The 72089-nt window shown below is 45.7% G+C and overlaps 2 protein-coding genes across 4 annotated transcripts; one reads left to right on the top strand and one right to left on the bottom strand.

Moving 5' to 3' along the window:
- Window positions 1-20296: 20296 nt before the first annotated feature.
- LOC124650258 (sucrose transport protein SUT3-like) lies at window positions 20297-70611 on the bottom strand. Its single transcript, XM_047189802.1, has 11 exons — window positions 70453-70611; window positions 49263-49328; window positions 48777-48875; window positions 48611-48675; window positions 48438-48522; window positions 21983-22016; window positions 21747-21846; window positions 21525-21600; window positions 20876-21430; window positions 20594-20657; window positions 20297-20514 (listed from the first exon to the last, which is right to left on the bottom strand). Exons 1-11 carry the CDS (start codon window positions 70609-70611, stop codon window positions 20297-20299), a joined length of 1521 nt encoding a protein of 506 aa, XP_047045758.1.
- On the top strand, window positions 25691-29051 carry LOC124650259 (protein FAR1-RELATED SEQUENCE 5-like). Of its 3 annotated transcripts, none has more exons than XM_047189804.1 (3): window positions 25691-26053; window positions 26350-28312; window positions 28881-29051. In XM_047189804.1, the coding sequence occupies exons 2-3, from the start codon at window positions 27572-27574 to the stop codon at window positions 28980-28982; spliced, it is 843 nt and encodes a 280-aa protein (XP_047045760.1). In that variant the 5' UTR covers window positions 25691-26053; window positions 26350-27571; the 3' UTR covers window positions 28983-29051. The 3 variants fall into 3 exon arrangements, with proteins under 3 accessions (XP_047045760.1, XP_047045759.1, XP_047045761.1); XM_047189803.1 differs by lacking the exon at window positions 28881-29051 and adding an exon at window positions 28389-28671; XM_047189805.1 differs by lacking the exon at window positions 28881-29051 and having other exon boundaries at window positions 26350-26686.
- Window positions 70612-72089: the final 1478 nt, after the last annotated feature.

Genomic DNA, 72089 nt, shown 5'->3' with positions numbered 1-72089 from the left:
GTGCATACTATGTTAGTACTTGGTTTAGTCGTATTGATCTTTCATGCACTCTAAGGTTATTTAAATATGAACATTGAATTGTGGAGCTTGTTAACTCCGGCATTGAGGGTTCGTGTAATCCTACGCAATGTGTTCATCATCCAACAAGAGTGTAGAGTATGCATTTATCTATTCTGTCATGTGATCAAAGTTGAGAGTGTCCACTAGTGAAAGTCTAATCCCTAGGCCTTGTTCCTAAATATCGCTATCGCTGCTTGTTTACTTGTTTTATTGCGTTACTACTGCTACCATATTACCACCATCAACCATACGCCGACAAGCTATTTTCCGGCACCGTTGCTACTTGCTCATACTTATTTATACCACCTGTATTTCACTATCTCTTCGCCGAACTAGTGCACCTATTAGGTGTGTTGGGGACACAAGAGACTTCTTGCTTTGTGGTTGCAGGGTTGCATGAGAGGGATATCTTTGACCTCTTCCTCCCTGAGTTCGATAAACCTTGGGTGATCCACTTAAGGGAAAACTGCTGCTGTTCTACAAACCTCTGCTCTTGGAGGCCCAACACTGTCTACAAGAATAGAAGCTCCCGTAGACATCAAGCACTTTTCTGGCGCCGTTGCCGGGGAGGAAAGGTAAAAGGTACTCACACTCCGGATCTCGGCTACTAAGCTATTTTCGCCGTTGTAAGTACTCAAAGCTATTTCCTTTAGATCCTGCAATTGCATCTTTTTGTTTCTTGTTTACACTAGTTTGGCGTAATGGACAACAATGAGCTTCTTATTCTATTTCCTGATTTAAGACATGGATGGTTTGATGCGAAAATTAAAAAACCCATGGAACATATTAGCATGAACACTTTGAATACCATCGTTTGCTAATGATATGGAAAATTCTAAGCTTGGGGAAGCTGGTTTTGATGAGCATGATATTTTTAGTCCCCCAAGCATTGAGGAGAAAATTTACTTTGATGATACTTTGCCTCCTGTTTATGATGATTATAATGATAGTAGTCTTTTAGTACCGCCTGTTATGGAGGATTAATTTGATTATGATTACAATATGCCTCCTATATTTGATGATGAGAATAATAATGATAGCTACTTTGTTGAATTTGCTCCCACTACAACTAATAAAATTGATTATGCTTATGTGGAGAGTAATAATTTTATGCATGAGACTCATGATAAGAATGCTTTATGTGATAGTTATATTGTTGAGTTTGCTCATGTTGCTACTGAAAGTTATTATGAGAGAGGAAAATATGGTTGTAGAAATTTTCATGTTACTAAAACACCTCTCTATGTGCTGAAATTTTTGAAGCTACACTTGTTTTATCTTCCTATGCTTGTTACTTTGCTCTTCATGAACTTGTTTACTTACAAGATTCCTATGCATAGGAAGCATGTTAGACTTAAATTTGTTTTGAATTTGCCTCTTGATGCTCTCTTTTGCTTCAACTACTATTTCTTGCGAGTGCATCATTAAAACTGCTGAGCCCATCTTAATGGCTAAAAAGAAAGAACTTCTTGGGAGATAACCCATGTGTTATTTTGCTACAGTACTTTGTTTTATATTTGTGTCTTGGAAGTTGTTTACTACTGTAGCAACCTCTCCTTATCTTAGTTTTGTGTTTTGTTGTGCCAAGTAAAGTCGTTGATAGAAAGGTTGATACTAGATTTGGATTACTGCGTAGAAACAGATTTCTTTGCTGTCACGAATCTGGGTCTAATTCTCTGTAGGTACCTCAGAAAATTAAGCCAATTTACGTGAGTGATCCTCAGATATGTACGCAACTTTCATTCAATTTGGGCATTTTCATTTGAGCAAGTCTGGTGCCCTAATAAAATCCATCTTTACGGACTGTTCTGTTTTGACAGATTCTGCCTTTTATTTCGCATTGCCTCTTTTGCTATGTTGGATGAATTTCTTTGATCCATTAATGTCCAGTAGATTTATGCAATGTCCAGAAGTGTTAAGAATGATTGTGTCACCTCTGAACATGTGAGTTTTTGATTATGCACTAACCCTCTAATGAGTTTGTTTCGAGTTTGGTGTGGAGGAAGTTTTCAAGGGTCAAGAGAGGAGGATGATATACTATGATCAAGAAGAGTGAAAAGTCTAAGCTTGGGGATGCTCCGGTGGTTCATCCCTGCATATTTCAAGAAGACTCAAGCATCTAAGCTTGGGGATTCCCAAGGCATCCCCTTCTTCATCGACAAATTATCAGGTTCCTTCTCTTGAAACTATATTTTTATTCGGCAACATCTTATGTACTTTACTTGGAGCGTCTGTGTGCTATTATTTTTGTTTTTGTTTGAATAAATGCTTGTTTGGGAGAGAGACACGCTCCGCTGGTTCATATGAACACATGTGTTCTTAGCTTTTAATGTTCATGGCAAAGGGGGAAACTGCTTCATTAAATTGTTATATGGTTGGAATTGGAAAATGATACATGTAGTATTTGCTATAATGTCTTGGACAATGTGATACTTGGCAATTGTTGTGCTCATGTTTAAGCTCTTGCATCATATACTTTGCACCCATTAATGAAGAAATACATAGAGCTTGCTAAAATTTGGTTTGCATAATTGGTCCCTCTGAGGTCTAGATAATTTCTAGTATTGAGTTTTGAACAACAAGGAAGACGGTGTAGAGTCTTATAATGTTTACAATATGTCTTTTATGTGAGTTTTGCTGCACCGTTCATCCTTGTGTTTGTTTCAAATAACCTTGCTAGCCTAAACCTTGTATCGAGAGGGAATACTTCTCATGCATCCAAAATCCTTGAGCCAACCACTATGCCATTTGTGTCCACCATACCTACCTACTACATGGTATTTATCCGCCATTCCAAAGTAAATTGCTTGAGTGCTACCTTTAAAAATCCATCATTCACCCTTGCAATATATAGCTCATGGGACAAATAGCTTAAAAACTATTGTGGTATTGAATATGTACTTATGCACTTTATCTCTTATTAAGTTGCTTGTTGTGCGATAACCATACTTCTGGGGACGCCATCAACTATTCTTTGTTGAATATCATGTGAGTTGCTATGCATGTCCGTCTTGTCTGAAGTAAGAGAGATCTACCACCTTAATGGTTGGAGCATGCATATTGTTAGAGAAGAACATTGGGCCGCTAACTAAAGCCATGATTCATGGTGGAAGTTTCAGTTTTGGACATGTATCCTCAATCTCATATGAGAATAATAATTGTTGCCACATGCTTATGCATTAAAGAGGAGTCCATTATCTCGTTGTCCATGTTGTCCCGGTATGGATGTCTAAGTTGAGAATAATCAAAAGCGAGAAATCCAAAATGCGAGCTTTCTCCTTAGACCTTTGTACAGGCGGCATGGAGGTACCCCATTGTGACACTTGGTTAAAACATGTGCATTGCAATGATCCGGTAGTCCAAGCTAATTAGGACAAGGTGCGGGCACTATTAGTATACTATGCATGAGGCTTGCAACTTGTAAGATATAATTTTCATAACTCATATGCTTTATTACTACCGTTGACAAAATTGTTTCATGTTTTCAAAATAAAAGCTCTAGCACAAATATAGCAATCGATGCTTTCCTCTTTGAAGGACCATTCTTTTTACTTTTATGTTGAGTTTGTTCACCTATCTCTCTCCACCTCAAGAAGCAAACACTTGTGTGAACTGTGCATTGATTCCTACATACTTGCATATTGCACTTGTTATATTACTCTATGTTGACAATTATCCATGAGATATACATGTTACAAGTTGAAAGCAACCGCTGAAACTTAATCTTCCTTTGTGTTGCTTCAATACCTTTACTTTGATTTATTGCTTTATGAGATAACTCTTATGCAAGACTTATTGATGCTTGTCTTGAAGTACTATTCATGAAAAGTCTTTGCTTTATGATTCACTTGTTTACTCATGACATTACCATTGTTTTGATCGCTGCATTCATTACATATGTTTACAAACAATATGATCAAGTTTATGATGGCATGTCACTCCAGAAATTATCTTTGTTATCGTTTACCCGCTCGGGACGAGCGAGAACTAAGCTTGGGGATGCTGATACGTCTCCGACGTATCGATAATTTCTTGTGTTCCCGTTGACTGCCAAAACCCACCGGCGGGCAGCGGCCTTGTCAACACTGTAGAGCCGGGGGAGCCTAGAGCTGCGGCTGGCCGAGACCCCTCCGAGCGACGGCCCGCAATGCTCTTCTCGGTCACACGCGGCGTTGCGAAGTGCAAGGGCGTGCCACCCGACCTATACCCGGTCGTGAAGGTGATGAGATTGCCTCGCTTAGTTTCCTCGCAGGGCATACATGTAAACGTTAAATACGAGCCTCGATCGGCTCTCGAGTTATCCTCGTGAATCGGCTCAAAGAGCCGATCCACCCATGATCCGTACGGGGTGTACGAATACTTGGTGGTCCTGCTTGATCAAGATGAAGCTAATGAGATCTACGACGATTTAGGGTTTTCACCACATAATCGGATCATCCTACTCCGAGTTGGGCCGGATGGCCACGCACGGTGCTCATAAGCCGATCCTAAACAAGGCCGGAAAACCAACATGAAGTTGATCCTAGGAACATCCCGTTTAGGACTTGCGAACGCCACCCTACGTGCCACAGGATCCTCCCCCCTTTGTAAGGCCAAACTATTGCAGATATTAAACTAATCCTTGTAGAACAAGGAGCAATCGTAACGGATCAGATCTACTAAATAATGATCAAGCGGGGTGCCGCCCCACACCTGAGATAGGCGTGAGGACGGCTAGATATGCAAGGGTTGCACTACGTAAGCATGCTTAAACGAAGAACAATGCTAACCCTAACACATCTAATGATAACTACGTTGCTCGCCATCAAAAGCGCTTCGATACGAGCAACGCATGAACAACGTGGGGCTTGTGCTGCCTAGATCGCAAGATGCGATCTAGGCAGCATGTCGCTTACCTGATAGAAACCCTCGAGACGAAGGAGTTGGCGATGCGCCGAGATTGGTTTGTTTTTGGGGTTGAACGTGAGTTGTTGTTTATTCCATAAACCCTAGGTACATATTTATAGTCCAGGGGACTTTCCAATGCGGGCGTGCACCAAACCGTGCACGAATAAGATTCTATCTCTAAACTAAGATACGATCTAATATGTTACGTGATACACGGGCAATTAAGCCCAACTTGGTAAAAAGGCCGATCCACATACTTCTCCTATATATATTTCTTCACGCCCATCTTCGATCGCGGCCCACCTCTCGACTTGGTCAAATTCCGGTGATAACACATGCCCCCTGGTTTTGGAAATGATATTTCCAAAATCATTATGTTTTCCTTTCGTCGGGTCATGTTATGGCAGAGCAGAACCATTGCAGCATTTTTCGTCGGGTCATGTCATGGCAGAGCAGAACCATTGCTCCGCACAATTTGACCGTTGTCTTTGAGTACTGCCTCCTCGAGCAATCGGCTCTTTCTTTGTAAGGAATCCCCTTATCAATGAAGAAAATCCCTCAACTAATTTCGCTCCCTTGTCGATTACCGAATGGAGTTGTCGTACAGGGAGCCGATGGCGAAATATCGGCTCATCTCGCTGTCTGAGGCCAAGCTGTTGTATAAACTTATTCCGCTAAAGTCGATATCAGCGTATCGGCTCTGTTCTCTGAAGTCGATGCCCGTGCATCGGCTGAACTTGCATACTGTTAATCTCCATACGTTTTCTCAAGTCGATGCCTGTGCATCGGCTCTGATGTATATATGTTTTTTTTTTTTTTTTTTTTACTGGCCGATTCTGAAATCGGCCCCCACATCTTACTGTCCATCATCCCACATGCTTGGGAAATATTTCTTGAGGTGTTGACCATTAACAGCCACGGGGAACTTTTCGCCGCTCAATTCCTCCAGCCATGTACGCATTACCCTTCAAGGCCCGGACCACTTTGTACGGGCCGTGCCAATTAGGAGACCATTTGCCATATGCCTTATCCCCGGTTCCCAATGGTAACACAGCCTTCCCACACAAGATCACCAACTTGGAACTCCTTTGGCCTAACCTTTTTGTTGTAAGCACGAGCCACCCCGGCTTTGTTCTCCTTGATCTTCTCCAACGACCAAAGCCCGAGTTCTCGTTGCGTCCTCAATAGTGTCGCTCATCAAAGCTGCATACTCTTCACTCGTCGGATCATTCCGAAACGTGACGCGTCTTGATCCAGCCGTAATTTCCCAAGGCAATACGGCCTCCCGTCCATAGACAAGCTGGTACGGCGAGGTCTTTATAGCTCCATGGCACGACATGCGGTAGGCCCATAACGCTTCTGATAGCTTCTCGTGCCAATCCCGAGGGTTCTCGTCAATTTTCCTCTTGATCAGCTTGATCAGGCTTTGATTGGACGCCTCAGCCTGTCCGTTAGCTTGAGCATAGTATGGGGATGATCGGATCAGTTTAATCCCTACGTCATCACAGAACTTCCTGAATTCTTTAGAAATGAAGACCGAACCTCCATCGGTCGTGATAGTCTGGGGAATTCCAAACCTATGAATGACGTGTTCTTTCACAAACTTGATCACGTCCTCTGATGTTACTTTTTTCATAGGGACGGCCTCCACCCACTTGGTGAAGTAATCTGTGATAACCAAAATCCATTCATGTTTTTTACCCGATGCCGGATGGATTTTGCCGATCATATCCATGCCCCACCCCCGAAACGGCCAAGGCTTGATGATGGGGTTCATCGCCGATGCCGGCACCATCTGAATTTTTCCAAACATCCGACATGCTTGGCACCCCCGTAATAATTGAAGCAATCTTCAAGCATAGTGGGCCAATAAAACCCCGATCGCCCGATCAACCACTTCATCTTATGAGCCGACCGATGTGTTCCACGAGCGCCTTCATGCACCTCATGTAAGAGCCGATTTGACTCAGTCGGTCCTAGGCACTTGAGTAACAATCCTTCTAATGTCCCGTAGAACATTTCGTCTCCTATAAGGACGTACTTCATGGCTCAGTATCTCACCCGTTTAGGTGCCCCCGAGCCGAATCTTTCAAATAATCGAAGATCTCGGCTCTCCAATCATTCTCGTTCCAGGAATTGTATCTCGAACTTCTGCTCCGTCGGCTATATCTATGTAGCCCGACGCCATTTGTGCGAGATTGTTGGCATCGGTATTCCGGGACCTCGGGATCCAATTGAAGTTAATGTACCGGAACCGTGTCATCAACTCACGGCATTCCACCCAATATGGGAACAAGCGATTCACTTTCGCAACTATACTCCTCCGTGAGCTGGTTAATTACCAACTTTGAGTCCCCGAAGAGCTCTACAGCTTCAGCTCCAGCTTCCAACAATAATTCCATTCCTTTACGTATTGCCTCATATTCTGCTACGTTATTGGTGCAAGGGGTAGATAATCTGATGGAGAAGGAGTATTCTGCCCCCCGAGGTGATACGAGTAGAATGCCGATGCCGCATCCATCGTCACAAACCGATCCATCGAAGAACATAGCCCATGCACGAATGGATAGTGCTGCTATATTGGTGCTGATCCGTTCAGCGATGAGATCGGCTAACGCTTGGCCCTTAACTGCCTTCGCAGGCTGGTACCGGAGATCAAATTCCGACAGCGCAAGCATCCATTTACCGAGTCGGCCTTTCAAAACAGGGGCCGACAACATGTGTTTGACGACGTCTGATTTACAAATGACGATGATCTCCGCCGTCAGAAGGATGTGATGGAGCTTGGTGCAGGTGAAGAATAAACAGAGGCAGAGTTTCTCGACCTCAGGGTATCTTGTCTCCGCGTCCAGCATCCTCCTGCTGAGGTAGAAAACGACTCTCTCAACGCCGTCGTAGAGTTGTACCACTACTGAAGCGATGGACGTATCAGCCTACCGACAGGTAGATGTAGAATGGCTCTGTCTTGCCGGGGCGGAACTAGCACAGGCGGCGTTGTCGGATATCGCTTAATTTCGTCAAACGCCCGTTGTCGTTCTGCCCCCGTGAAACTCGTCGTCGACTTGGTCTTCACCAGCGCCATGAACGGCTCGATTCGTCCTGACAGATTAGAGATGAACCGCCGGACGAAATTGATCTTGCCGATGAGGCGTTGAAGCTCCTTTTTCGTGGTCGGCGGCTGCATGGTACGCACCGCCTCCTGACTTTTCAGGCCGATCTCAATTCCTCGTTCATGAACCAGAAAACCCAGGAATTGACCAGCCGTCACGCCAAAGGCACACTTCTTCGGGTTCATCCTCAGCCCGAATTTCCGAGTCCGTTCTAGGACGCGCCGTAGATCGTCCAAGTGCCCCTTCATGGATACCGATTTGACCACCACGTCGTCGATATAGATCTCCACCAACTTGCCGATCAGATCATGAAATATATAGTTCATGGCTCGCTGGTACGTTGCACCAGCATTTTTCAACCCGAAGGTCATGACCACATATTCGAACAAGCCTACCGCCCCGGTACTTGAATGCGGTCTTGTGTATGTCTTCTGGAGCCATGAAAATCTGATTATAACCGGCGTTACCATCCATGAAGCTCAACACCTTGTGGCCAGCAGCGGCGTTTATCAATGTTTCCGCCACGGGCATCGGATATTCGTCCTTTGGGGTAGCCCTGTTAAGATCTCGGAAATCGATGGCCACGCGCCATCGGCCGTCTTTCTTCTCCACCGGAACTATACTGGGAGATCCACTCAGCATACCCGCATGGCCTCGATGAATCCGGCGGCCAACATTTTCTCAATCTCCTTCTTGACTTCCTCCGGAATCTCGGCCCTCATCCGACGTGCTCGTTGCCGGAAAGGCCGAAATCCTTTCTTCGGGGAAGTCGATGCTCAATGATGCTCCTGTCCAAACCAGGCATCTCTCGTATAATCCCATGCAAAGCAATCCGGGTATTCCTTCAACAGGGCTATCATCTCGTCCCCCGAGCCGCGGATCTAACTTCTTGCCGATAAAGGTAGGTCGAGGCTTATCCCCAGGACCGATGTCAACTTCCTCGAGCTCATCAGCTGATGTGAACCCGTACCCCAGCTTCCCGTCACCCGTAAGGTCGACTCCGCATACTGGGAGAGCGGGCGATACGGATACAGCGGGCCGATTACTAGCGTCGGCTTCTACCTTGATCATCACCAGGATGTTTTGGCGGTGTCGGGGCCGATCACATGGAGCGGCTTCTTCCTTATCTTCATCAAGAGGGTGCCCCAGTTCTATCATGTTGATGTTGAATGGATGTCCTGGTTGGCACCTCCAGGGGTGAGTACCGTTAACCCTGTCAACGGCACGCGCAGGTGAATTACGCGTTCCTAGTCTTGCTGATGTGCGCGTCAACGGCAAGCGGGACTGGGGTGACACTTTCCCTTGGTAGGTCCTGAGAGCTGACTCCAACAAAGAGTACGGATTCTTCATGACCTGCCTAATCATCCGAACGGCGACATGCTCCAGAGTATTCACCAGGCTCTCAGAATGGAGGCGCAACGAGTGAGCCACCATGCCACCAATCTCGTGGCGTACGGCCCGGGTACGTTCTTCTGACGGGACAGATAGGTCCACTTCGTCGAGTGCGCCTTCCGGTGAGAAATCCTTCCGCGTGACGCCATGCGGATGGGTCCTGTGATACAAGCCGATGAGGTCGGCTTCGAGGGTAGCCTTGATCTCGTTGTATTGTTTCTTGAGGTTGTCAGGCAGTTCCTCGTAGGTGACTGGCGTGCCGTCCGCCATCTCAGATGTAGATGGCGATGTGGTTGATGTAGACGATTGTCCCACCGGGCGTGCCAGAATGTGTTGACTGCCAAAACCCACCGGCGGGCAGCGGCCTTGTCAACACCGTAGAGCCGGGGGGGCCTAGAGCTGCGGCTGGCCGAGACCCCTCCGAGCGACGGCCCGCAATGCTCTTCCGGTCACACGCGGCGTTGCGAAGTGCAAGGGCGTGCCACCTGACCTATACCTGGTCAGGAAGGTGATGAGATTGCCTCGCTTAGTTTCCTGCAGGGCATACATGTAAACGTTAAATACGAGCCTCGATCGGCTCTCAGGTTATCCTGTGAATCGGCTCAACGAGCCGATCCACCCATGATCCGTACGGGGTGTACGAATACTTGGTGGTCCTGCTTGATCAAGATGAAGCTAATGAGATCTACGACGATTTAGGGTTTTCACCACATAATCGGATCATCCTACTCCAGGTTGGGCCAGATGGCCACGCACGGTGCTCGTAAGCCGATCCTAAACAAGGCCGAAAACCAACATGAAGTTGATCCTAGGAACATCCCGTTTAGGACTTGCGAACGCCACCCTACGTGCCACAGGATCCTCCCCCTTTGTAAGGCCAAACTATTGCAGATATTAAACTAATCCTTGTAGAACAAGGAGCAATCGTAACGGATCAGATCTACTAAATAATGATCAAGCGGGTGCCGCCCCCACACCCGAGATAGGCGTGAGGACGGCTAGATATGCAAGGGTTGCACTACGTAAGCATGCTTAAACGAAGAACAATGCTAACCCTAACACATCTAATGATAACTACGTTGCTCGCCATCAAAAGCGCTTCAAGTACGAGCAACGCATGAACAACGTGGGCTTGTGCTGCCTAGATCGCAAGATGCGATCTAGGCAGCATGTCGCTTACCTGATAGAAACCCTCGAGACGAAGGAGTTGGCGATGCGCCGAGATTGGTTTGTTTTTGGGGTTGAACGTGAGTTGTTGTTTATTCCATAAACCCTAGGTACATATTTATAGTCCAGGGGACTTTCCAATGCGGGCGTGCACCAAACCGTGCACGAATAAGATTCTATCTCTAAACTAAGATACGATCTAATATGTTACGTATACACGGGCAATTAAGCCCAACTTGGTAAAAAGGCCGATCCACATACTTCTCCTATATATATTTCTTCACGCCCATCTTCGATCGCGGCCCACCTCTGACTTGGTCAAATTCTGGTGATAACAGTTCCATGCCACATTATTGATGATTTCTACATGTTATATGCACACTTTATGTCATATTCGTGCATTTTCTGGAACTAACCTATTAACAAGATGCCGAAGTGCCAGTTGCTATTTTCTGCTGTTTTTGGTTTCAGAAATCCTAGTAACGAAATATTCTCGGAATCGGACGAAATCAACGCCCAGGTTCCTATTTTTCCCGGAACCATCCAGAACACCCGAGAGCCGCCGGAGGAAGCCCCGGGGGCCCCACACCACACCCGGCGCGGCCGGAGGGGGCCGCGCCGCCCTATGGTGTGGTGGCCCCAGCCCCCTCCGAGGCTGCCCTTCCGCCTATTTAAAGCCTCCGTCGCGAAAACCCTATTACGTTCGACGAAACCCACAGAAACCTTCCAGAGCCGCCGCCATCGCGAAGCCAAGATCTGGGGGACAGGAGTCTCTGTTCCGGCACGCCGCCGGAACGGGGAAGTGCCCCCGGAAGGCTTCTCCATCGACACCGCTGCCATCTCCACCGCCATCTTCATCACCGCTGCTGCTCCCATGAGGAGGGAGTAGTTCTCCATCGAGGCTCGGGGCTGTACCGGTAGCTATGTGGTTCATCTCTCTCCTATGTACTTCAATACAATAATCTCATGAGCTGCCTTACATGATTGAGATTCATATGATGATGCTTGTAATCTAGATGTAATTATGCTAGTCAAGTGAGTTTTACTTATGTGATCTCCGGAGACTCCTTGTCCCACGTGTGTAAAGGTGACAGTGTGTGCACCGTGTGGGTCTCTTAGGCTATATTTCACGAGAATACTTATTCACTGTTATGAAGAGCATAGTGAAGTGCTTATTTATATCTTTTTATGATTGCAATGTGTTTTGTATCACAATTTATCTATGTGCTACTCTAGCAATGTTATTAAAGTAGTTTTATTCCTCCCGCACGGTGTAATGGTGACGAGTGTGTGCATCCGTGTTAGTACTTGGCGTATGCTATGATTATGATCTCTTGTAGATTATGAAGTTAACTATTGCTATGATGGTATTGATGTGATCTATTCCTCCTACATAGTGTGAAGGTGACGAGTGTGCATACTATGTTAGTACTTGGTTTAGTCGTATTGATCTTTCATGCACTCTAAGGTTATTTAAATATGAACATTGAATTGTGGAGCTTGTTAACTCCGGCATTGAGGGTTCGTGTAATCCTACGCAATGTGTTCATCATCCAACAAGAGTGTAGAGTATGCATTTATCTATTCTGTCATGTGATCAAAGTTGAGAGTGTCCACTAGTGAAAGTCTAATCCCTAGGCCTTGTTCCTAAATATCGCTATCGCTGCTTGTTTACTTGTTTTACTGCGTTACTACTGCTACCATATTACCACCATCAACCATACGCCAGCAAGCTATTTTCTGGCACCGTTGCTACTGCTCATACTTATTTATACCACCTGTATTTCACTATCTCTTCGCCGAACTAGTGCACCTATTAGGTGTGTTGGGGACACAAGAGACTTCTTGCTTTGTGGTTGCAGGGTTGCATGAGAGGGATATCTTTGACCTCTTCCTCCCTGAGTTCGATAAACCTTGGGTGATCCACTTAAGGGAAAACTGCTGCTGTTCTACAAACCTCTGCTCTTGGAGGCCCAACACTGTCTACAAGAATAGAAGCTCCCGTAGACATCACCTACCCCGCTCCACCAGGCCGCCTCCGCCTTGGGCCGCCGCGGCCCAGCTCCGCGCCAGAAGCAGCCCAGCCTCACCTTCGCTCGCTCGTGCTCGCCCACCACCGCACGCCGCTCGACGCTACCTGCCCCCGCTCGATCGAGAGAGCTGGCAGGCGCATTGAACGCATGCGTTCACACGCGCGCGATTCCGCCTTGCTCCTCGCGCACGCTGGCCCCGCGCATGCCTTCCTGCTGCTCTGTTGCTCGCTGTTGCACTGTTGTCTGCTCCCCTCTCTCTCTCTCTCCTGTGTTTACTGGTTTGCATTTGCTCAGTTTTGGTGCAACCCGTACTACCGTCCCAAATCCGTTAGTACCGGTTTGGGTCACTTTTTCTGTTTTCTGCACAGTTTTGACGTGAGTTGTATTACCGCTTCGACAAGCGGTATTACCGATTTGGGTTGCGAATCTGACCATTTTTCAGCCCCAACAGTTATTTTTTCTGGGCCCTATTTATACCTCCCTTCCAGCCCCGTCCAAAGTAGCTCTTGCACATCTATTCTCTCTCCTCCATTGTTGACCTTGAAGAGCTTGATCCTCCTCTTGATCCCCCCACTATTTGTTGCATCTTTTTGGGGGAAGGGAGAGAGGATATCTAGATCTAGTGCTCCACCAAGTGAATCCCTCTCCAAGTGAGGGAATCTTGCTAGATCTAGATCTTGGAGTAATTTGGTGTTCCTACTCATGTTTGTTCTTCATCCCTTATTCCCCAATAGCTTTTGTAGTTTTGTTGGAATTTGGGAGAGAAGAACTTAGGCATCTTAGTGGTGTTCTTATCCATTGCATTAGGTGGATCGGTTTGGGTTCTCTTCGGGGTTTCGGTCTCGTGTGAGTTCGTGTGAGTTCCCTCTAGGGTTCTTGGAACTCTAGAGGGCTTGTTGACCTTAGTGGTGTTGTTGCCTTCGTGGCCTTGTTGCCTTTGTGGCGTGGTAGCCTTTGTGGTCTCATTGCCTTTGTGGCCTTGTCGCCTTTGTGGTGCGTTGTACCCTTTGTGGCCTTGGAGCCGGTTGTGGCGCGTTGGAGCCTTTGTGGTCTTGTTGCCGTTTGTGGCGTGTTGTAGCCTTTGTCGCCTAGTACTTGAGAGCCTCCATGTTGTGGAGTTTGCCTCAAGCTTGATACTTGGGTGTTTGCCCCAAGCTTGTACGGGTTCGGTGACTACCCTCAAGGGTCCCTTAGTGGATCGAGGCTTTCCCTTTGGTGGAAAGGCTCGAGGAGAATACGGTGGCCCTAGCGGCTCATTAGAGTGCCTCGTGCCACCACACCGCTCCAACGGAGACGTAGCACCCAAGGGTGTGAACTTCGGGATACATCGTCGTCTCTCTCGTGCACCGGTTACTTCTCAACCCGAGCTCCTTTACCTATGCGCTTTACTTTGTGATATCCTTCGTGCTTGAGGTTCTATATCTAGTTTCCTATCACCTTGTTGCTCATCATGCTTAGCATAGGTTGTTGGTGCACATAGGCAAACCCTAGTTGATAGGCTTTATGCTTAGCAAGTAAATTGTAGTTTTATTCCGCCTTGTTAAGCCCTCAAGTAGAAGTTTTTACAACCCGCTTATTCACCCCCCCTCTAGGCGACATCCTTGTACATTCATCGGCACCTCCTTCGCCTTATCAAAACGAACATTTTCTGTGAAGGGAAGGGGACGAGAAACAGAAGACAACAGCCACCATTCGCACCAGAACAGAGGAGATCAGATCTAAAGAAGGAGAAGACCAACCTCGACTCCATCGACGATCAATCTCTTCAAGATCATCACCCCATCAACTTCATCCCACTTGTACTGAGAGAGAGAGATTCATACTTGTAAGATTAGGAATTGAAACCTCTATTACATCCTAGTTTGTATTTGATTTGATCTTCAACTATTGTGGCTTTCTACGGTAATATCAAGATGAACTTCATTTACTTTGTTATGATATTGCTATGTTATTCTCCTCTCATGTGTGAGTAGATCCCATTGGCGTGGGAGATGTAGGGGATTGGTGAGATGTGATGTGCCAATTTTATTCCATCCATTTGTGAACTTATGTTTGAGATTATTTCATATATGAGTATGAATTTTTATGTGCACCTAATGTTGTTATCTAATTTAAGGGCCCAGATAGCATGATCTCAAGAACTCATAAACATGAACTTGTGTGCTAGTGAATCTGCGGCCCCCCGAGTGACACGACCGATGTCAAAGAGGATCTAGCAATACTCGAGGAATCACAAGGAACCACCGAGCTTAAAGCTTTACTCCGGTTTAACCACCTTAATATATGCGCTGATCATGGCTTTGGTAACAGGCAGAAGGATTATTGGAGGAAGATGAAATCTACCAAGAGGAGTCTTTCTCTTTTACGGGTTGCTTGCCTTCTCAGATATATAAATATGAAGAATCATATTCACTTATTACATTTATTCCACCTAGCACATTCACTATCACCATGAACCGAGTCACCCCGCGCCTACTTTTCCATTTGCAGATACTCGCCTATTAGCTGTTTAATTTTATGCACTTTACTTTATTGCCATATCAATACTCCAAACTCTTATTATTCACACTCACCGCTTTCCATTTCAATTCTTGCAGTCAATTCACCTAAGACTTGTGACACCTTGGGTGCGACAGAAACACACCGCTGATAAACATCCTCCTACGCTCCTTGTTGGCATACGATATAAAAACCCAGAATTAATACATCCACGAAAATATGCACGAATGATCATGTTGTTCTTGCAAACCATCATCGTGGCAGGCCTTGTTTGGGCCTACCATCTACCACGGGTTTTCAGCCAGTTAACTGCGTTTACGAACAGTTAACGGGATCTGCCACGTGTTAGTTTGCATGATGTCAGCAGTCAACGGCCTCCCGAAAATTGTTTTGCAACTGTCCGATTTTTCGTGGCCAAAGGGCGCCCAAACGCAACGCACCGAAAAATCCGTGGTAATCCCTTAGCTGATGCAGTATACATCACAGAACCCATATCGTCGGGTTAGGCTCATAGGCGACGAAAAAGGGCCGTTAGCTGACCAAAATTTGACTTTGTTGATAAGAAGTTTTCTTGTAGTGTTCCCAAATGGCTTTAGGACAGTGCAAACATTGGACCTTGCTCCGGCCGAAAAGCCAAATCCATTTGGGGCATGACACCACCCCGCAGACAACACCAGCACTCGGGCCGATGCCGCCAAGCGCTCTTAATACCACTACGCAAGCACAACCATTTGTCCTCTACAGGCCTGAACTAGGAGGTCCAAGCGATGTGGTGGCTGATGATGCCACATTGCGACAACACAACACAATGATGCCCACGATGATTTCCAGGATTTTGCTGATGACGGACTCCTTGGACTCGATTTTGTAGAGAAGCATCGTCATGTCGATACTCGTAGGGCTGATGTTTAACAAGAATATTTTGTTCCGTGCCAGAAGTCGTTGTTGTTTAGTTCCCAAGATACGCCACCAACTACCATCACTGAACCACCTAAAGTTGATATTCTATCCCCGAACACACTGCGTGCTGTGGCCGGTGATGCGGTGAAGGGACTTTTTATGGATCATAATAAGAAGAGGAAAAGAAGTAAGAAGGTTGCGCTAACATTCAACAGGCAGCCTGCTCCGAAGCTGACCCAGGTTAAGGACAAGGTAGATTTCAATGTGCGAACATATCATGTTGTGGGTGAACCCATCCTTCCATCTGCTATGCTCAAATCCATAACAGGGGACCGTAGCAGTTTGCATGATGTTGTACTTACAAAGGAGAAACAGATTCTCAAATCGAAGGACGATCCAAACTACCTGGTTTTCTCGGTTAATGTGCCAACGGACTTGGGTTTTGTTTATACATCCCCCGCGGACGTGTTCTTCATGTGGTTTGAACACATATTTGATATGTTGCACATGAAATCACTCGATGACTCCCTGGTCCGCCTATATGCTCTCCATCTAGCCCACTTGGTCGCGAAAGAGAAACTCGAGGACATCGCGATAGGTGACCTCTACTACATGCATGAACACCAGTTGGTAAGCCATGAGGGCCGTGTAGTCATGATGGAGTACATCGAAGATTTCATGGTGAAGAATAAGACTAAGAAAAGCCATGCTCCAGCCTTACTTTCCGAGGTAAAGCTATTTGCTAGCGAACATAACAAGTTTTACTACACTTCCATCATTATTTTGAATATACATGAACGGTAAATTTGAGAATGATGGTTTCTTTGAATTGTTTTTGCGTAGAGAACACATCATCCTCATCATTTTGTATCCGGAAGTTTTGCAAGACGTTTCTAGACTCGTTGAGGATCAAAGACCTGAAGAAAGAGTACATCGAACTCAAGAATGTTCTCGATGATGCTATCTGTGGCTTCTCCATGAAGGGAGGCTGCCTCAAGAAAACAGGACGCATATCAGGAAAAAAGGAGTTCAACTACAAAACCGAATTTACCTGCCTCAAGCAACCGCCTAAATGTATGAGGGATGCGTACTACGTCATCCTTCACATGAAGGACATTGTACGCCAGCACCAAAACCTTATGACGCTAACTCAAATCGAGGAATGGGACAAAGGCAATGCGGAGCGCAGTGTCGAAGCTCTCAAAGCTGAGTTTTGTGGCATCCAGCAGAGTCTTGGGACACTCATCTACAACGATGTTCTTAGACGCGAAGGGATGTTCCACGGCGGCAATCCAAAACGACAGGACATAGCTGATCGCTTAGAACAACAGGGTGACACCAGGGAATTCAACACGCTAGGTGGCATTCTCTCATTCAAGGCGAAATTCAATCAAGGCAAAATCAGTTGAGTGAAGATGCACTCGTGGGGTGTAATGAACTTTATTATGATCTTCGGACTATGATCTCCTGCTTTAAATTTATTCCCAAACTATGAACTTGGGATGTGAAGTTTATTCCTAAACTTATGATGCTTTTGCATTATGAGTCATGCATGCTTAGTTATGTTCCTTTGTATTGCGAACATATTTGTTGTTGTTGCCTAATATTATGTTGCATATTAATTATCTATGGCTTGGCTTATGCATGACTTTGGTTTATGACACATCTATCTTGGGTATAGCGATGGCGAAGAAGTGGTATGCCGTGTATCAAGGTAGGGTTCTAGGAGTGTATGTTGAGTGGGATCACTGTCTGAAGCAAGTGAACGGGTTCAAGGGCAACAACTAAAAATGGTACAAGAGCAAAGCTGAAGCGGAATCTAGATACATGAAGCACATATTAGGGGAAGAGAGGAAGGAGGAAAAGACTAAGGAGGAACATAGGAAGAAGACCCTTAGTCTCCACAATGTTTCTTGTGATTGTAGTTGTGTTGTATGTGATTATCATGTGTTAGATGCATGCTAGTTGTATCTACATGTATATAACTTATGTATTATTGTGATGACCTTGATGTACTAGTTTGGTACTCCATTGAGATTTAATTAATGTGAATGAATTCTGTTATATGTACCTATTTTGATTTGAATAATTTAAATTGCTGAAATAACCTGAACTGGAACCCAACACGAGGTAGTGGTAGCGAGCGGGCAGGTAACGCGGCCAGTAATACCACCATCCGCGTGCGTGCCCATGCGACTAAAACCTAATAGAAGCGGGCGCGGCCTACACGCGGCCTGCAACGCGGCATGTAGCATTTTACTACTCGCGCGCCCCGGGCACACGACTACTAAGCTAATAGCAGCAGGAGGAAGCGCACGCGACAGGTAAAGGACTTACTAGTCGTGTGCCCAGGTCCTACGCGACTATTAGGTCCTTACCACTGGCGAGGTACCAGTCGCGTGCTAGGGCCCGCGACTAATAGCCCAATTTGGCACGCGACAGGTAGGCTTTTCTCTACTAGTGTTCCCAACGATGATGATGTTGTTGACGGTGATAATGAAGATTGATGTCTTAGCCTCCAATGATCCTAGCAGTCATGGTGATGGATCCACTTTGGCGAGTTCCCCCTTCGGATACCTCTCAGAGGTCAGGTTTCGTTGATTTTTTCTCGCTATGTGTCTCACTTGTCAGGTCCTACTTCACGGGGTGAATATATTTGACGAGACAGTGCCAACGACGTGTGGTACGGTCAGGTGGTATGGGAAGGCATGACCGTACCACAAGTCGTTAAGTCTTCTATGAATGTGTGTTTGCGAATTTTTTCCGTGGCGTCGTGTGGATTATTGCTAGAAGAACTTTATTACTCTAGATCATCATTATTTCGCCCAGATATGGTTCATTATGCCTTTGTTGTGAATCCTCCTAATTACTTCCAAGATCTTGTGAAATAAATAGAATACGTGCAACATGGTAAACTATGTAATTTCTAACACTACTTATGCAATTAGGTGTTGTAAAACAAGTTGATTTTTGCGCTCACCGGCACCCCTTAAGACAGTTTATCTGAGAGGAGAAATAAAATTAGACATGACTCGCCACTGGCGACCCCTTTCTAAACCAATCTATAATCCTATACTGAATTATAACACGAATAGTGGTCCTTCACCGTTGGGAACTTGAACCTGGGTACATCATGTGTCAATCTCACTCCGGGATTCTCCATCATTACCTTGCTTCACCTCTCATAAGCTACACCGGTAACATCTGCTCGATAATCCATGGACAATATCCCACAAATGTTTACCATCAAGAATGCCATACTCACAACCAATTTCACGGAGGAAGAGATATTTTAGGCAACTCCATATGGAGATGCTTGCACTAAAATTTTGTTTCTAACAAGTTTACCCATGTTTTTGCTCTCTTTTATAGAAGTACTTAAAGGTGTAAGGAAAAGATTATATTTTTATCATTCATGTTTTTTTCTGGCATAGTAATCAACAAAACCATAAATACTGGTTAACCAAATGAGATATTATATGTAGACCCAAAGGCCGGGAGGTTCAGGACTTGGGGTTTTGGATATTAAGAACAAGTGCATGCTGTGCAAATGGTTGTTCGCTTGAGCATACTTCCTAATGCAAAGGTAGTGTGCCAAGAGTTACTTTATAATGAGTTTATGAAACATAATACCCTCTCACAAGTGACAACTAATCCCACGAACTCTCAAATTTTGAAGAGTATAATGAGAGTCAAAGGTGATTTCTTTGATAAGGGTTCTTTCATCATAGACGATAACCTTAACAAATGGAAACCCCTTTGCTACCCCTCCACCACCCCCCAAAACTAGCTCATGATGAGATGAAGATGTGATTGGGTACTTCTTTAATTTGGACATGTTGAAATAGCACAATGACATTATTTTCTTTAAAGGTGGATCTATTTATTTCTTACAGCCTATTTGTATGACTACACACTAAATTCAAGAGCCACCTTTATTCTTCAGAAGGCGTAACGAGCACATACGGATACCGGGTCCATTCATTGAGAGATGGTTGCATGGGATATCTTCAACCATGTGGCTGACGGTTAAGTGGAGAAGTGCAAGATGCATAGGTACATCGATTGATGCAGAGGTCCGAGCTATGTTCTCCTTTTTTGAAAGAACTCAAATATGAACCGGTTCCCAGTCTCAAACTCAAATCGCATAGAAGTTTATCTGGTTGTTTTAACAGTCTGTTACTAATCAAGGATAAAATATCAGATTATTAAGATCCTGGGATATTGCCCTGTTGAACTAGGCCACGATCAGTGCCCCCCGCCCATGCTGACTGACCGAAAGCTGCTCTTGGGCATCTTGGGTAGCATAATCATCCCCGCGACGGCCGAGCTGAAAGCAAACACAGAGGCGAGGGCGAACGCCGGGATATTACCCTTGCCGAATAGCTCGTCCCACGGGCCGGCGCCGATAGCGATGACCATCTGGGGCATCACGATGGCGATGTTTAAGACCCCGGTGCACAAGCCTGCCGCACAGAAACCGCAATTGTTGTTAGCTACCTGCTGGCTTTTAAAGCTCAAATCAGTTGAGAGCATGTAGCTCACCCTGCCCACCGCCTTTGCTAGCCGCTAGCTGCGCCGTCACGGCGAACGGAACACTGCATAGAACCTGCATCATTAGGCAAAACGAGCCATCAGACTTACTCCCTTCCTCCATAAGAGAATGTCGAAGATTTATTTAAACTCGGATATTTCTGTACACTAAAAAGTATCTAGATACATCTAATTTAAATAAACTATTGACATTCTTTTTTGTAGTTAGAGGTAGTAAATTAATGCAGCTTATTTAAGATCAAGGATTATAAAAATATGGTCATAAACGCGTACTGCGAATGGAAGGCCGAGGAAGACAAACAAGGCGAGAGCTGATGCCTTGAGACCCTTCTCAGTGGCGGCGGCGTCTTGCACGTTGCCGCCAAAGTCGCCGAGAGACCATGAGCCAAGGATGGCAACCAGAGCCATGGCGATACAGACCAGGCCCTGGCTGACAACCCACACAGTCCGGGGCCCAACTTTCCGGCACATGGGCTCGATGGTGAAGGAGCTAATTCCGAGGAGCACGGAGTTGAGCAACAAGCCGAAGGCGCCCTGCCGAACGCCCTCCTGGAAGGCGGCGACCTCGGCGGGGCTCCCGTCCGGCCTGCCGTGGTACATCTCGCGGCCCATCCAGTCGGTGTCAAAGAGGATGAAGGGGAACCACGACAACCACGTGAGACCGGTAACGATGAGCACCTGTGGCATCCCGGCCGGTAGGTTCTTCATGCCCTTGAACACCGCCAGCGGGCCCGTAGCCTCGCCCTCGCTCTGCTTTGCCACCTCCGGGTCCAGCGGCGTCTCTTTGGCGAAGATCATCGTAACCATTGTCGAAAAACCCAGGAAGACCTGAAAATCAAGACACAAACGAGCTTGAAATGATCACGACCATCGAAAAAAATTACGCAATTCCGGGAGTCAATCAATTGTTGCAGGCTCTCACCACTGCGACCAAGAACGCAGCCTTGAGGTTCGCGCAAGCTTCACAACAAGCCCTAGTTTGGAGGGCCGGGAACCACCTAAATATATATATATGTATATATGCACGCACGCATTAAACTGACCGTCAACTCAGCACCGCAGAGCATAAATCGTACGGAGTAGTTACTACTACTAGTGTGCAAGCTAAAAGAATTTATCATGATGAGATGTACGAGGCGCTTACTCGTGCCACTTGTCCGTGGAACCAGAGGAGTATCCTAGGATGTTTCCAATAGCCATCCAAGACACGAAGATCGCGTTCGCTGCACCGGGGCCATGTTTACCTACAGACAGACTCAAGTACAGAGATTAAAAATACAGAACAATAATTCAGATGGATGTATTCCCTCCTTTTTTTCTTCTTCAGGAAACGTATATAAATTCGGTGACCGAACCAAGCTGTGGGACACCCGTTTATACCTGATAAATCAGCCATCATCGCGCGTGCTGGACCCTACAAAGAATAAAAATAATCAGAGGCATTGCCATAAACCAGTTTCCTCAACCGAGGCCAAGATTAGCAATGCCACCCGTACTCAGTCCTACACATACGGACTGAACTTATGGACCTGAAATATTCGAATTGGTTATTTTTTCTAGCAAATCAGGACGCACCACTGCTCTTGGCCTCATGCCCTCATCCCCTAAACAAACTTTCTGTATGTGTAGCATTACTCATTCAGATATTCACTTGTGTTGGTCTCCCAACAACCAGCAACAAATAAAGCTGTTTCATTAGGCATTAAAAATACGAGAATAGACTACACCATTGTTAAGCACACCCACTACTCCCCTAGGATGGAAAATTATCTAACTTTGTTGGATCTTATATCTTATTATTATTATTATTATTATTATTATTATTATTTACTACTAGGAAATATGCACGTACGTTGCTACGGGTTGATAGACGACATTGCACCTAGCAGGGTATCAGAGTGTGCACCGACGTAATTAGAGCATCCCCATCCGTCTCCCCGATGAGACCGCCAGGACCGCGTTTTGTCATCCGGATGGACGAAAACGGCCCAGTCGCGCGCCCGGTTCCTCGTTTTCGTCCGGAATAGGCCTTTCATCCGTCCGGAGAGCCCAGGCCATCCCCGCCCCCCCGGGGAGCGCTCGGGGACTCCGGACGAAACGAAAGCGCGGGAAACACAGAGGAAACTTCCCGCGCGTCTCGTGGCCCCAACTTTTCGGCGAGAGACACCGATCGTCGTCTTCATCGCATCGTCTTCCGCGCGCTGTAAAAGCCTGCCGCCGGTCAGTATTCGTCGGACGCGTAGCTTCCACGCTGCGAGTTAATGCCGTCACCTCGGTATCACGCACGCCTTCCTCTATTTATCGCCGAACTACCGTGTCTGCCCCACATTCACCTCGCTCACCTTCCCCCAAATCTTCCCCGATCTCGAACGAACCAGCGGCGATCAAGCAATGGCGAACGACGGTGCGGCCAACAATGGCTTCGGCCGCCGCTCTCTCCACCAATGGAGGGACGGCTCCTCCACATGGCGGGCTACCCGGCGCCGCCGGACTTCCGCGCGCCGGGAGGATGGAGACTAAGCGCGGGCGGCGTGCCGATCCCGCCGCCGCCAATGGGTCGGGCCGCCCTGGAGGCGGAGATCAAAGCAGTGCTCGCCACTTTCACCGACGAGCGGCGCGCGGAGCCGCGCTTCTTCCCCGACGCGTACGACTCGTGGACCGAGTTCTTCCGGCGCAAGTACGAGCGCAAACTCGCCGCGTATGACGGCCCTCCTCCTCCTCCGGCAAGGAACAACGCCGCCGGCCACCGCCGGTGGTGGAGCGCGCCTGGCCGCACCCTCCCTAATGTGCTCACGCACATCGAGGGCGGGAACTACCCCGTCCTGGAAATGCCGCCGCCGGAGGCGGCTACTGTGTCGCGCCGGCACGGTAGCTCCTGGATGTCGAGGAGGATGGAGCCGTCCTCCTCCTCGTCTGGGTCAAGGTCGGCGTCCAGGTCCGGCGGGTCAACGCCGGTCTTCGTTAAGAAGGAGCCGGCGTCTCCGTCGACACAGGCCTTCGTCAAGAAGGAACCGGCGTCTCCACCGCCGACCAGAGGGCGCAGCAGCGGCGCCCTCGTCATCCGCGACCAACCCTCCTCTTCGCAGCGCGGGCGGAAGAGGAAGGAGGCCGCCGCGGCCGCCGCCAACCAGCTCGCCGAGGAGGAGGCGAAGCGCGCGGAGGACGCCGCGGTGGCGGAGGCGATCGCCAGGTCGCTGAAGGATCTGGTGCCCGCCGACAACAGCCTCCCCATCGACGCCGCACTGGAGTGGTCCAGGCGCGACTGGGAGCGCCAGGAGGCGGAGCAGCAGCGGCGGCTACTGGATCTGGCTGCCGCGCGTCAACTCGCCGCCCGCGCCGCCGCACCAGTCGCCGGAAGGAACGCCGCGCCCAGGGAGGTGATCAAGCTCGAGGAGAGCAGCGACGACGACATCTACCGGTCGTCGCCGCCACGCGCCGGCGACGCTGGCCAGGGTACGAGCCGCTGGTACGAGGCGCCGCCGCCCCAGGACGCCGCCGGCTCGAGCGACGACGATGACGGCGGCGACTACACGGCCTTCTACCGCCATTTCGGCATGTACGAGGCCGGTTTTAGTTTAAGTTTAAGTTATCCCATCGCTGAATTCAAATATATGTACGAATTCAGCCTATTTATGTACGAACTCGCCTCTATATGTTAAATATCATTAAATTTCGCTTATGTTTGAACGAGCTTCGCCCAATTTTGTCTGAATTCGCCGTATTACGTCAAAATACTTACATCCGTCCTGGGCTCGCGGCTGGGAAAATGAGCCTCCTCGGACCAATTTTTACATCCATCCGGCGCTATTTAACGCCGGATTTCGGCCTGGGAAGCCCCAACGGCTGGAGATGCTCTTAGGTCTTGGTTGGGGAACATGAACTCAAAGCAATGTTGGGGCGTTTCGGCTTCCACAGAAAAGCATGTTTGAGCCTCCACCTCACAAAGACACCGAAGGACATATGGTCACCTGTTATAAAGGACCGGCCCGAAAAGAATCAACCCTTTTATGTTCGTGTCGCGATCAAAGTTGTCCTAGGTATCCTACAGCGAAAGATGGATGAGGAAGGAACTCCCACTCTTATTACCCACCTGCGGCGTCAGACGGTCAGAGGGACTCTGGTCGCCTCTTGTGTCATGAGAGTAGGGATTTGTTATTCATGTTACATGAGAGAGGGGTACCCCAGATCATCGTGTCCCATCTAGATGTGCATGCTGCTGCTATTCCTACCAAGGCGGGTCAAAATATTAGGCATAAATCATTATAGCATTCTAAATTTGTAATTTCCTAGAAATACATTTTCGAACTGCCTTCTCTCTAGTCTCTACCATGTTCCAGCGAGCTGGTTGTACCACAAATTGGAGCTTGGCATCTTGCGCTTGGAGTGGAGAGGCGTGCTCCATGGTGCTCTCAATCTTTGCCAAATTTGTTGGCTTAAACGCGGACGACTGTATCGTTCTTGGGCCGCAATCGATCCGCATCAAATTACTACAAAATAGATTAGCTTTAGGCGGACACTCGTGGCCATGCTCATCTGCTCTACAGCACTGACCACCGCGGCCGCGCGTGAGCTCGGCCTCACCGTCATATACTACAGGTCTACAGCCGCAACCCGCAGGACACGGTCCATGAGGTCGCGCTCAGGCCGGCGGTGGGCCCGATTTGGGACGGACAAGGAAACATAAGAGAGCGGCCGTACTGGTGGCGCGCCGCCGGCAGGCTGGCCGGAGGATTGGACCGGCACTGATCCGGTGGCCTGTGGCCTAGGGTCGGGGTTCAATGAGCCAGAACGGAAAAAAGGGAAGCGATCCGTTCTCTCGGGGGGAAAGACGAGATGCGCGTGAGAACCGGAACGCGGCGGGACAGAAAATCTGAACCGTTTTTCACCTATCGGTAGCATTTCGTCGATTTCGTTGAGCGGCTCGTCTTCCCGCACGCGCCGAAATGGGCCAAGCCCAACAAGTCCCTGTACGTGCAGAAGGCAGACAGGAACCCCCACTCCCTCTAGGACTGAGCTTCGGTGACGTGCTAGTAATAAGTCAGTGGGAGACTTAGTCCCAATCTCAGCCATCCATTGCAGATCCAACCTGAAGAGACTAAAGGAAAATTGACTACAAATTAGGCCAATTTCAGTCTTGATACACGCGTGGGGCGAGGATTTCCCGGTGACGGGATTGAGTTCTCCCGCGTCAGGCGATGAAGGCGAGGGTTTGTCGGACCGCCACCGCGAAGAGCCGGGGAGAGAGGCGAGCTCTGGCTGAGCAGCGGAAGGAGGGAGAGGGCTTCGACATCGCAGCTTCCGACTGCCGCTGCCCGCCGGCCGCGCTTCCGCTTGCTCCTCGCCGGCGGCCGAGGCTTCGATCTTGCGCATCCCTGCTAGGACACAACTCGCGCCGTGGGCATTGTCGCGCCTGCGAGGAGAGTCATCGAGAAGTTCAGCTGGCAGTTGCAGGTAATGGATGTTCTCTGTAGAATATTTTTTTTTGGATCTGCTGTTGTGCGTGTGTGTCCAGGTTATTGTTGTTGTCATTGGGGATTAATTCATGACATTGGGGGTGGATTATGGTGTGTGTCTAGGTTCAGTAACCTGCTGTAATAAGGTAATGTGTTGGAGTAACTGATTTGGTCTTGCCTCTAACTGAACCTCACTGTCACCTACAACATTAGTTAGTTCTATGTCTTCTTTCGGATAGTTTTCTTAGAGATTTACCATCGTAGTTCTCTGACTATGTGTGTTGGCAATGGCAGATAAATCGGGTGATGCACAATGGCAGAATCTGATAAGGGCTTGCCTCAAGTTGGCATGATATTCAAAAGTAAAGAAGAGGCTTGGCTTTTCTGGGTTGCATATGGCGGTCGTGCATGCTTTGAAGTGAGGAAGAGATACCCCAATGTGAACAAGTCTGATGGTATAGTAACATCATGCAGATTGTGCCAAGGAAGGTATTCAAGAAAAAGGAGAACCAGAATCCATTCAAAAGTGTTTTAGGGCTGAAATAAGAACTAAGTGTGGTTCTAAGATGACTATTACATTTCATCGCAACTCTGAAGTGTTTGAAGTAACAGATATTGATCTTGAACACAATCACCTCCTTCACTTGCCACAAACCCGCCAGCTCATGGTGTCACAAAGAAAAATTTCAGAATTTCAAGCTTTTGAAATTGAAGATGCGGATGATTCTGGAATTATGCCTAAAGCTGCATATGAGCTTGCTACTCGTGGAGCCGGTGGACCATTCAATCTTGGATACACTTGCCGTGACCATAGAAATTTTCTACAAACCAAGAGGCAGATGGAATTGGCTTTTGGTTAGGAGGGTAGCATGTTAAAGTATTTTCATGACAAAATTGCCGAAAATCCATCATTTCAATATTCTTTGCAGCTGGATTGTGAGGAGAATATAACAAACATTTTCTGGGCTGATGCTAAAATGATGCTAGACTATGCACACTTTGGTGACATAGTCACATGATGTAGAGGCGGTCTTCACGGAATCATATCATGGACTATGTACCTTCCACATAATGCAAAATGTTGGCAAACATCTATCACCAATCAAGGGTGAAGATAAAGATGAGGTCGAACAAAAAGATGGTGTTGTAGAGAAAGATGAAGATAAAGAACCACATATTCTTCAATATTTTGGTGCTTGTATGTATGGCTATGAAGACAAGGAAGCATTTGAAGAAGCATTTGCCAACATGAGGTGTAAAGTGCATAAGCAAACTTGGTTCGATAGTATCTACAAAGTAAAGGAAAATGGGCTGAATGTTTTATGAGAGATGTCTTCAGTTTGGAAGTGAGAAGTACACAACTAAGTGAGAGCTTCAACAATGCATTGAAGAACCACTTGAAATCAGATTTCCATATTATCAGAATTTTGAAGCATTTTGAAAGGACAGTGGATGACAAAAGAAACAAGGAGTTGGAATCTGAATTTGAATCAAGAAAAATATACCAAGAATCAAGATGAGCACCCCCATGTTGGTACAAGCAAGCAAAGTGTACACGCCAATTATTTTTGAAGGTTTCCAAAGTGGGTATGAAAGATCCATGGTTGCATGCATTAAAGTATTGGATGGAAACAAATATGTTGTTGCTATTGGTAGTTTCCATGGTGATTTAACTTTTGAGGATGAGCGCTTAGTGATAGATGATCCTCTAAACAAAATAACTATATGCTCTTGTCGAATGTTTGAAAGGACAGGAATATTGCGTGGACATGGAATGAAAGTTCTAGATATGATGAACATAAAAACATTGCCAACACATTATATCTTGAAGAGATGGACTAGAGAAGCACGTAAAGGGAGTATATTGGACAAGCACAGAAGGAATGCTGTAGAAAATCCAAAACTCGAAGCCATGCTTTGGTACAAGGAACTATCTCATAAATTCCATACCATGGCATATAAAGTGGCCTCCTCTGCGGAATGGTGTTTGTTTCTAGAAAATGCACTTGATTACCTTGGTCCAAAGTTGGAGGAAAAATCAAATGCATCGACTAGTGATATGAAGGAAACAAGTAGAGACAAGGAAAATGCTGACCCAAATGTTGAACAAATGGATGAGCTGCTACAAGCTACACGGCTGAAGAAAAAAGAAGTTCAATCAAAAACATTGAAGAGAAAGAAAACTTGGCTTGATAAGTTGTGTAAGGGCAAGCGGAAGGCAACTAAACCATCCGTTTCAACCAAAAAAGGAGCAAAGGTATGTTCTAATATTGACATGAATCAAAAATGTTGTCATCTATTAATAAAAAAACTAGTTAAATTTTTATTAGCAGCAACAAAAGAAAAAAAAAGATGATGTACAACCTCAAGTAGAAGTGAAATATGATGGCGAGAAGAAAGAAGCCAATGTGGAGAGTGAAAACTACAATGTCATCGAGAGTTTTACCCAACTCCTCACAACTCCTTCTACTTGTGTTGATGATGGTCTTTATGGTGGAAATCTGTACTAGTGTATAAATGTTGGTTGCACGGTACTTTCGGAGCTAACTATAGTCTTTTGGGTATATATTTTGGGGGTTAACTATAGTATTTTGAGGCCAAGCACAACCGAGGAGACCTAAATGTAATTTGGGGGGGGGGGGGGGGCTCACAATTGTCGTTTTATCAGTAGTACTTGTTGCCACCGAATTTGAATGATATGGTACAGCCAAACGAAGAGTTTGTGATGTGAACTCTACATTGCTTTCTTGGTTTTACTTGTAGATGGATTTTTCATTGTTATAGTTGCATGATGCTAACTGTTGCTCAAAATTCGAACTTGGCAGATAAATCCGAAATCAAGCCTATTGAGCTATGTATTCTGGAAAAATTTCAATGAATTCGGACATTCAGTTTGTGAACTGAGAGCATTTCAAGTTCTGTCCTAAATTTTGAATTCAAAATTCGAACTTTCCAGATTTTTTTTAATTCCATAAAATCAAATCTGTTGAGTTATGTATTCCAGGAAAATTTCAATGAATTTTGATATATGGTTTGTAAATTCCGAGCATTTCAAGTGCTATCTTAAAATTTGAACTCAAAATTCAAACTTTCCAGAAAAATTTGAAAAATTCCAGTGAATCACATCTATCGAGTTATGCATTCTGGGAAATTTTCGTTGAGTTTCAACATATGGTTTGTGAATAAACGTAATCTGAAGTTTCAAACTGAGTGTACTTCGGCCAAGTCTGTAGTCAATTTGCCTTTGGTGTCTTCAGGTCGTTAGATCTGCAATGGATGGCTGAGATTGGGACTAAGTCTCCTAGTGAATTATGACTAGCAAGTTAGTCCTTCCCTCTATGCATCCTCCCTGGTTCACGAGTCTGCCCATGCCCACCCGCCAGCGCCATCTCCGCCTTCGTCCACCCCCGGCACCGCCAGCGCCATCTCTTCCCTCGTCCACCCCCCGCTCCGCCAGCGCCATGCTCTTCGGATACGTCATTGGGCACGAGGTCTGGATCTCTAGGACGGGCTTGTCGTTGCCGATCTTATCGCCATCTGGTACATCTCCCGCTCCGTGTGCGCCGTCAAAGATGGATACTCTCGCCCGGGTGCTCGCCACCGCAGCTGCTCTTCTTCACTGACAACAAGCCTTCCTCCGATCTCACTTCACACCCGGTACTCAACCTAATCCCCTCCCATCCTTCTTCCCTCTCTCGATCTAGAACCTAACGTGAATCAGATCAACAACGAGACCCTGAGGACTAGCTCCGGTAGCAGCTGCAGCGTGGAATCGAGCAGATCTAATCGTATCTTTCCCGATTTTGTTAAAACTCTGATTCTGGTTTTGGCAACCGGAGTACCTTTTCTCGTGCAATCCGCGACCAGGTTCTCTGCTCTGGCCGCTCCGGACCTTGCCTAGGATGGGCAGGACCAGACGGGGCGAGCGCCTCACCTGGGTTGGGGAGGGGCAAAGGGGGTGGGCGTCGCGCATGGGGAGACTAGGGACGGAGGCTGGGGACGAGAATCAACTCCCTATTATTACCGCTCGAAATCATGGCTGAGGAACCCCTGCTGATTTGGAGCTCCTGAAGCTCGTGGATGGGGTGTTGAGAGCAATTTCGGCCAGCTCCAGATGCCGCCCCTGCCCTCCATCCCATCTCTCTATCATGGCAGAGTAATTTGGTACTACTAACTTAGGATTCGAAGGATTCAGATGATGCTGTGAGATTGTAGGAAATCTCTACGCTTGGAAGCGTCACGAACCCCTAACCCCTGTTCTCTGAGGTGAGAGGTGGATTGCTGGAACAATTAAGCCTCTGAGGGCGCGCTTTAGTGGATTGTTCCTCATTCCATCTTCTATGTAGACTGCAAGCCCAAATGCCTCCATGGTCTCAATCAGGAGCGCCTCTCTGCAGCCTTTATCGCCTGAACAATGGAGCCAGCACAAGGAGGACTGCATCGAACTGGTCGGCGTATCGATCCTGCGGAAGAAGCGCGCCATTGGGAGGTGATGCACGGCCTCGGTGTGTACGACGCCACCTGGTCGCTCTCCGGCGAGGCGGGCATGGAGATTGGAGAAGGAGGTGCTTCTCCGCTACCATAGCCCCAATACGGTTTGTAGACTTTGAGCTCGGTTGAAGGTGCTTTGTGGAGGAGAACTGTTCCAAGCAGGGAACGAGTGGGGGAGGCATCCGGTGGAGGGAAGCAGGACGGGCCGAGACGAGGTTCGGCCGGACTTTGTCAGCCGACGGCAGCGGTCATCACAGGACTCGTCTTGCCTCCTCTTCCACGGAAGGGAGCACCTCCACAAATTGCTTAGTGATGCTGTTACTATTGTCTTGTTGGTTGCTACTGCACTAAATGTATGTGATGCTGGTATAAATTCTGGCCCGAAGTTCGTTCGAAACCCATGACTTTAGCTGTGGTTAACCTACTGATCAATATGATAGAGTTTTCTGCAACGGCTTCATCGCTGATTTCATTGAGTTGAACCCTTTTGTTGTGATCTTATTTCGTCCGTCTCTTCCTACTGCACCTTATATGTTTATTGCTGACAAATATGGTCGATTGTATGACAGAATGAATTTGAAGCTCAACTGCAAGAAAAGGGGCGTAGTGAGACTTTCATGGCCGAGTTCTTGATCATTGATCTGAATGTTTCTGTCAAAAACAAGATTTATTTGAGTGTGCATATTGTGAAGCTTTGGGCGTTTCAGATATCCATATCCCTGTACAGTCTGCAGATTGAGTGGGTCTTCATTTCCCTTTTTACAAAGTGAGATAAATAAGACACCATGTATAATAGGGCGGTATTTTAAAGATGAGCCGGTAAAGGTGTTGTGAGTACGCTTAATCAGATTCATGTCATTGGAGAAGGGTAAGTCGCAGTGAGCCGTTTTTATGCTCGACTGAATTTTTTTGCAAGTGTTCAGATTGGTATATACGTACTTTATTTTTTAAATTATTTTGCGCTTACTTGTGGCTGAATTCTATAATGATTGCAAAAGAAGGCGAAGACGACCAGGGCTTCGCAACCAGTAGTTTTTTCCGGAGGGCAGAAGGAGCAAAGTGCGAGCATCTCATACATTGCCCTTTTATTATTCTTATAATTTGTACCTTCATAAGCAATGAAGGAGTCTCAATATGCCACAGAGGATTGCAGGCCAGAAAGTTGCTACATTGCGGGCTATAGAAGACGTAGAATGGGGTGAAAAAGAAAATAAAAAGATGCTAGTCATTTGAGGACTGTTGTACTTGCAATGTGCATCAAAGTCAAATGATCTTTTACATGCCTTGTTGTCCCGTGACAAACTGGAGATGTACATGGAAGTAATGAGGCGCTTGGATGACATTGTTGATAATTTGTACAGTATGCCTATCAGATTTATCTATTTCAACCATTTAGATTGTTCCTTGCTGAAACGAATTTAGTTCTGTAGAGAATACTAGAGTCTTCTTTCACAAGGTACTGGATTTGCTATAGGCCGCATGTTTTTTGATAGTGCATCTTAGGAATAACGTGTATGATTTCAAGCGGTGTTTTATTTATGAACTTGTGGGCAATGTTTTTATCTAGTTACAATATATGTTCATTTTCTAAAAGGAAGGCAAGCGGGTCAGCCTCTACGCATCTTTAGAACTGCATTCTCGAGAATGGCAAGATGATGGCTGAAGGGGCTTCGAAGGCTTCAAGTATAATAATATATGAATATAAATATTTACATGTCCTTCAACATGTATGATATATGTATTATAATATATGACTATAAATATATTGAATAGAGTGTTGAAGTCTAAATACAGTGTTGTAGTTTCATTCATTCTATTTATGTGAGATCACTTTTCCTACGATATATATGATCTCATTGGTTTTCACCATCCAACTTGGCATAAGCAAGACAACACTTTTTGGTGGGTATCAGACCTCCAAGGTGATGCTCCCAAGGTGGGAGCGACAATGACCACGCCGACGCCCGCTCCGACAAAAGCAAAAGCTTAGGTTTTCACTTGGAAAGTCCGAGACGTGAAACAACGAGGGAGCTGAAGGATTTCCTCAACAATGTGTCTAACGAGGGAAGCGACCTCCAGGAACGCCATCATGGCCCGCATCGACTAGTGCTTTCCTCAATTTCTGCAATTAGGTGGTCATTGTTCTGTTCTCGATCTACGCAGACATAGGTTTAGTAATGGCCTAATTCCGCTTATTGCTAGGGTACTACATTGAACGCATGCATCAACTGATTCCACAGCAGATCGTCGGGCACTCGATAACATGCATGCGTCAACTAATTCGTCCGGCACAACATCAAGTGAATCCACACAAAATCGCCATGCCTCGACTGATTCAGATCAATGATAGAACCAATCTTATGTGTAATTTTTCTGCATATTAAGCTACATATATTACAAAAAAAAGGATTTTGTGGAAGAGCAGCAGATGCCTCCTCGGAACAGGCTTTCGTTCCGCTATATTAATATAGCAACAACACTATATAACTGTGATACCATTGTGATACCATTGCTGGGGCAAAACAACACAATAAACAATGCCAACATTGGCGGATCGACGAAAGCAAAGTTGACTCACAACCGCGGTGCCCTCTGGAGTGGTGCCCTCTGGAGTATTCGAACACTATCCTAGCACTTCGAATCGCCGAGTACCAAGCAACATCTCCAAGAAGAAAACTGACGACGATGCTGCTGGCCGGACTGGTCCTAGGGTTTCCCCCGGTATGCTACGGGGAGTGGGGAAGAGGTACACCCGACGCCCTTGAGGAAGGAACGGCGACACTCGCACGTGTCACCATGTTGGTGCCAAGATAGGAATTTCTCCCGACCCAAAAAAAAAACACATCTCCGGACAATCCGTAACAATCCACCAATCTTGGCACCCACAAACGTACGCCGGTCTTGTAGTCACCATCGTCTTCTCACCATGGAAAATGCTACGAGGCCGGTTAGATTAAGAAGAGACAATCACAGACAAGGGGTAGCAGTACGACAACCACGCGGGAGGGCACTACCTCCACCGCCATAGATGATAGCCGACCGAACAGAAGGACAAGAGCACACTAAGCCATTAGAGCTAGAAGGTGGCACCAACTTGGCCACCTAGAGGACGTCTTACACCGCCATCGGGCGAGTGCTGACCAGACGCGATAGCAAAGACATACCAGGCCGGGCAGGCCCGGTCGAGCCCCGAAAGGGCCCATAAAGTCCCCGCCGCTATGTTGTTGCACGTAGGCACCGCTGCCGCTACCGCTCTTGACCGGCACCAAATGTTCGACCTGACCCAGACGAACCAGCAAAGCCCCCGCAGCCGCGCTGCAGCAAGGGCGGTGTCGGCTCTGCCGCGTATGTCACAGACTTCTCATAGTCTAACTAGAAGCAGTCAGGCCAAGCTCGGCCTGCCCCGACACGGCGAGTCCTCGTTAAAAGGGGAGAGAACCTTCTGTGCTCTATGTGTATGCTCTCTGTGTGTCAATTGACGTTGGCTGAATTCATCACTAGGTTCAGTTAGGCCTAGTCGTTGTCTTCAAAATTCAGATGGCGGTGACTGACGATATTTACAGTACACGCGGGCGAAAGAGAACAAGCAAAAGAGGGAAGATTGGATGCTAGATCGGGGTCGAGGTCTCCGGGTGTTTTGTTAATCTCCCCCGCGGGCGAGTAGGGGCGACCATGGCTAGGTAGGTTGATGGGCGGAGGCGGCCACCCTTGTCAGAGGTGGATAAGGATGGGGGCGGCGGCCAGCCTCGTCGTAGGCGGGGAAGGATGGAGTCGGCGGCTGGCAGCCTCACCGGGGGCCGAGAAGTATGGGACGGCGGCGAACAGCCTCGCTAGAGGCGGAAAAGTATGGGCGGCAGCAGCCAGCCTCGCCAGAGGCGGAGAAGTATGGGGGCAGCGGCGGCGGGAGCGTTGGTGAGCGAGCGCTCGAGGATTTTTATATGAGAGGTACTAGCACAATGCCCGCGCGTTGCAGCGGATTTTATATAGTAACAATAACATCAGAATTCCTTCCATGTTTAATCTCTCGGTATTGGACCCTTTGCAAGGACCTCGCCTCTCCGCTTGTACATTTTCTTGATGCTAATATGTGTCAGAAAAGAGCGGTGCATGAACGTAGCAGTGAACGAAGGACCCGACTGCTCCTCGCGTCGCTCCCTACACGTTGCTACAGCAAATTCTATTGCCGCAGCCAGCAAGCGGCTACTGTTCCCCCTGTCGTTGCTGCAACAGGCCATTGCCGTTGTGGCGGCGGGCCTTATCTCCGATGGAGGTGGGGGTGTTCCTCTAGCTCGTGGTGATGGTGGAAGTCGGCCCGTGTGGAGCGCCGCCGGTGGGGAAGAGGAGGCAAGGGCGGTGGCCTAGGACCATGGTCTGAAGCAGGAGGTGGATGCATGATGTGGGGATCATCAGCTAGAGGCGGCACGCTCGTGGTCTGCGGCAGGAGGCGGTGGGGCTGCGGGGGCTGAAGCAGTGGTGCTCGGTTACCGCCTCCCCTCGCGCATGGCGACAGTTTCTGGGGCACGATTAATTTCACCCCAACTGTTGTTGGGGGTTCTTGTGGCTGCCGAGGATGGCAGACGGATTGCTCGACACAAAGTGTTGCTGCAACAAGCGTGTCATAAGCATGGATATGTCAATCATTAGTATTCCTCAGTTCGTAGCCACTTCCTCGCTGACGGATAGCTCCATACCTTGGAACTCCTCGATTGTTGTAGACCGTTCGCGTTTTTCTTTTCTTTTGCCAACTACAAAAAAATTAATTTGGCAAAATTTGATCTCCGTAAAATTATTTTGTCTAGTACTCCCTCTGACCCAAAATGTATGGCGTCTAAGGATTGGTCAAAAGTCAAACTTTACTAGCTTTGACCAAATATTTAGGATAAAATATTTACATCTACAATATCAAATCGATGCATTAAGAAAATATACTTTGTGGTGAATCTAATGATACTGGTTTAGTATTGTAATTATTGATATTTTTGTGTACAAACTTGGTTAAATTTAAAATACATTAAGTTTTGACTTATCCTTAGATGCTTTACATTTTGGGACAGAGGGAGTATTAGTAAACTCCAAAAAGCAAAAGATTGTTCTCACATTAACACGTTTGAATTTTTTCCAGCACTTGCGTGCCATCCTTATCCAAGAGTAGTTGTTTGACTTTATTTGCTGACGCATCCAACCATCCAAGGCTCCAAGCGCATAACTATAGTAGCAGGAGAAGAAACTTGGAGTGCAGCCCGTGCTGGCGGAGGCCGGGTATGCGGTTGTGCGGAGCTCCATCGGACACGATGCAGCTCGTACCAAAACTACGGTGATGGTGGTAGTCCTATGTGATTTCCTCATCCTCATCACGGCCTGGCAAGGAGCTCGATGGCCAGTACCTACCAGCGGAGCTCGCGACGGCCGTAGCTTCCTGGCAGCTACGGAGCTTGCGGCGGCTGTACCTCGCGCTCGCGGCGGCGTCCTGGAAGCAATCGAGCTCGCTCCAGCCAGACCTCGGGCTCGCGACAATTTCATAGCCTCCTAGCATCAACAGATCTCGCGCCGATCAGACTTGACAGCGGAAGGGGAGCTCATATGGTCGTGCTGCATGTGGCCTAGCGGAGGCGCCCAACGGACGGGAAGCGCGTGAGATCTGGGAAGCGACGCCATGGCAAGGGAGCTCCTATTTGGCTGGGATTTGATGCGCTTGAGAACTGAAACACAATGGAAAGAAACAACCAAACCGTTTTTCAGCTATCGGTGGCATGGTGGTGGCATGGTGGGTAATTTCGTCTAACTTTTAAGATAGTTTTAAGTTTGACGGACAACCAAGGATGAAACTCTTTTGTTTTTTAATTTCGTGCCTTGCGAGAGTGAAGGATTCAGGATTCTCTCCAGAGGATAGATGACGTTTCGCCTCTCCGGCGACCTCGGAGGCGACGACACGAAGCAGAGCGAGAGAGTGATTCCCACCGGCCGTGAGAGAGTGTTAGCTACCGGATTCAAGGAAAGAAGAGAGATTGAGCAACAGATCCATGCGATTATCCCACCCAACCACCATATGCCTAGCCTGCTACCCACTGAATGGAGAGAGAGAGCAAGGAATATCATCCGTCGAGCAAAAGATCCCCAGTCATGCCTAGAGCGTTGCAAGTCCATATCAGCCTGCCTGCTAGATCAGGTGGCGAATCGCCTAGTAGAACCGGCGGTTGGGCAGGAGGCCTGCGCCGTGAGTGTGGAGGAAGCGGAACCGGCGCCATCCCCGGGATTCGACCCCGTTACCCGAATTGAAGTAGAGGTCTCCGATGTCACCCCTCTACCTTCGATAGCCTCTGATTTGGCCACCGTGGATTGCAGGTGGAGAAATCAGTGGATAATCTCTGTCAAAAATCCGGTATTGGAGGGCGCTGAAGACGAAGATCTAGTGCTGGCCCTTAGCGGAAGTGCGGAAATCTCGCAGGCGTTTGTCACCGCCACAAGAAAGTACAAACGGCGGAGGGCACAATTGGAGGAAGGTATTACTCAATGTATTCAATGGGTTTTGACCACCGTTTTTTACCAGAAGAACAATCAGATTCAAGACCCAGGAGGGACTATAAAGCAAAGGAGATGTAATGCAGATTACAAGTACAATCTCCATGTAAGCAAATCGCTAACCAACATGGAGAAGAAGGAAGACAGCGACCCCGCCACTTCCCACGCCGTTGGCATCTTTTGGTCGGGGTTGTCAGTCCCGCCCAAGCAGCTGATGAGCACAATGAGGAAGGTCTGGAAATTGAGGGGTCTCATGGAGTCCATCCCCATCGAGGGAAGCCGCTTCGTCCTGGAGTTTTCTCTTGAGGGCGTCTTCAGACACGTCACCAAAGGAAGGATGTGGCGTTGCAGAGAGGAGGCACTATTGATTGAGCCTTTGGAGGAAGGTGATGATCCTGCAATTGTGCCCTTCAAGCGGGTTTTTTTGCTGGAGGAGTGCCTGGGGAAAGACGTGATGAGGCAGCGGAGGAACGAGGACGATCCCGCGTCAGCAGGCCTGAAGAAGGTAGCCGCATGCGACACTGTTTTGTTCATGTCTGGTCAAGCAAATAGTGAGTCCCTAGATGTGTTAAATGAGAGTGGGGATGAGAACTTTGTAATCCGGCAGGCAAATGTGGAGGTACATGGGTCACAGCTAGAGAGTAAACTAGGAGATATAGGCCAGAATGGAGACCAGAAAGAAAAAGGAGATGCAGCGAGCCTTACAGCTGACATAGAGCCGGGCGCCAATGAGGGTGCCGGGCAGCCCCAATGAGGATCTTGGCTTGGAACTGCCGAGGCTTGGGGCAGCCTCGGACAGTCCAAGAGCTCTGCCGCCTTGTGCGGGAGCACAAGCCCAGCCTAGTGTTTCTTTCAGAGACTAGGCAGAATAAATCTCGTGTGGAAAACATCTGTAGGCGCGCCGGTTTCAGTGATTGCCTACCGGTGTGCGTCGAAGGAAAGGGAGGAGGGATAGCCCTCTTCGTGAGCTCTGATGTCAAGGTTGACCTGATCAACTATGGCCCGCACCACATTGATGTAATTGTCCTCGATCAGTTCGGAATAAAATGGAGAACTACCTTTGTGTATGGTGAGCCTCGTCCTTGTGATAGACATGAGTTCTGGAATTTGATAAGAAGAATAAAACCCCAATCTGCTGAGCCTTGGTTGATGTGTGGTGACTTCAACGAGGCCCTCTTCCAATATGAGCACTTCTCTGTGAAAAAGAGAAGTACAAGCCTGATGGCTGCTTTCCAGGACACTCTTGGTTTCTGCAATCTCCACGACCTTGGGTTCTGTGGCCAGCCATGGACATACAACAACAAGCAACGGGGAACCATAAACGTCCGTGTTAGGTTGGATCATGCTGTTGCTTGTCCTGAGTGGTCCAAGCTTTTCCCTAACGCTACAGTGCACCACCTGGTTTCTTCGCGCTCAGACCACTGCCCAATTCTTGTCACTCTGAAGGAAGAGAAAATGAACAAAAATAGGAGGAAGCCGGATCCAAGGTATGAAGTAATGTGGGAGAGGGATGAGGCATGGTCTCACCATGCCCCAGCCACTAACCTCACAGACATTCGTGAGAAACTCAAGGCCACCATGGCCTGTATGACCAGTTGGAACAACAATGTGTTTGGCTCAGTAAATAAAGAAATAAAGCAGCTGAGGAAAAAACTAGAAATCCTGCAGAGTAACAACTATTTGGTAAACCAAGGAGAGGTAAGTAAGATTTCAGCTAGATTGGACGAGCTCCTTCTTAGAGAAGAAATTATGTGGAGGAAGAGGTCTCGTATAGAATGGCTGAAGGAGGGAGATCGTAACACAAAGTATTTTCACCGCAAAGCTTCAGGAAGGAAAAAGAAGAACAAAATTTTGAAACTGAAAAGGAGCGATAGTACATTTGAAACTGATGAAGAGGAGATTACCAACATGACTCACCTATTCTTTGATGCCCTTTATACGGAAGACTTGGGAGTTGACTCGTCAGCTATCCTTGATGTCATCAATCCGGCGGTGACTGAGGAGATTAATGAATACCTAACAGCTGAAGTCACAGATGAAGAGATCGCTACTGCCCTTTTCCAGATCGGGCCGCATAAGGCGCCTGGCCCTGATGGTATTTCAGCCAGATTTTTCCAACGTAATTGGTTGTTGCTTCGATCTGAAATATGCTCTGCAATTAAAAAGTTTTTCACAGATGGTGCCATGCCGGAAGGGATCAATATGACCAAGATTGTGCTGATTCCAAAGTCTAATGAAGCTAGCGAACTAAAAGACTACAGACCTATTTCCTTATGCAACGTTATCTACAAGATCATCGCTAAATGCTTGGTGAATAGGATCAGGCCGCATTTGAATGGTTTGATTGGAGAAACACAAAGTGCTTTTATTCCGGACAGACTCATATCGGACAACGCGTTGATTGCATTTGAATGTTTCCATGCTATCCAAAGGAACAAAAAGCCAGATGACTCCTTTTGCGCATACAAGATTGACCTCTCCAAAGCTTATGATAGGGTAGACTGGACATTCCTTAAGAGGTTGTTGCTTAATTGGGGCTTCGATGACAGGTGGGTTAAGTGGATTATGGCCTGTGTCACCTCCGTCGAGTTCTGCGTTCAAGTCAACGGTAATTTAACGAATGAGATCATCCCTTCCAGAGGTTTGAGACAAGGGGATCCCCTATCCCCCTACATATTTCTCTTTGTGGCTGATTGCCTTTCCAAGAGAATTGAGAAAGAGATCCATGATCAAGCTTTACAGGATCTAAAGATTTGTAGAACCTCACCAGGAATCTCTCATTTGTTATTTGCGGATGACTGCATTCTTTTTTTCAGAGCTGATACAAGCCAAGCAGAAATTATTAAAGCTGCTCTTGCCTCGTTTGAGAGGGGATCTGGTCAACTTATCAGTTCTAGCAAGTGTTCTATCATGTTTGGCGACAGCTGCCCTCCTCAACAACAAATAAATGTTAGGGAAATCCTGGAGGTGGAGCGAGAAGATTTCGAAGACAAATATCTTGGCTTTCCTACTCCTGAGGGTCGTATGAAGAAAGGAAAATTCCAACCGTCAAAGGACCGGTTGAGGAAAAAACTTTCTAACTGGGCCGAGAGGTTTTCGTCCATGGGAGCCAAGGAAGAGCTAATAAAATCAGTGGCTCAAACCATCCCAAACCACGTCATGAGTGTCTTCAAATTGCCAGCGGGGTTCCATGAAGATTATACCCGCCTTGTGAGGAACTTTTGGTGGGGAGAAGATGAAAACAAGAGGAAAGTACATTGGGAATCCTGGGATGTCCTAACTAAGCCAAAGGACTTTGGAGGTATGGGATTCAGGGATATGAACTTGCTCAACCAAGCCATGCTTGCCAGGCAATGTTGGAGGATTATTTCCAACCCTGATAGCTTATGTGCTCGGTTGCTAAAATCCATCTATTACCCACGAGGCAATTTTCTTGACACGGTGTTCCGGCAAGACGCTTCCCCTGCGTGGCGTGGAATAGAACATGGTCTTGAGCTGCTCAAGAAGGGCCTAATCTGGAGGATAGGAAATGGGGAGAAAATAAATGTTTGGCGAGATAGTTGGTTGTCACGCAGTCACAACATGAAACCTAGAGCGGGGAAGACAAAGACTAGAATCCGTAAGGTGAACCAACTGCTCACTAACAATGCCACTTGCTGGAATGTTGATCTAGTAAGAAAGATCTTCTATGCTGAAGACGTTGACTGGATACTCAACACGAAGTTGCCTTCTAGCCATGGTGATGACTTCCCAGCTTGGCAGATGGAAAGTAATGGTATATTTTCTGTTAAAAGTGCGTATAAACTGGCATATAACTTACAATATGGTGTCAGATGGTTACCAGGTAACATCAGTTCAATAGATAATACAAGGAGCATATGGAAGTCCATTTGGCGTGCCTCTGTTCCTACCAAAGTCCGCATATGTGGATGGCGTACGGCACGGGACAACCTTGCAACGACAAGGAACAAGCAAAGAAGAACTCTGGAAACTAGGAGCACTTGTAAGCTCTGTGGAATGACAGAGGAAAATAGTTATCATGCCACAGTTGAGTGTACCAAACCGAGAGCTCTAAGGGAAAAGATGCGAGAGTACTGGGACCTCCCACCTGAGAGTGCATTCCAGTTTACCGGGAAAGATTGGCTGCTTGTTCTTCTTGATAGTTGCAGCAAGGAGCTAGGTGCTAAGATCCTTCTTCTGATCTGGAGATCCTGGCACCTAAGATGTGATGCGATTTTTGAAGAGGGCAAAGAAACTATTGGCAACTCGGCTAATTTCCTGCTGGCTTACGCTTCGACCCTATGGGATTGTCCTAGTAACAAAAACGATGGTAAAGGTAAATTACCTCTGAATATGGTAGACTCCTCTAACTGTCTTAACTTTTGTAATGAGAACTCAAACAGGATCTTGAAGGCGGACCGCTGGAAACCACCTGAAAATGGCACCGTCAAGATTAACGTCGATGCTGCCTTCTCCCCCCGGTCAGTGAATGCAGCGGTCGGCGCGGTTGCTCGTGACTACCAGGGCAACATCCTTGCTGCTCTTAGCACTCCCATTTGCGACTGCAGTGATGTAGAGGAGGCAGAGGCAAGAGCAATTTTATCTGGACTAAAGCTTGCCGCTGATCTGAAGCTTACTAATCTATCGCTGGAGTCAGACAGCTCCGTCGCGGTGGCAGCCTCTGCTAGCCATGCTCCAAACCGTTCACATATATGGAGTATTTACAGAGATATTGCTGAGGCCAAAACGCTGTTCCGTGAATGCTCTGTATCACATGTTAGGAGAAAGCTCAATTCTGTAGCTCACTCCCTTGCCAAACTAGCAAGTAGTTCAGGTATGTGTAATCTCTGGTTTGAACCTATGCCTTTTTTTGTCGTGGATCTAGCTAAGAAATATGTTGTAAACCTTGGTTATGAGTAATATACGAGCATTTCTCCTAAAAAAAAAAACTCTTTTGTTTTTATTATTAGGTAAAGATTAGACATAACAAGTGAACGAGAGGAAAATGTTTCAGGCTAAATACCACAGGTTGTCGAGCTCCAGGGTGGTTCATTCGGGAGCGGGCTTCCTAGGCCAAGAAACTTCACCTTAATATTCAGCCCGAATACACAGTCTCAATACCTAAACCATCCAAACAGCTGGAATTGGGGATATTCGGGCCTGGTCGTTATTGATGGCATGCATATATATGTGGGTATGAGAATGCTAGAATTACTCAAACTGTGGAGGTAATTCACGCTTTGGGCTGAGTTAATCGTGCTATTTTATCAGGTTATACCAGTCGTGAGCGCCACATACTGCATACACACTATCCAGCCAAATGGGCAATGATCGGTTCTGTACATGTAAAGTAGTTTCGCCGAAATAATCAGATATTCCCTCAATGGCTTTCGGCTTTAATGTTAGTTTGCTGACATAATTGCAGTTGCCCACCTATGAAGCCAACAAATAATGTTATGTCCAAAACAGATTCAATAAACAGGTTCGAAATACTTGATTCTGGCCTACGACTCGGCATCAAAAAATGCCACAAACTGCCTAAGTTTAAATGAGTGTAATGTGCATTAATTCAGTGCTTAGGTCTAAAAAAATAATCTTAAAATTGCCATATGTACTTAAGAAAAGGGGAAAAGTTTATATGTCAAAGTCTAAGATTGGTTTGATATATGGATGGCTCAACATTAGTTTCTGAATATTTGGTAATTTTATCAGATAATTGTCTACCATGTACTATGAACAACATTATAAAAGGATTACGAAATGGCACACAAGCAATATAATATCCATGTGAGAATATTATGCTGAAATTTACTTTAGTGTATGGATTTTGGCGTGAAAGTTTCTCCATATACGTAAAGAAATGAGCAGTTTGTGATCGAATTTTATCATGTTACATTCCCCAATGTTCTAGAACCGAATACTTGAGACCTCGTATCAAATTTCATGTTAAATTGTCAACCAGTTATTTTCTGATTGTTGTTAGCTAAATTTGATGAGTTGATGAATCCGTAAACAAAGGGAAACGTGGTGATCTTTTTGAAGTTAATCTTAAGGGGTCTGACCGATCAAGTTCACTGTCCATCACAAAAGTAAATCTCTAGAAGTGATGTAATTGCGAATGAACTGATTTTGGTACAAAGATTATAAGGTGCAGGTTAATAACTTGCATCAATAGTTGTGTGTCATAAATAATTTTCTAGATGGTCTCGTTAGTAACTAGATAAGAAAAATCATGCTTCCGTAGGTATGACTGAGTCTACACATGCGTATTGCATGACGGTGAAATGCTCCTCCAAATATACCATTTTCTTTTTGTAGATCTCAGCTCAAATCCAATGTGCTTGAGGACCTCGAGGTAAAATATTTTATTTTAACGAACATTTGTAAATAGAAACTAAAATCTTCTTAATGTATATACTTCTTTTTTGCAGAACAAGATGCGTCAAGGATTCAGTTTACATGGTATCTCTAAAAGTGCTTATCAGTCAATGCATGCAGAACTCAACTTTGCATTTTTTGTTGTGAGATAATTAGTTTATCAGTACCTTCTTTTGAATTCTCTCTTTATATTATCATGCAGAAATATTTCTATCCATGGCTAATTTTAGAGATGTTCTGCTTTCTTTATCCATTATATGCATATTTTTGCTGACTAGTTTGCATTTTTTTTTGTGATTGTCTCCCTTCATGTAGTGCTCATTATTTTAGCGCACAATAATGATTGGTCTTACTTGATAAAAGTTTACCTTTTTTTTATCCTGGGTAACTCTTCTCATTTGCACAAAATGTGTTATTCGCCTATGTGCGTCACGATCTTATTTTCCTTTTGAAGCTGATTAGCTTACACAAGCTTCAAGGTGAAATACTCCTACTAATCTTATAAAGGTTGTGGCGGTTGCAGCACTTACCAAAATTGTATTTTCAGATTGCGTTGCATTAGGATGTTGGATGGATATAGTTCTACACGCGTATGACTATTATTTCGTTAATAATAACCTGAACCAATAAGTTCTGAACCAATAAGTTCAGAAACTGCACTACTCAAAGGAAAATCTATAACTATTTTGTAGCCAACAGGTAATGTTCATTATGCCTACTTCTTTTTATCCAATGAACGTACTAATCTTATACTAGCAATATAAAAATTTATTTGGATAAAACCCCTAGATTGGTTGCTTTAAGTGTCACTATGTATATAGATATTTATGGTTAGTTTTTCAAAAAAGCCCCAGAGATGTAAATTCATAATATCCGTGCTATCCACATGGTTACAACCATACTTTTTTTAGCAACATTACCGTAGGGGAAGCCCATACGGTGCAAAATTAGAACCATACTAAAATGCACAATGTAGATACTACCTGATGTAATCCAATGTTTTGGCCTTTCTAACAAGCTACTTTTACATGTTTGTACAACGAGAAGTCTTCAAAGTTTTTCTACATTTCTAAATCTTTGGTGCATAGTTTACATAATATATGTTATAGCATAAATGTTACCCCTATATAAGGTGACCAGCCCGAACCACCACGCACCCACCGACGTTCCCCAATCCCACGATTGAATCCCACACACGTGATGACCCCTCCGCCGACATCGCGCCTCCCTGTAGCCGGCAAGAAAGCCTACCTCATCGTCGGCAGCGCACCTCCCCGCCATCAGCAGCGCACCTTCCTGCTACCATCTAGCCAGTCTCTCCCGCCGGCGCCCAACTCGACTCGATGATGTCCCCATCCTCTCGGGCTTTGCCGCCATGCCCCCCGGTTATCCTCGTCCCCGCAGCTATCCTCCGTGTTCCCTAGTTCTCTTGGTCGCGGCTGGGCTTGGCCCTCCTGTCACCTTGGCGACGCCCCTCTGGGTTACCACTTGCCTTGCAGTTTGACCCACACGCCTCCCCGCGTTGTTCGTCCATCGCCACGCCCCATGACCTTTTGTCGCCGGACTCCATGACTTTCTTCTGCTTCGCAATAGTGTTGTTGCGCCACCGTTCCCCTTCCCCTGATGGCTTCCGTCAGTCGCCGGTTGGTACAACATATGTCGTGCCCTGTAGTCGTAGCTCAGCCCTGACATGCGACGCGGTAATGCCCCACCCGTGTCACCCCTTCTACCCTACCCCGTGCTTAGCCTCCGGGGCGAGCAGTGTCACGGGTGGCCTTCACTCGTCTTCCCACCCGCATTGACCTCATGGGGACAACGCCTTTTTTTATTTTGGTTATTTAGAACATGTGATCACGTAAAAATGTGCGGGAAGTACAACCTTAACTAGCTAGAAGTGCAACCTTTCGATCGACTGCCGTTCAACCTCAAAATTTTGTTTTTCATGTTCATTAAAAATTAACAAGAAATACATAGGTAGTTCAGTCGCGCTTATGCGAGAATCACACACATTTTACACGGATAGTTCATGTGCGTTGACAAGGGAAGTACATGCGGGCGAGACTCCAAGCATTTAAATTAAATGTTGATAAAAATCTGCAAGAAAAATACCTAGGCAGTTTAGGTGCCCATTGGAAGGAAGTACACATGTACTACATCATGTAGTTCAGGTGCGCTGCCAGGGAAGTATTGGTAGGCGCGCCTTCGGGAAGTTCAGGCGCACTAGCGCAGTAGTTCAGAGAAATTGCAAATCCGGTGAACGACTCTAGGCAGTTCAAGTGCTACTCCCGAGGTAGTTCAGGTGCTTATGAGGAAAATACCTGGACCTTTTAGGTGCGCTTACGAGTGAAGTACACACGGTGAATCCATGAAGACATAGTAAACAAGGCATTTCAGTTGCACTCATGAGGGAAGTTCATGAAGTGACTCTGGGTAATAGAGGAAGGTGACTCCATGCAGTACAAACAGAGTGAATCCGAAAAATTAGACGGAGTGTTTAATCCGGTTAGTACAACCATGACTCCAATTAGTTCACATGCATACTACGAGAAGTTCAAATACATGTCAAGGGCAGTTCAATACTATGTTTTTTGCGGGGCGAATACATTGTACTAATTGCAATGTTCTGAACCCCGGAGAACTCAATCGCTGATACCAAAAGCTTCTACCGTACAATATAAGTCTTACATCACTATCTATTTCATTTCATAACAAATCCAAATGGTCTAGCCTGTTAATTTTATGTCGTCGTGTTATGTTATACAACGAAAATGTGATTTGAAACTTTTGAAATTATTTTTTTAATAAGAATTGGCAAACCTGACCAACATGATAGAGTTTTTTCTTGTTGATATCTTTTCAACATGATATCATTTGTGTTTTTCCGATTTGCACTTTCAAAAACATGGTAAAATACGTTTGTTGCCTGCCACTTTAAATGGCACACAGTAATTTGGAAACTTTTCTTAAAGCATAAGAAATCTCCAAAAATGACTAACATCAAAACGTTGCGTCTAATCATAGGTTTCTAGCACCATATCTGTAAGAAAAACTTAAAATCCACGAAAACGTTGATTAGTATATTTGAAGTTACTTTAAATCTATATAAATTTTCAAAAAATCGTGAAAATATAAAAGTTGCAAATTTTCGGTAGCTTTTAACTATTATATTATTCCTGCAATTTTGGTATGTGCTTCAAAAATATGAATAAAAAACAGTAGACATAAATAGAACATCAGAAAGTTCAACAAAATTTACAGAGGAACTACATGAGAAGTTCAGGTTTATTTATCAAAAAGTTGGAAATCGGTTGTATATTACTGCGCTACAACCCGTACACCATGTATCTTTGCAATTGTAGAAGATTTTTACGTCAGATAATGTTCTTACTTCAGTTGTCGGGCAAAACATAAGAAAAAAATGACATGACTTGATTTATTTACTCGACATATAAAATACAACGTAAAATACATTTTGTATGTATTTTACAATGTAATGACTCATACACTACGGTTTTTATGTTAATGTTTTTTGTTGTGAGTCAATATTGACGTATAAAAAAATTATCATTATGGAAAACATAAAATTGTCGATGCAACAACTTAAAATTGGTTGGGTGCAAAATAACTTTCCAGCACCCTAGCGGTCAAATAGGGTTTCTGTAATATCTCTCTATTTGACCCCCAAGCAGAATAGTTATTCTACACTTACATGTATCTTCGCAATCGTAAATAATTTTTACGTCACGTAATTTTTTTCTTACTTTAGAAGTTGAAGATAACGTAAGAAAAAATAAAAAAATGTCATTTTTTTGCGTGGCATACAAAAATACGACAAAAATGTACTTTTAGTATTTTTACACTGCAATCATTAATAATATGTGTTTCTATGTTCATTTAAATTTCAAGTCAATATGAATGTAATTATCTATGTACAAAAAACAAAATTTTATGAATGTAAAAAGTAAATTATGTTGGGTGCAAACTAATTTTTCTGCATCCTGGGAGATCAAATATACATGCCCATGCCAAAGGCCCAAGAAACCTCGATGAACCGGAAGAAATATCTCTGTCACGTTCTGCTTGGGAAACTCAACTTTGGCAACATTATGCACAGTAGTAAAACCACCACCTAGCGAGACACATCCTCACGCAAGAAATCTTGGAGAAATCACCGGTCGGACGAAGGAAACCAACACCACAAACTACGGTAGAATTGGGTCTCAGGCAATGACCAATCCTACATGACGGAAAAAGTAACATCGCAAAGAAAGCCAGACTTTGGATATATATGGGATTCACAATAAGAAGAAATATGAAATTTTCTTTTGTCATATACAACTATATTTTATTGATTAAATTAAAAGTTAATTATTTGTCCTAAAATACGAAAGGTCCTTATAAATGTGTACAGAGGGAGTACATAAAAAGTATGTGGTTGTTTCTAATTATGGTTTTGGTCCTTGGAGAATGAGACTTCAGCCATTACAACCGAAGCCAAGGACACCACCCTGACGTCCCACATAGAAAAGAGCCATTCACTTGGGAACTTTCCGGCCAGGAAGGGGACAAGATGGAAGAGCAGTCGTTGGCTAGATATGTGTGTCACCTCCTACTAATCAAATATAGTACATTGCAAGAATATGGTTGGCTCTACTATGATTTTGGCCCTTTGAGAATAAAATTCCAGCAGGTTTCCAACGCCAGAAGAGTTAAGGGTACGGTTGAACGACAGTTTGGTACTTACTGAGGGTATGAGATCCATTTGGATGAAAACCAAAATTTTGGATTTATGCCAATTATTTGATCACCCCATTCAGATTTTCCACGAACACCTTGGCTAGCCAGCGGCGGAGAAAATATGAGCCAAAAATTTGGCAAGCCCCAGTTTGGCATGGCTTCCACTGGATGCTATCCACACAACCCCTAAGCCTCGTCGAGACTACTGAAATCAGCTATGAAATATGTTGGCATGCACTTAGGAAATTCACACTCACTTGTACGGTGTTGTTGGAGAAGTCAAGGAGCCAGAAACCCAAGATGAATGCGGCGGCTGCGCGGTACCGAGGCCCAGTGTAATCCCTGCACAAATCATTTATCAATTATGTGTCATATTCTTCCAAGACTTTTTAATTTGTTGCTATATTCGTACTCAATGGATATAACTTACTTGCAGTCTTCCTTTGTGTCGCCGAGTGCGTATCCAATGTCCGAAGAGAAACCGACAACTATGACCTTTTGGTCGCACATACAAGTTGTTGGACTGTGTCAGCGACTCTTTGTAGTGGCTTCATGATTAATGTGATCATAAGAGATGGGTCTTGTAGGCTACTCACGGATATACATATGACGATACATCCCGAGAGGATGAATGGTCTCCGCCTCCCCAGCGGAGAAGCACACTTGTCACTAGAGAGACCCACACATGGTTGGACCTTCATATGTAAACGATGCATGCATTAAGTTCAAAAACACGATTTCACAAAAAAAGTCGTAGGAAATATCTGAGTTCCCTACATGAATCCGAAAAGGAACATGCCAGTTGTTAGCTACGAGTACTATGCATTATATATGTATATGGAACTTCCTTCATAGCTGAGGAAGATCCACGACACCACGAGGCTCGCTATGCATATATTGCATAGATAACAATGCAAAGTGCAAAGAAAAAAAATGGTAAATAGTGATATATGTGCATATTTGCGTTTAAGCCACACAATGTTCCTTTCTAGAATCATGTTGCACAATTTTTAGGAGATAACTAACGTTCTTCCAGTTCTACAGAATATCCATAGAATAGTAGCCTCATATAGGTAACTTACAATTAATCCAGCAATAGGGCCACATAACCACATGACAGAAGTAAGAGCGTGGGGAATTCCCAATGTCTGTTATAAACAAAGATAAAATAATATATTAGATAATGTTAGTGACATATGACATAGCATACTGATGTCAGAGCAACTCTAGCCTCAGCATCAGGGATTCTCAATTATAATGATGTCAGAGCAACTCTAGCATATTGAACATAGGTAAAAGTAGCATCGTGAGCGATACTCAATTATAATGATGTCTGAGAAAACTCTATCATACCTTAAAATCCTCCACCCTCGAAAAGATATGTAAAATAAAGAAAAAATATATAGTCTACTAGATCCCCTAAAACCTAGCTATTTTAAAGGGCCTTATAGAAACAACACTTTAGCATATATAAATTGGACGTGACTATGTTTAGAACGTTCTACATTTGGCAAATCCATACAACATTTGGACAATTCCGACTGCCTTGTCCTAATTATTTACTAGTGGTGTCTGCGATGTGCATCCCTCTAGCAATGCTTGCACAAAATACAAAATTTTTGATATCATTAGAATTTACTGAAAAATTTAAATGTTCAAAAAAATTGTAGATCAACCCATTTGCCTAATTTAGTATATGTTTACACCTTTGGAATAATCACGACAAGATCTTTGAAACTAGATCTCATGTTCATATCTTCCAATGTTTCGTTGGACCCAAAAGATATCCAACAGTAACATGTGAGTGATTGCGGTTGTATTATGTATGTTATCCATCATATCAACGACTAATTTTGGTTTAAAGCTAGATCCAATTTTTGGTAGTTCTTTTTTATTTGTTTGAGCATAGAAGTTACCACCTAGTTTCATAAGATAGTTACTACTTTGGGACTCTAATTCTATCATGGAAAAGTGGTAACTATATACTAAAACACATGGTTAATTATACATTAAAACACATGGGCATGCAACTCCATAAGTGGTTGGGTGATAACTATCTGTACTAATGAAACGTCAATGCGACCATGGTACGTCGCGGACATTTTGCAATTTTGCGGTTTTTACGTCTATTTATAGACAGAGAGAGTAAGGAAAATGAACTGAGAAATTACCTTTGATTGACGATAGACCCTTTGAGCACACAAGTTGTTATCTTGTTTTTTTGGGTGATGCAATTTGATGTTCAAATATTTATTTTATAGAGTCCTAATTGTATAGGAAAGAATGTTAGTTTATCTTTTCAGATGCTACAATTTGTAGTTGGAATATTAATTTTCTAGAGTTCTAATTGCACCGGAAACAAATTTTTGGTTCCACCCAAAATTTAAGTACATTCTATTTTGTATCATTTAGCCAAGTTTAAAGCATGTGTGCACTCTTTGCTAATGGCAATCTATGGATAATTAAAGTGAATTCACTATATCAAACATGACAATCATTATTCTCATGTTAATTCTAATATCAATACCAAAATCTTGTTGGATCTTCTATAACTTAAAACCAGAAAACTAAATAATTTATATTTGATTGTAATTCGTTATTTTCGTAGCAACGCACGGGCAATTTGCTAGTATTGATTTCATGGTGAAAAATATGCCTAAAAGGGACATTCCATATTGCATGGAAAGCACTCCCACGAAAAAATTTGGGTCTTCCTACAGCGGCAGGTCGTCTCACTAAACTCTAGTTTGATCATATCGTGGAAAGATCAAGAGTGCAGGGTATAGTGAGCAGAAAATATGGTGTGCAACCAAATAATTGCACTTGAAGTCTGTGACTCATGATTCAAGCTTTAGTGACATATTCTATGAGTTGTTGCAATCTCAAAAAATATTTATGCAAGAAAGTAATGGCATTGATGTCAAAATACTGGTGGGATCGATCACTAGACAAACATGGAATGCATTGGAAAACATGGAAAATATTTCAATTGCAAACAACACTTTTGAGATCTATAAACTTTTGATGATGATAAGCTTGCTAAATAGGCATGCATGTTATTGGAAAGACTTGGTAGTCTATGTTCGCGTGTGTTACTTGCAAGATACATCAAAGGAGATAATATTTTTTTGTATTTCCTGCCCTAGTGGGCCCTCGCCGACATTGATAGCTATATGTAATGGAAGGGAGGTTTTGTGGAAGGGCATGACCGAATAATAGGAATTTGGCACGATCAATAGATTTATGGATCCGTGTTGATCAAACCCTTCGATAGAGCTTTTGATGAGCCAGTTCAAGATTGAAAATTCTTATCTGTGGGATATAGAGACAATGCATCACATATTTTTTTTCCAGTTAATGTTGTGGTTATAATAAGTATGCCAAAACCCAGGTCACTTCAAGAATTTTTTGGGCATGGGGAAGGGATAATTTTGGTGTCTTTCGAGTGAGATTAGTGTACCAACATTGGTTAATTGTAGTACTTTGATACAACTGAATGCATGACCCTCAAATAGAGATGAAAATATATGGAAATCCTTGTGAACACTAGAGGTAATACGAAAGATTTGTATTTTTTGGTGGCATGTCTTCAAGAGAATTAGTGTACCTAGCTGTCGGAGAATTAAAGAGAAGACATGTAAAAGAGGTTGGGAGCTCTCTACTTTGTGGATATGATAATGAAACTTCGTTCCACTTTCTGGTTTTGTGTGAGGTAGCTTCTCAAGAGTTTTTAAGTGAAGTTGCAAAGAATGAATCCTTCAACGTGGGAAAGAGGTATAATTGATGCATCATTTATCAGCAAGCATGGTGTAGCCGTGGTGTCAGTCATGTTGACGATTAGGGGAATTCAAAATTGATTCAACCACTGAGAAGAAACATATCATCCTGAAAGATCCATGGATTTGTGTGGAAAAATTTAGCCAGTCACAAGATATACTAGGAATTAAAACAGTGGTACCGCTTCCGAAATGTACAAGACCATCAGCAGGGTTGCTGATGATAAACCTTGACGGTGTAACGCTTTGTGTGCAAAGGCAGGAGTAGGAATTATCCTCGGGAATGAAAGAGGTGAGGTTATTGCTGCGAAAAGCAAAAGGTATGATTATGTTTCTAATCCGTTCACTGCGGAAATGTTAGTGTATACAGATGTGGTGTTATTGTCTTGCTCAAAGGGCTAGTCTCATATTGAAAGGGAGACGGATTACGAGACAATTGTGAAGGCTTGGTATGGATAAAAGGAGCAATGTATTTTTTTCTTCAAGTTTTTTTTTAAAATTGTAAAAAGAGGAGCAAGTACATGGTTGTGCGCATCCTTCTTTATTTATAGATGTTTTTGTAGTCACATATGAAACTATCCTTGGATTTCTAGATCAGGTTGTTTAGATAGATAATAGGTTGCCAATTGCATAAATGTCAGTACACGGCCGTTCTCAAAAAAATAATTAAACCTACAAATGTGTAACTCCATAGGTACTACGTTGTAACTATTGCCTAGAGTGGAAGAACTACATCGACTTCTTGGTGATAGCAAAATCATAAACACTTGGGTAACTCAGATGATAGATATTATATAAGCTGGGCAACTCAGGTGATAGCTATACTATAGACACATGGGTAACTCTAACCTGAACACCTGCATAACTCCATATGTAATTTGTTTGTCTCTATAAATTTGCTCCAAATTGACACCGAAATTTTAGTTTATGACACACTACAATTGCATAGCATATCTCACCCTAATATGTTGCAGATTGATACATAAATTGTATCTAAATGCATGTTGTATTATTTTATAAATTGTGAATGCATGCTACATTTGATTTATGTAATGCATTGGTTTTGTACCAAGGACCAGTGTGAGATATGTAAGTATCAATTAATTATATATTTGTGTGTATATTCATTTGTATAAATTAGCAAAAGTATAGTTATCGTGACTCTGAGGGTATATTTGATAGTTTCCTAGTTTACAGCCAAACATCCAACTAACTAGCCAAATAGTAAAATTAAAAACAATAGCTTTCCATGCATAGCAGGACAACCAACCATAGCCAGCCCAAACAAAGAGGCCCTTATCGTTAACCGTGGCACTCTCTCAACTCAAATCTTTTTTCACGCATCCAAACGAAAAACTATAGCAGCATCCACAACTTTGCATGTGGCCAGGGATGTGGAAGTGTGGAGCAGGCAGCCGGTGCAACTCGTGCTATAACCATGATGGTTCACCTACTCGAGGAATAAGGGGGAGAAGATCATAGTATCGTAGGACAAGATGTCTTCATCCTTGTCAGCAGGCCTAGGAGATCGAAGGACGATGGCGCTCGCGACATCCAGAACCTCACTGCAGTAGGGGCTCCTGACGGCTGGGACGTGTGGGGGGAAGCCTAGGGTAGGCCATCCTCTACCTTGGGTGGGTTTTCCTAGTCCATAACATTTCTTGTTCGTTGAGGAGATCTCTATGGTTGTGCATGGGGGATTGTCGGGCAGTGTACGGTGGGAGATTGTTGGAGTGGCATACGATATGATATTTGGGGGTGCTGTGTGGTGGGATTTCAGTTGGGTTGTGCTGACATTTGGAGGAGTTTGGGATGAAGTGTGGAGTTGGTTGGGTGAGGCCTCCTGCCGAATGTTTAGCGTGAGTCCACCCGGTAATGACAATCAACGCCCATTCTAAAATTGGATCTACCAAATATATTCGGACAAATGAGGGAAAAATGCGTTTCCCTATCTTTTTGAGTGTCTAAAATTCAACACCCCGAACATATTTCTATAAAAACACACTCTAACTGATTTCCTTCGGCCCCTCCATAAATAAGAGTGTATTTGGCAGATTTTTTTTTGAAAAGTATATTAAGAGTACTTTGGTTTCCGAAAATATCATGGTCTTAAATACTTTGAGGTGTTTGGATTTAGCAAACACTACAGTTTTATATACTTCAATTTTGTTACATGCAGTATTTGTTACCCCCAAAACTTCAATTTTCTAATACTTTGTTGCGGAAAAAATTCGATGTGAAACAGAGCCTAAGAATTTCAAAGGATTCTCCACCAGGCCTGGTGTTGCAGTGCAACTTTTGGGGCCGCACGGCCGCAATATCTAAGATCCCTTAGCCAAGTATATTAGGTACAAGTGTTGGGACATTCGCTTGGATTCTTTTACGTAATCAAAATCATCCCATGCTCACTACCGGCACAAGCCTTTGGAGGCATTAATTGCCATTATTTGTACGCACGCTTCAGCAATTGCTGAAGAAAAAGGGGGTCCACATTGACTAAGTCCAAGTTCTGATCGCATCAGCTCTCCCCTTGCTTCCCCTTTCTCCCACGTCGAGATTTATAGCCGTCTTGAAGAAATTAATGATACACATGGCTTTGATGTGCGTCATCTCGCCAGCTGGAAGATCAAGCAGAGCTAGACCACTCCAAGCTCAAATTGTGGGAGATCGTCGAGGAGGTTCCGGAGACAAAGGGTGCATTATAAGAGAAGTGAGAGAGGAGGAGGTAAGTGAAAAAGAGAGAGCGTCATGGAGGCTGGTTAAATGGAAAGATTAAGGTTTTGTATATATATTATAACTACTTCAGTTGGGTCTGATGAAGTATCTTGGTTATGAGGTGGTTGTAGAATCCCACCGGCCGGCTCCCTCTGCCCAGGTAACTCCATGTCAAAAAGATTCCACCTTGGATGTCTATGCTACAAAAAGAAAACCATCTCTCATCTGTCTAATTTAAGGTGGTTTTCGAAACCGCCTCGAGCTTGTGCTGCACAAGTGAAAACTTTACAATATAATAAATAAACTACTTCACGTTAATTATATGCTACAAGTTAAAATATAGTGCATATTACTTTTATCCTTAGAAAAACTTCGTAAAGTCTGACAAAAGATCTATAGAAAATATCTTTATGTGGCATGTCAAATAAATAATTTGGAAATATAGTTTACGATGGATCAATGATATTGATTTATTATATAAATGTGATATTTTAAATAAGATTCTCAAAGTTTTTACAAAGTTTATATTATGAAAAACTAATAAGCAATTTTTTTTTAACTTGAATGAGATACTATGAGAAGTAGAAATAACTGTACAATAAAATTGTACTAACTAACTTCCAATGAAATAAATGACATAAAATAACGATGCACCTAAATACAATAATGCATTTTGATTAAAAAATGCCTTTGGTAAAAATATTAAAACTATGATAATCTAGAACCACAACTTTTCCGGTAACATCTGAAAATTGTAGTGCTAAAAAGGTGAAAAGTCCCAAAATACATCTAAGTGGAATTTGGTCGAAAAAAACAATTTATACCATATCCCTCCGTTTCTAAAAAAAGCTTCCCAACTTTGTTTATATACGGAGGTATCTAGACATATTTTAGCTATAGATTCATCTGTATCTAGAAAAAGTTGCGAAACTTTTTTATGAACTGAGGGGGTACATCATATCCTCTAGAATTTTGGTTTCTTGGTGTAAGAAGCATGACCTAGTTGTACAACTATCTTTACTATTGAATTCCAATCGGTGATGGTGATAAGTAATAAAACCAAATGGTAGGCAAAGAAAAAACAGCAGCACCATCGCTAGAAAATCGGTTAACGATCAGAAACTTCCTCCCGCACCATTGCTAAAAAACCCAGATGGTAGGTAATACAATTTTACTTTAGAGTCCTGCTAGATTTGCTAAAAAACCGGATGAAAATCGTCCTTTCTATGTTCGTATGTCAAAAGAAACCGTTACCTCCTGCGAGTAATATATCTCTCTTTTCACATTAGCAAGGTGGTACTAAAATTGTGTGTTGCCTTCCTCGGTTGCCTTCCAAGCCAGAACACTACGTACTAGCACTCACCAAGGAAAAGCGTGGAGGCAGCGGCGTGGCCCCAGCCGAGCTCTAGGAAGGAGATCAGAACCAGCGGACGACTTGGCTCGTGAGCGGGACGGGGACGTGGGTTCAGATGAGAACGCTGGTTCGGACGGGCACTGCCATACAACTTCGTCGCGGGCGCAGGCGGGGACGGTGATACGGTTTCGTACAGGGACTCGAGTTTGGACGGGCACCGCCGGTGGGTGTGGGGATGGGCAACCATCAAGAACAGCCATGGTGATGTTGGTCGGGCCAGGTCGGACGTTGCTGTGGCAAGGATTCATGTGATGAAGGTTTGGTGTTCTTTACGTGTGATGTTTATAAAGAAACTAGAGAATATGAGCAGGAGCTCACAGTTCTGTTGCCTCGACATAGGCCCCTCGACATGCAAGAGTTATTCGGAAGTGAATATTTATTGGATGTTTTAATCTACTGCATGTCCTTGGTCATACTGGCAAGGCAAACAGAGCTGGTGCTTGATGTTGTTTTGCAGAGAGGTGCTTTTTGATATTGTTTGAAGGAGATGCTATTGATGCTTGCGTGTGCTGCTCTTGTGCTTGGATTTGTGCTGCTACTGATGCCTGCTTGCTGGATGCTGAATGAGACATGTGTGTCTGAGCTAAGGTAGCAGATAAATGGCATGCTTGAGGAGAAATAAGTGTCGGTCTTGCATTGATCAAGCATGTATTCAACAAACTTAGGAGCTGGAGGTACATGTATTGGAATACTCTTTTTGCAAATTGTAACTAGATCGCTGCCTATAAGAAATAGTATAGCTGAATTTGTTACTCCATGAGAGACCATTAGATCTAATTCCCTGACAAAGTTTCAAGGAAACGGATGCTACATGGATAGACTCATGTGTGTAACCTCTAATTTTTGTGCATTTATAACCTTTCATGAGATATTTTAATTTTCTATCTTCTATTTCAAGAACTTGATGCTTATAAGGTCAAATTCAAACTCACATAGGTGTTACAATATTGGCATACAATTGCAAATTGAGATAGATTTGCAAAGTGAGTAAGGTGGAAACGGAATGAGTTTGTTGTGTACAAGTATCTTGTATCATGTATGAGAACAATGCATTTTTTAGAGAGCGCTTAAAGTTGATATATAGAGAGTTAAATTTAATGCTTCACTTGATTCTTCGGTAGCAATGCAAAAAAATACTTGATTTAAAATTTTATTTTAATGTGTTTTCCTTTAAAGATCATAGACATTTGTAGAGACGTTAAGATGCTTCAGTTGAACAAGAAATTACCGGATTTTACACGGATACAAGAATTGTTATTCTTCAAGTGATTATTGGTACAAAAACACTCAATAACATAAAAGATAAGCAAGAAAGTCAAATCCTTACCAACGCACGGACATATGTGCTACTTATATGAAAGCAAATAATAACAAGAAATGTTGCGCAGTAGTTGTTGTTACGCAACAATTAGTGGCCCACAAAGCAGTACCTGGCTAACAATGATTTTGTTTATTTTTCGTGTGGGGAAAATAAAATTATATTTGTATCAAAGATACATGTAAACTGACTAACAAAGTGGTACCTGGGTAGCAATGATTTTGTTTATAATTTCATAAAACAGAGCAACAAAGTAGTTGAAAAGGGTTATTTTTGTTGGGCTTTCTTGTCGCTACCTAGGCTGCAGGCCAGCATGGTCTCAGTGACTGTGCCACCGACGCTCAGATATGGATGTTTTTGCATAAACCGTTCGTGGGCCATGGCCAGTTCGGCTTTCGGCCTTTGCCCATGCGCACAACTATATTGCCTCTCGAGTATCGACCAATCGTTCATGCGAATGCTCCAGGCTCAGGCACACCGATCGGCTAGTCGTTTTTCTCAAGCTGGAGTCCATCTCAAGCAAGCTACGAGCCAAAGTAAAGCCCGAGCACGTGCCCGGGCAACAGGGGCATTGGGTCCGCCGATGTGGGTGGGCATAGTGCTAGACTTTTTTTTATAGAGAGAGGTATTATCTTTCTTGGCTTTTTAAGCGTGAATCGGCCGTAAGTCGTACGTCTAATCTGCACGCAAACCTATCCTGCGTCTTACCCCTTCTCTCGTTTTCGTTCGTACGATAGGATGGTGACCGCGACGCGCCGTCGATTGGACTCGGGAGGAGCTCCTGCTCTGGGGTTTGGCACGCCAGCAACGGGGTGGCTCCTCCCCTCGTTCACAGCGCCCGGGTGCTCCTCCACGCGCCAACAACTGCTCCAGGGCGGTCGTTGTGTGGCCTTACATCGGCGTATGCTCGGGCAAGATGGGCTGCCAACATCAACCCTGGCCCTTGCATTCTCGCCTGATGCCTGCCTACCAGCGACCATCCTACTTGATGCTTGGGCTCGACCATGGGCTAGCATTGTTGGGCCTTGGCCTTCTCAGAAGCTAAGCGAGGCGCTGCTACAAATATGGAGAAGGTGGCTACGAAGAGGGTTGGCTTGCGAAAACTTGTTTTTAGAGGTGCCGGTGCCTACCAGAGTGACGTAAGCCATGTGCTGACCAATTTTTTCACAATATTGTGAAACAAATTTGAAACATAACTGAAACACTAATATTTTTGTGAAACAAACCGTAGTGATGTCAGCAATGACGTCATTAGTTTCACTTTTTGTGAGACTGTTTCACAATGTTTTCCATGTATCACTTTAGTTTCATAAAAGTTTCACTTGTATTTCAATTATTAGTTATGTATTAGACAAATGTTATAAGCCTCACCAATCTCAAAGCAGAGAGTGGACGGTAGATTGGACTCCTTTACCTACCGGCGGCGGTAAATTCGCCGCTATCCGTTGGCTTGGAACTGCACGGCTTCGGTGGAGGCTTTGCTGGGCGCGTCTGTCTAGCGTCTAGCGGTTCGATTCCATGGCGATGGCGATCCCGTACTTCCCCTTCCCCTTCCCCTCCATTGCACCCGCGTCTTGCATCTCCTGCCCAGCGCCCGCGTTTGGTTATTTCCCCGACCCAGGGACCAGGGTACAACTCTCCTAGTGTCACACCTGAACCTGACTGAGATCATCGACAGTTCAGTTGTGTCATACGAGAGCAAGCTATGTGGGCCAAGGGCCGTGGGTGTGGTGTTGGGCCATATGAGCCAGGACAAGTGTGTGTGCGAAGGAGTTAAATACCAGCTGCTGTAACGAAACAACTATCGAATGAATGAATATGTGGTGCTGAGCTCTCATCCTCTATCTCTGTTCGTCTCACCCCCCTGCTTGCTCTTCCCATCCAATTCCAAATTCTGTATTTCCTGTTGCGATTCAATCGCTCGTCGATCGGGTCGTGACAATTTGGTATCCAGAGCCAGCAAATCCACCACGGATTTTTTTCTTCTCCGCTGTTTGCGCTCGTTTCCGCTCGGCGTTGATCCGTAAATCCAAGCGAAGGGTGGGAATCACTTCGGTGAATCCCGCAAAATCCCAAGCTCGGTTCGATCCGTTTGGCGAGAGCAGCAACGGCGCCCGTGAAGAATTCCGCGCAGACGCAACAAGTGCTGATGGCTTTGGAGGCGAGTGGAGTGGAGACGAAGGCGTTGCTGGATCAAATCCTCAAGCGACTTGATGATGGCGCCGCGCTCACCAGCAAGCGCTACGACGAGCAGGTTGCCTTCAACGCCACCGTCGCGCATGATCTACAAGTCATGCGCAAGCAGCTCGACCTTACACAGGCTGATGTAGACGAAGCGCGCCAAGTGGTGTCCACGGTGGTCGCATCTGCGGCACCTCCAGCACCTACGGTGGACCACCGCGCCACGGCGGCCGCGTTCGTGGCGTCGGGACTCGGTGTGCCGGGGTACCCGCGCCTCGCCAACGACGGAGCTCCTCTGCTTCCGCCAACTCAGGAGGCTCCGCTCATGCGCCCGCAACCTGCTCGACAGGACCACCGCGCCGCTGCGGCCGCGTTCGTGGCGTCGGGACTCGGTGTGCCGGGGTACCCGCGCCTCGCCAACGACGGAGCTCCTCTGCTTCCGCCAACTCAGGAGGCTCCGCTCATGCGCCCGCAACCTGTTCGACAGATTGTCGAGCAGCGCCCGCAGCGGGAGAACGAGGGCGACAACGGGTTCGTCAAGCCGCCGAAGCACGACTTTCCCCGTTTTGATGGTATGCTCCCTAATCTGTGGCTCGATCGCTGTGAGGCATATTTCGACATGTACCGAGTTCGTCCTCAGAATTGGGTGACTACGGCGGCAATGTATGTTGATGGACATGCCGCGCTGTGGTTGCAAGCCTACCGCCAGCAGTATCCTCAAGTCAGTTGGGCTCGTTTCTCTCAGGCTGTGGTCGAAGAATTCGGACCAAATGAATTTGAGGATCAGATGCATAAATTGCTGCGATTACGACAGATCGGTTCGGTCACGGAATATCGGGTGCGGTTTGAGGTGTATATGTACCACTTGTTGGCACTCGATCCTTCCCCGAGCACAAAATTTTTTGTGACACGGTTTGTCTTGGGTCCGAAAGATGAGTTACGAGCTGCAGTCCGCATCCAGGCACCAACTAGCATTACTCGAGCCACAGTGTTTGCCCGAATTCAGGAAGAGGAGTTAGAAGCAGTGCGACCAAGGCATCGACCACCTCCAGCAGGTCGTCCGCCACCAGCTGCAGCTCCTGTTCCACCTCGCCCACGCCTTGCACCTGATGAGTATGCCCGAGAAAGGCAGCTTCGTGATTTTCGGCGCGCAAACAATCAATGTTTCAAGTGTGGGGAACCTTATACTAGAGGACATCAGTGCAAACGTCAAGGAGCACAACTGTTAACAATCCAAGTGGGAGAATTTGGTGAACTCTTGGATGACGCAGCTGTTGAGGCCCTAGAATTTCTTGATGAACCAGTAGATCCTCCAGCACCAGCTATGTGTTGTATGCTTTCAGCACATGCCTTATCTAGTTCTGACACTCCGAGTATCCGCTTTCGCTTACCGAGTGCAGGTTGGAAACAAAACGATGCTGCTACTCTTAGACTCAGGTAGTTCTCATAGTTTTATAAACAAGAACTTTGCTGACAGTGCTGGACTGCAAACTGTACCAATAGCGCCAGTGGCTGTTAAGGTAGCGAATGGGCAATACATTGCCAGTGATACAATGGTCCCTGCCTTGGAGTGGAAATGTCAGGGAGCTGTATTCAAAACTGACTTGCGTGTGTTGGCATTAGGGGCCTATGATGGAGTACTAGGAAAAGACTGGCTCGACTCCTTTAGTCCAATGACATGTCACTGGAATGACAACAAAATTACTTTTGACCATGAGGGCAAAACAGGTGGTCTTACAAGGCTTGTTACCAGTGCAGATTTCCAGTGCAGAGCAATTGGACTTTGAAACCTTGCAGCAGTTACATGCAGATAATGAAATTTGGTCCATGGCAGTGCTTGAGAATTGGGCTGAGATTGCTGCAGATTCAGAAACTTTACCAAGTCAAATTCAAGCTATTTTGACAGATTTCAATGATGTCTTTGCCGAGCCTGAAGGGTTGCCTCCCCACCGTCAGTATGATCATGCAATAACATTGGAAGAAGGAGCTTCCCCACCCAATGTTAAACCCTACCGTTATTCACCAATGCAAAAAGATGAGATCGAGAGACAAGTGCAGGAGATGTTGCGCACTGGAGTTATTACCCATAGCATGAGTCCATATGCAGCCCCAGTTCTTTTGGTTAAAAAGAAGGATGGAAGTTGGCGGTTTTGCATTGACTTCCGCAGACTGAACTTGATCACTATCAAGAATAAATTTCCACTGCCTATCGTCGATGAACTACTTGATGAATTGGCAGGGGCAACTTTCTTTTCCAAGTTGGATTTACGTGCTGGATATCATCAAATCAGAATGCGCGCGGAGGATGAAGAAAAAACTGCATTTAAAACGCATCATGGGCACTTTCACTTCCGTGTGATGCCTTTTGGCTTAACCAACGCGCCAGCAACATTTCAGTGTCTCATGAATCAGATCTTTGGAGAGTACACTCGTAAGTTTGTCATTGTCTTTCTTGATGATATTCTCGTTTACAGTTCTTCATTGCAAGAACATGAACACCATCTTCGACTGGTGTTTGAATTATTGAGGAAGAACCAGTTGTATGCCAAACTCTCCAAGTGCTCATTTTCTCAGCGTCAAATCGAGTATTTGGGCCATGTCATCTCTGCAGCAGGGGTGGCCACTGACAGCTCAAAGACGCAAGCTATGAAAGACTGGCCAGTACCTATCGGTGCTACTGAGCTTAGGGGGTTTTTGGGCCTTACAGGGTACTATCGGAAATTCGTTGCAAGGTATGGAATTATTGCAAAACCACTGACTCAGCTACTCACAAAAAAAGGATTTCAGTGGTCTGAACAAGCACAACAAGCGTTTGACCAGCTTAAGCATGCTATGGTGAATACACCAGTCTTGGCATTACCAAATTTTGATCGTCCATTTTCTATTGAAACGGACGCTTGCGATACTGAGCATTGGAGCAGTCTTGGTCCAAGACGCTCATCCCATTGCTTATTTCAGCAAAGCTCTCGGGGTCAAGAATCAGCAACTATCTACTTATGAAAAGGAATTCTTGGCAGTCATGATGGCAGTTGACAAATGGCGTGCTTACTTGCAGCGTGGCCCATTCACTATTGTTACGGATCATAAGAGCCTCTGTAATTTGGAGGATCAACAACTAGAAACGGATCTTCAGCGCAGAGCCATGTCCAAACTGGTGGGTATGCAGTTTAAGTTCCAATATAAAAGAGGTGCCGATAATGGTGCAGCTGATGCACTGTCTCGGGTGGGCCATTTGCTCACTGCCAACACAATGTCCATCTGTCAGCCTAAGTGGATGCAAGAAGTAGCAAATTCTTATGAGACTGATTCCGAAGCTCAACAACTGTTAACTCGTTTAGCAGTGATAAGCCCGGACGAGGAGGGTTATGCCTTGCATCAGGGAGTCATTCGTGTCAATGGTAGAATCTGGATTGGTGCAAACACTGCACTACAAACAAAATTGATCAGTGCCTTGCATAACAGTGCCGTGGGAGGCCACTCAGGCATTATGAATACCTTCCAGCGCGTGAAGAAGCTTTTTGCTTGGACTGGCTTAAAAGCAGCTGTGGAAGATTTCGTGCGCCAATGCCAGGTATGTCAACAGTCTAAACACGAGAATATTCGACCTGCTGGTACCTTGCAGCCTCTGCCTGTGCCAACTGGACCTTGGCATGACATTTCAATGGATTTTGTGGATGGCTTGCCCAAATCAGATGGATACAATTCTATTATGGTGGTGGTAGACCGTCTAACCAAAGTAGCACACTTTGTGCCTCTGAAACATCCCTACACAGCAGTGCAAGTAGCAACAGCCTTATGGGATAATGTCATTAAACTGCATGGCATACCAATGACGATTATATCTGACCGGGACTCCATTTTCACCAGTGCTATTTGGAGAGAGCTGTTGTCTACTGCTGGTACCAAACTGCTGTATTCTACAGCTTACCATCCGCAAACAGATGGTCAGACAGAGCGAGTAAATCAGTGCTTGGAAATGTACTTGCGCTCTGCTGTTCAAGATAGTCCTCGTCAATGGCGTCGTTGGCTGCCGGCTGCAGAATTCTGGTATAATTCAAGTCACCATTCCTCTTTGTCATGTTCTCCCTTCAAAGCATTGTATGGACATGAGCCCAATTTGGGAATGATGGTGCACTGGGGCGTCACTGCGCTGAACCCTGAAGATTTCGACTGGGTAACTCACACTGACCTGCTTCGCGCTCAGATAACTCGTGCCCAGGATCGCTTCAAGAAAAAGGCTGATAGGAATCGCACAGAGCGTTCCTTTGAGGTGGGCGAGAAGGTGTTACTCAAATTGCAACCATATGCTCAGTCTACAGTTGCTAATCGACCGTGTCGAAAATTGGCTTACAAGTTCTTCGGTCCCTTTGCGGTGGAAAAAAAGGTTGGTTCACTCGCCTACAAACTGACACTGCCACCAGAGGCTCGAGTACATCCAGTCTTCCATGTCTCCCAGCTCAAGCCATTCACACCAAGTTACTCTCCAGTGTTTGCTGAACTGCCTCGTCCTCCAGACTTGACTACAGGTGAGTTAGAACCAATTGCAGTTTTGGATCGCCGTCTCAAGAAGAAGGGCACTGAGCCAGTGGTACAGCTGTTGATCCAATGGTCTAGACACTCGGCACAACAAGCTACCTGGGAGGACGCTGAGGTACTGCGACTTCGCTATCCATCTGCTCGCATCTGGGAGGGAGCTTCAACTCAAGAGGGAGCAAATGTCACACCTGAACCTGACTGAGATCATCGACAGTTCAGTTGTGTCATACGAGAGCAAGCTATGTGGGCCAAGGGCCGTGGGTGTGGTGTTGGGCCATATGAGCCAGGACAAGTGTGTGTGCGAAGGAGTTAAATACCAGCTGCTGTAACGAAACAACTATCGAATGAATGAATATGTGGTGCTGAGCTCTCATCCTCTATCTCTGTTCGTCTCACCCCCCTGCTTGCTCTTCCCATCCAATTCCAAATTCTGTATTTCCTGTTGCGATTCAATCGCTCGTCGATCGGGTCGTGACACCTAGCCTCCCGTCCGCCCCCGCCTACCACCACTCTTTCCCCTTCTTCACCTTGTTTCTCTGGAATCCATGGTTGTAGTTTGAACTACTCCTAGCTGATATTGAGAGGAAATACTAGTGGACTCTTACAGTTGGTATCAGAGCCAATTCGATCCCCTCTCCAAAGTTCCCCAAAAAATTTCACCCATTTTTTCTCCACCACTAAATCCATGGAGCAGACCCCGTTCATGCATGACTTGCCACGGCTGACCCGGAGAATTGTGACCGCGACTGTGCTGGCTGCGTCGCGTTGGCCAAGGAGAAGATGGACGCACCAGTTTCTTCTCCGACGGGCGACGAATACCTCGCCTCTACACCACCGCACTCCCGTAGCAGCGGTGGCGGCTCCATCAACGACGAGCTCGACCACATCTCTGCACGCCTTGAGCAGCGCCGTCCCCATCGACAACACCTTCGTGGACGATCTTAGTCCAGGGGCTCGGCGTTTCTACCATCTCCTCGTCGGCGGCTCCTCATCGCCAACACCGGCCGCGTCTCCGCGTGCCCCGAGCAGTGCCAGTACCACCAGCGGAATTCCCAAGTCAGCGGCCGCTGCGACCGCACTGCCCGAGAAGGACCTCCGCTCCGTGACCACCACTCGGGTCGCGTCTGCTTCGAGCGACATCACCAAGGATGACCTCTCTCCGGGAGCTCGGCGCATCTACGAGTACCTCATGGGCGGCTCCACAACAACAGCATCGGCTGGTTCTGAGATCTCCACTGTGCTCCAAGACCCTACGATGCCCAACGATGCCCCAATCGCAGTTGACATCAACCGCAGTGATAGTGTTCTTCTGAATGCTCAAGCCACGACGCCGATCTACCAGTGTTTGTGTTCCTATGTTCTGTGGGGTGTCCTGATGGTGCAGCCAATTCGATGGATAGAAACAACACCAACGTCATGTTACACGCGCTCTCGGCAACTTCAACTCCAGACATGACCTGCTTGCTAAGTCTGATTCTCTGTGTTCAGATACTGTTATCCCTATGCCTCATGTATTCGATTGGATACCTGTGAAAACTTCAGAAGATGCCAACAATGACACGTCACAAGACGAACAAAGTTTACTCAACACAGAGGAAGTTCAGTTCACTGCCAGTAATGGCGTTGGCCCTACACTAAAGCAGCTGGTACTTTCTCAGATAAATTTTGGAGCAGTCCATATGCAGTTTCCTAGACAATTGCATCAAGCACCAGCATACTGGTCAATGCCTTGTACCTCTGGGTGTTCCTGGTTTCTTCTGTATGGTAGCCGTCTCAAATCCGAGGGAAGTAGTACTCTGATCTGGTTTCAGATTTGTCATGCTGGTAATCCATTCTATAGCTATGCCGCCGCACAAATTCAGTGGGAGATTGCATGGCCAACTACAACACTAGCATGCTCTATTCATTACGGTATGCACTTGTACCTTACATTGGAGAGAACTATTGTGATCTGTTACTTGGAGTTGGAGATTGAGATCAAATGCTCTGCTGTTCATTCCAATTATGAGATACACTTGCAATGGGACCCTAGTGGTCCCACTCGAAACTGTCTTGGAGTCGAGTCAAATATCAGGGAAACTGTATGTTTGCTCGTGGGATCATATTGGACCATTTCAAAATCTGGAAGTAAGGCCATGGTCACACTCAGAGGGCTGTGTTTTTGGAGGTACCCAATGCTACTTGTGAACCAAATGATGATGAAAAGTGTTGCTGCATGGTACATGATCTGTACAAAGGCTGGCTTGTACTCAACATTGAAACATGCTCAGCAACTTCTTGGCGCAGATTCTGGTAGTCCGAAATGGCACCACAAAATCATTTTGCAATATCCTTGCGGGAATGGATGGAGTTCTCTTTTACTGCTAATCGGTTGGTTTCCTGTACCCTTTCTCCATTGGTTCTCGGAACTACCTTCTGCAGTGCCATGGTATATCAGCTACAATGTCAATGCATTCCTTGCTTGTCTGACTGGGAGAGAAGCATTACAACATATTCTGCAGGGATCATTTGTCTGGGCATTAGTTGAATGGACTGCTGGATTTGCAACTGAAAACAGTCTTTGTTTCCAGGAGGAGTTCTATGTCAGCATTAAGATTGAGAAGCTACTGGGCCTACACTCGAGCTGCGAACAGTACACAAATGAAGGTGTGACATATGTTGACTCTTGGTATTTCGAATGGAAAATTTCATGGTACTTTTGTCTTTGTCATGCAATTGCAGTGATCAACTGGCTACGGATGCAACCAGCTGGCGGTCTTTGGACATTCAAATATGAATTCTTGTTCAGCTATGCATTCTTTTTCAGCTGGGATACCACCAATACTGTTGACAGTGCGATTAGAATCAAGAACATCTCTTCTTTTCTCAGTAGTGCACTACAATATTTGGAGGTTGGGCATTATTCTACAATACTATTGCTGAGCAGTCATTTCTCAGAAGCTTGGGTTCTCTATATTCCTGCTACCAGTATTATACTGTACTGGTCTAAGTTCAATGGGTATTAACGAGATGCATCTCTTCTCTCTGGAATTCTTTTGAGATGGAGCAGGTGCTTCATGGTTACAATAGCAGATATTTGAGCTTTTGGAGATATCGAAGTGTGGACCAAGTGGTGTTGAAAAGTGGGCATATTATTCAGTGTTGTCCTGAGCCTACCCAATGGAATATTGCCTGGTCACTTCGTTTGGAGTAACTTGATGTCGGCTATCAGCTCAGGAAACTAATTTGGGATCCAGGCGATGTTCTAACGCAACACCTCCTAAGTGTGACCAGGCCACAGGCCCCCATTCTGGTCAGTCAACCTGTTGATATGAGATCCTCCTATCTGCTTGGTCCTCGGAAAAAAATGCCATACTTTGTGGGATCCTGGTGGCTACTACTTTTGGTTGTTTGATTACAAGAACGCCTGGGGATGGTTTCTGTCAAGAATTCCATGGTCAGTTGAATTGGAGTGTTCTGATGTTAACCAGACCAGGCAACTCATTCCTGCCAGTGCACTTACAATTCCTCAAAGTATGCACCTGCACTTTTCTCTGGAGAGCTATCTTGTGATCTACTACTTGAGGGCAAGCCGAAAATTAAGGGAGGGAGGATTGTCAGCGACCATCCTACTTGATGCTTGGGCTCGACGATGGGCTGGCATTGTTTGGCCTTGGCCTGCTGAGAAGCTAAGCGAGGCGCTGCTACAAATATGGAGAAGGTGGCTATGAAGAGGGTTGGCTTGGAACTGGACGGAAACGGCGGCTTCGGCCGAGGCTCGGCTGGGCGCATGTAGCGTGTGCGTGTGTTGCTTCTTCTTCTTCCTCCAGATCTTCACCTTGTTTCTCTGGAATTCATGGTTGTAGTTTGAACTAGTTGATATTGAGAGGACATACTAGTGGGCTCTACTTTTGTGTAACTTTAAGGGCTTGCATGGTTTTGAGGGTGTGATGCTGTAGTTCTGATCTAAAGGCATCTTCAACGGGGGGACGCAAACGGACGGTGAGCGACCCTTTGCGTTCGCCAGGTCGAAAAATACGTCGGGTCCCTGCTCCAGCGGGGCGACGCAAGTGACCGGGTCGTCCGCGGCGACGTAAACCTGGCCCAGTATGCACCGCGGATCCGTCTCTGCAGATGCTGCGCCGACGCGCAAAGTGTCCGCTCGTGTCTGGCGGACGTTTCGTCGGGCCCGCCTGGCAGCGACCCTAGCTCGATGCGTCTTCTTAGGCGCGTTGCGTCGTTTCAGCATTCTGCGCCACGTTAATGGCGATGCCTCGCCGGCCGAGCGGCTGCCGCCCACCTCCGCCAACGCAGTAATGACGATGCCACGCGTCCCGCGCCCGTCGCCTGCCTCCGGCCTATATAAAGAGGGCGCGCTCTTCTTCCTCATCCACTCATCCACACAAATCCTGGCCTCCACGAGCTCCACCGTAGCGCCACCTAGCTCTTCCTACGACGCAGCCAGCCCCGCGAGGAAGTCCATGGTGGGTCCAGGTGGCCGGCGAGGCGGTCGAGGCCGCGGGCCTAGGCGTCCTCAGGGCCGGGGCTGCCGAGTTGGAGCAGCTACGGCCCCACGGTCGCCGTCAACTGCGTCCTCCTCGTCTTCGAAGGAGGAGCGCTGCTTCGAGTTCCGCATCCGCATCGACGACGACCCCCTCGACATCAAGAGGCTCTCGGACAAGTTCGTCGAGTTCGTCGATGACGTCGAGCTGACCCAGTTGCAGCTACAGGAGGCCAGCTGCAACTTCTACCGATGGCCTGTCGAGGTCATGTTCGATGGGCAGGGCAAGATGTACATGCACACGGGGTGGGACAAGTTCGCCTGCGACCTCGCGCTTGAGCCCGGCTGCCAGCTCACCTTCCTCTACGAGGGGATGGCGAGATGATCGTCAATGTGTTCGATGATACATCCTGCCGCAGACACTACACACCGGCGAGTCTGGCTCGGACATCGACAGTTAAAACTGTTAGAGTGCTATTTCTTTGCAGCGAATATGGCCACGAGCCAATTGAAGCCAGTAGTGACGGTTTCTTTATGTTTTCTCTTGGAGGACCAACATGGCTATAATTACCAGCTGGATTTTTCAGTTTGGGTAATTGAGTGTGTCCGAGAGTGTTCTTTCTTGGCAGCGAACATACGGAACCAACATTAGTTAGGTTTCCTCATTTAGCAATGTTCTAATTTGTGTAAACCATGTTTCAAACTATGTATTAGTTTGTGTAAACCATGCTCCCAATTATGTATTAGTTTGTGTAAAATTATATTGGCAATATGTATTAGTTTGTGTAATGTTTGAAACTATGTTTATAAATGGAGAAGAGGAAAAAACAAGTAGAAAAAAAATACGTCGGGCCGCTGGAGGAACCCTAGACGCAAACGGACGCGCGGACAAAAACGGACATTTTCGTGTCCACGGAACGATGCAAACAGTCGCGCATGAACAATTTAGACGTCCGAAATACGTCACCCTGTTGGAGATGCCTTAAGCTATTTGGTTTTGTAAGCTTTTGCTTCAGACCTTGTTTGCGCCTTAGACGCAAGGTTTTCCTCGGTGACTGTCCGTACTTTCTCCGCCCCAAGTAATTTGTCTAAATCCATCCTGGTAGTGCTCATGCCCTCTTCCTGATTTTTTTAATGTGGAACTATATGCAACGAATTCGGTCGATTGGTGTGGAATGGGTGCAGGCTGACTGGCTGAGCAATGCCGGATGGCTGCCGAGAGCCCGAGACCGCCGGACAGCGGAGCAAGCATCGGTTCTGATTCTCTCCGATTCGATGATGTTTTATTTTCCAGAATTAGAATGCTTTATTGTCTCTTGTCTAGGAACACAAGCAAATTCTGAAAGGCCCTGAGAAGTGAGAAGGCGATGTCCAGATCCGATTTTCAATCTGCATCTTTGTGCTAATTGGTCTGATCATATATAGTGAAAATATCATTCGGTCGATGCCCTTTGTTTATTGATTAATTGTACAGACACTAGATCAGTTTAGGAATTCACCCCATCAATTTGGTTTGGTGCTTCAGGATCATGCCAATGCAAACATCAGTGAAAATAAATTCGGTCTGTACTAACATTATGATGGTTGACCGAATTTTTTCTTGAATCAAGGTAGTTGGCCTACTTAAACGAAAGGTCTACAGTAGGAAATACTATAGAATTTCAACTGTTAAATTGAAGACACACTACATTATGCACGGTGAATGCATGCACTACTTTCGTTCTAGAAATTAAGTACCCCTGTGTATTATTAATTGCATGTGAAGTTTTAAGAGACCAATTTCACATTGGTATAGATTTGTCGAGCCGTAGCAACACAATGGCAATTTTGCTAGTTATATATACCATTATACCTGGACGTAGGGGGTGAGGAGGGAGAGCTGCAGCGCCCAGCCGTACTGCACGCCGCCGGCGACCATGCACGCGAAAAATAGCCCCACCAGACTGATCTGCGGTGGATGTGGGGGCCTTCCGCCACCGCTCTCCACGGAGAGCTCCATGTCGCCGGCCATCCCAATTGATCTATAGCTAGCTAGCCCAAAGAGAGAGAGGAGCCTACGGAGACGGTGGATTTAAAGGAGATGGTGAGGAGGGGTGGGCTAGCTTGTGGATGCATGTAATGGAGGGAAATGAGACAGGGGTCTACGGAGGCACTTGAAGGGCGGGACATGCAGTGAGATGTTGCGTTGCTGACGTCTAGGGTCAAAGGGGTTGTCCTGTTGTGAGGTCACAAAGATGGAGGGGAGGAACGTTTTTCACCATCGCATCCTAATTATAGAAAAAACGATTAATTAATCCATTAAATTTTTTATCTCTAAATAGCAATCTCCCATTACTTAATTTTTCTGCCTTGTGGTGAAGCCACGTCATTCCTTGTATTCCACACCATTTGGTCGCGCAAAGGGTCGTCGCGTCCTGGCTTCGTCCATAGTGGGCTAGACCGACGGCTACCAATCGTCCGCGGTCTCTCTCCTCAAACCCTCCCGGTCTGCACTCTCGCACAAAAAGAAACTGCTATTAATTAATTGTATTCGAACCGTCGCCTTAGGGCATGTGGGTGACGTCAGCCTTTCCTTACGTTTGCCACGTCGGATTTTGCTTAGTTGTAGGAGAGAGAAGGAAGAAAGAAAAGGTTGTCTTCTCTGAGCTAAGCGATGATCTCTTATAAAATAATAGAAGACTATTTCCCCAATGTACGACTTGTCTTCCCTTAGCCACATAATTTTCTACTAAAAATAGTTAGTTCGCATTTATTGTAAGGGATGACAATAAGAGATAATGCAGTGTATCTCTAATATTTGCCTTCTTCTCTAGATGACCTTGAATGTCCAAGGATATCTCCTAGAGGGGGAGGGGGTGAATAGGCGAGTTATAAAACTTCTACTTGAGGGCTTAACAAGGCGGAATAAAACTATGTTTTACTTGTTAAGCACAAAACCTACAAACTAGGGTTTGCCTATGTGAACCAACAACCTATGGTAAGCAAGAGAGGAAATTGCACATACCAGTAAGTCTTGGGATGAATGTTGCACAGACCAGCAACTTTAATATTTCGTTGCACACACCAGCAACTTCAGAGCTAATCGGTTGCAAGAGATCAGCTCCGTATTTAACAGTGTATTAGAGCATCTCCGACAGTCGTACTAAAATTTGGCGCGCTATATGTCGCTGTGACCGCACTGTAAACGCTTACCGGAGTGGTGTCCGACATCGGAGTGGAATAGATCAAACAAAACATGAAAAATCCCAGTCGAAATCCGACGAGCGAGTGGTGTCCGACACCGGAGTGGATGTCCACTCGAAGGAGGAGGAGGAGGAGAGGACAATCGTCGACGGGCCGGCGCCGTTTTTTTTTCTCCTCCGCGTTCCTCGCGGCCTTCTCCTCCCTCTCCTTCTTCCTCGCCGCCGACTTCGCCCTCCGCTCCTCGCGATCCACCCGCTTCGCCGCCGCCGCCTTCTCCTCTTGCTTCTTCGCGTAGAACCCCTCCAT

Source organism: Lolium rigidum, chromosome 4 (assembly GCF_022539505.1).
Source record: "Lolium rigidum isolate FL_2022 chromosome 4, APGP_CSIRO_Lrig_0.1, whole genome shotgun sequence".
Lineage (NCBI taxonomy): Eukaryota > Viridiplantae > Streptophyta > Magnoliopsida > Poales > Poaceae > Lolium > Lolium rigidum.
The sequence above is the reverse complement of the archived record's forward strand: the minus strand, read 5'-3'. Positions and strand labels throughout refer to the sequence as shown.

What these genes read in the sequence shown, in the direction of transcription:
- LOC124650259 (XM_047189803.1), top strand. Translation starts at nt 27,572, where the DNA reads ATGAGCACCCCCATGTTGGTACAAGCAAGCAAAGTGTACACGCCAATT. An exon ending in CAACCAAAAAAGGAGCAAAG is followed by an intron (nt 28,313 to 28,388) that starts GTATGTTCTAAT and finishes TTTTATTAGCAG; the next exon opens with CAACAAAAGAAAAAAAAAGA.
- LOC124650258 (XM_047189802.1), bottom strand. Translation starts at nt 70,611, where the DNA reads ATGGCCGGCGACATGGAGCTCTCCGTGGAGAGCGGTGGCGGAAGGCCC. An exon ending in TCCACGGACAAGTGGCACGA is followed by an intron (nt 21,601 to 21,746) that starts GTAAGCGCCTCG and finishes ATATATATTTAG; the next exon opens with GTGGTTCCCGGCCCTCCAAA. An exon ending in TAGCAAAGGCGGTGGGCAGG is followed by an intron (nt 20,515 to 20,593) that starts GTGAGCTACATG and finishes TCTGTGCGGCAG; the next exon opens with GCTTGTGCACCGGGGTCTTA.